Source organism: Ranitomeya variabilis, chromosome 1, assembly GCF_051348905.1.
Source record: "Ranitomeya variabilis isolate aRanVar5 chromosome 1, aRanVar5.hap1, whole genome shotgun sequence".
In the NCBI taxonomy this organism is placed as follows: domain Eukaryota; kingdom Metazoa; phylum Chordata; class Amphibia; order Anura; family Dendrobatidae; genus Ranitomeya; species Ranitomeya variabilis.
The window spans coordinates 582,991,856-583,063,944 of NC_135232.1; the positions used below are offsets into that span (position 1 = coordinate 582,991,856).

The 72,089-nt window shown below is 43.2% G+C and overlaps 1 protein-coding gene across 1 annotated transcript; it reads left to right on the plus strand.

Moving 5' to 3' along the window:
- The first annotated feature begins 26,938 nt into the window (after nucleotides 1–26,938).
- On the plus strand, nucleotides 26,939–51,966 carry LOC143806383 (hepatocyte nuclear factor 6-like). Its single transcript, XM_077286837.1, has 3 exons — nucleotides 26,939–27,201; nucleotides 27,448–28,461; nucleotides 50,160–51,966. The coding sequence occupies exons 2-3, from the start codon at nucleotides 27,516–27,518 to the stop codon at nucleotides 50,474–50,476; spliced, it is 1,263 nt and encodes a 420-aa protein (XP_077142952.1). The 5' UTR covers nucleotides 26,939–27,201; nucleotides 27,448–27,515; the 3' UTR covers nucleotides 50,477–51,966.
- The last annotated feature ends 20,123 nt before the right edge of the window (nucleotides 51,967–72,089 follow it).

The following is a 72,089-nucleotide window of genomic DNA, read 5'->3' on the forward strand; positions in this document are numbered from 1 at the left end:
CCCTTGGCATGAATGTGTTAAAATACCTCGGGAGCCTTCTTTTCAACAAGTCCCTGGAACAGTTCCTACAACAATGGAGCAACCAAACACCCCAGAAAAGGGTTTTTCAACAGCTGATATGGACAGCCCAGGTCCGGGAAGCATACAGCTACGGAAAAGAACTCGGCAAAGTCATCGTCCCCGCCTCTGTCAATCGAGTGTTGCCCCCTGGACAGACGGTCCTTCCCCTGCCTATACGAACTGGTATCCCGCTGGAAGGGGTGGAAGTCCAGATTGAGCCCAGCAGAGTTGACCAGCTGCCATCAGTAATATTGGTCACGTGGTCCCTGGCTACAGTGCAGGACGATACTGTTCTTGTGCGATGCATGAATTTGAGGGAGACAGATGCAACTTTACCCCCTAGGAGTGAAGTCGCCCAAGGCCTGGGCCTCCCAGATGAGCTGGTCCCATCTGAAACAGTGCAGCTGACCGCTAGGCCAGAAGATCCATGGCTGGTGACCGTCAAAGCGGAGGCAGCTCCGGACCCCAGACTGCTGCAAGAAGGGCGACAGATATTGGAACGCATGAGGGTGGAGCTCTCAGAACTTACCCCACAGCAGGTACGTAAGGTGGAAGCCTTATTGGGGAAATATCGGGAGGTGTTCGCCAGAGACGAAGACAACTTTGGACGTACCACGGCCATCACCACGAGATACCCACCGGGGATGCGGCCCCAATCCGGGAACGGTACCACCAAATACCCCCACAGATGTACCAGGAGGTGAAGGGAATGCTGTTACATATGTTGAAGAAGGGAGTCATACGTGAGAGTCAGAGCCCGTGGGCTGCCCCTATAGTCTTGGTGAGGAATAAGGACGGGTCCTTGCGGTTCTGTGTGGACTATCGCTGGCTCAACGCTTGCACTTTGTGGGACTCTTACCCACTGCCCAGGATAGAGGAGTCCCTGTCGGCACTGGGAAATGCCAGGTATTTCTCCACGTTAGACTTGGCCAGCAGCTACTGGCAGGTGCCCATGTCCGAGAGAGACCGAGCCAAGACGGCTTTCATCCTTCCGATGGGACTGTATGAGTTCAACCGGATGCCCTTTGGCCTAGCCAATGCCCCTGGAACATTTCAGCGACTCATGGAGAGATGTCTGGGAGACTTGAACTTTGAAGCCACTTTGATTTACTTGGATGCTATCATCGTCTTTGCCCCCAACTTTGAGGAGCATCTGCAGAGACTGGGGCAAGTTCTGAGTCGGCTACAGAAGTACGGCTTGAAAGTGAAACCCCCGAAATGTCACCTCTTCCAGACTGAGATTGAATACTTGGGGCACATTGTCTCCGCTGAGGGGGTGAGGTCTTCCTAGGAGAAGATTGCTGTGGTACAAGAGTGGCCAACTCCAAAAACTGTGAAGGATGTGCGTGCGCTCCTGGGACTCACAGGATACTTCAGACGCTTCGTAAAAGACTTTGCTCGCCTTGCTAATCCACTCCAGATGTTGTTGAGGGGAGTGCCCTCCTGCGCCCAAAACAGGAACATACAGTGGGGGAAGCGTCAGGAAGAGGCATTCTTGGCTCTGAAGAAGGCTTTGACAGAGGCCCCTGTGCTGGACTACGCCGACTTCACGCAGTCATTCATCTTGCACACTGATGGGAGCCTGCAGGGACTCGGGGCAGGACTATTGCAGATGCAGGACGGAAAAGAGCGCGTCATCGCATACGCCAGTCGGTCTTTGCATGACTCAGAAAGGAATCCCGAAAACTACAGTTTGTTTAAGCTGGAGTTGGCGCTGGTGTGGGCAATGACTGAGAAGTTCGCAGAATATCTGGCTGGCTCAGAAGTTCATGTACGCACCGATAACAATCCGCTGGCCCATCTCGAGACTGCCAAGTTAGGGGCACTAGAACAACATTGGTAGCCCGAATGGCCAAGTTTCGATGCAGAATTTCGTATAAAAGAGGTGCTGAGAATGTCCATGCAGATGCCCTCTATTGAGTGAACTATCGCAAACCAACACCCAGCCAGGATGAAGAACTGGAGGATGTGGAAGTTCCAGGTTTCGTAGAGACTGACAGGACGATGGCAGCGGCGCGGGAAATTGAACAGGAAGAGGCCTGTGTGAATTTGTTGGCGCAGCCCCGCGATGAGTGGGTCAGAGTGCAGCAAGAAGATCATGAACTAGCTCAGTTGAGGTGGTGGGTCGTGTCTGAACAAATACCCAATCGTAATGAGAGGAGGTCCATGTCATCTGTAGTGCTGAAGATGTTACGCCAGTGGGAGAGGCTCCAGTTGTGGGATGGTATTCCTGCAAACAGAACTCGGTCCTGTATGGCAAACGGTTATTCCCTCATCTCTGATAGATCAGGTGGCTAAGGAGGCGAATGAGAAAGGAGCACACTTTGGGCTGGAGAAAACTTTCCAGTGGTTGCAGCACCTATTTTATCATCCCCACCTGAGGAACATTGTGGAGAAAGTATGACAGCAATGCAGGAGTTGTGAGCTGGTCAAACCACCAGAACAACGAGCTCCCACAGAGACGGTGAGGTCTTCGGGCCCCATGGACCTCCTGGCCATAGATTACTTGACAATCGGACCAGCGCACCAAAGCTATGAGCATTGTTTAGTGATGATAGACCACTTTACTAAATTTGCTGTAGTGATGCCCACACGGGACCAGACTGCCGAATCTGCTGCTCACGCAATCTGCAAGCACTTCATACAGGTGTACAGGTGTCCTAAGCGCATCCATTCTGATCAGGGGGCCTGCTTCCTCAGAAGAGTGATGGAGGAGTTGCATCAGCTGTATAAGATCGATAAGTCACGGACCACTCCTTACCATCAGCAGGGGAACGGGGCTTGTGAAAGATTTAACCGCACTCTGATTTAAATGTTGAGGACACTGGAAGAGGACCAGAAGGCGAAGTGGACGGAGTCCGTCCCTGAATTGGTGTGGCCATATAACAATCGGAAACACGGCACCACGGATTCACTCCCTACTCTTTGTTCTTCAGCCGACCCGGGAAGGGGCTGGCAGAGCTGGAGCTGGAGCCTGAGGAGGACTACCCACGGACGGGGGTGTACTCCTGGGTTCAAGAACACCGTCTTCGGCTGCGGACCATTCAATGGCTAGTGCAGAACCATCTACAAGAATTGGAACACCCCCAGGTAGCTCCTCAAAGGGGGACAGCCCTGCGGCCTGGAGACCAAGTCTTAATGAGGGAAAAGCGCCCACACAGCAAATTGGGGTACCGGTGGGAGAAGAGGCCGTACTGAGTGAAGCAGCGGCTCGGCAACGGGAGTCCCGTTTATGAGGTTCAGCCCGAAACAGAAGAGGGGACCCCAACTGCACAGGAATATGTTGCGTCCATGTTTGTCTTGAGATCCTGAATCGGTTCAATTGGCCCCAGCGCCCTCGCCGGCTGCGCCAGTGATCAATGTTGATGTGGAAGACGAGGAAGACTCACAATTTCTCCCAGGGAACTCAGAAACAAAGCTGATGCCTGGAATTACCAACATATCAGAGGAGACCTCGACCCCCACTCCTCCTACAGCAGTTGACATCACCACCCCTGCTGATTTGAGATGCTCTGAACGTTCAACGGCTGGTGTACCCATGTTTGCTACAATCAGGAGTCAGGACGAGTTCATCTGGCAGCAGATTGTGCAAGGACTGGAAGATTGCCAACAGGAACTTCGGGAACTCTCGCCTGTGGAATGGCGAGGAAAAAGAGGGGGGAAGTCTAAGGGGTAATAACTTCTCTGCTCTGTGCCTGGAACTACTTAGCTGTGCAGCAGGTTTCCCTGGGGGCAGACTTAGAGGCCGGGACAGGAAGGAAGCCGGGCTGAGAGAGAAAAGAGGCGCACTTTCCTGAGGTAGAGCAGCATGCACAGCAGGGAGAACGGAGTGTGCAGCAGAGAGAGCAGCGTGTGCAGCAGAGAGGGCAGCGGATACAGCGGACAGAACAGCACGCAGCTGCGCTCTGGGGAGGAGAGAGAGAGCTCCCGGTCGGAGGACTGAGACAAGAAGATTGTCCAGAAAGACTGCATCTTGTGAGTACATGAAAGCGGACTCTGCTGTGACTAGAGAGGTGCGCCATAACGCTCGTGCAAAGACGTTGACCCGTGCAAAGACAGTGACCCGTGCAGAGACAGTGGCCCCTAGCACCCACGGCATTAGTGCAGAGCCCCTGATTCCTGTTGGGAGACCCAATAATAGACTGAGCATCGTTCTCCCGAGATAGGCTGCACTGTTGAGGCAGAAGACTCAGAGCACAGGGGACCCAGTTTGCCTAGCATCCCCTCTACTCACCACATTAACCCCTCAAACCCCAGGTTGCGGGTTCCCAGAGACTACACAGCTCACGGATAACAGAAGGACAACAAGTGCCACTGTTTCCCAGCGCCTACTTTGGAGAAGACGACCCTACAAGCAAGTCCTCATCAGACTGATAAGTGTTTTTCCCAAGAACTTCCGTTTACTTCTGTTATACTGCTTCCCATATATTTTGCACCGTTATTTCTGCAGTTTATATTCTACTGTTTTCTGCCTGCGAAGAGAATATCGCCCCTGATAATAAACCCCCCTCAACAGTTGGTCTGTCTGTTCCGTGGTGACATAGTCTACCCTGCACTCTATTACATAACCAATAAATTTCGTTCAACTTCACAATTGTGTCCCACTTGTTGTTGGTTCTTCACCAAAAATTAACATTTGGTAGCTTTTTGTTTGAAGCGTGATATGTGGGAAAACGTTGAAAATTCCCAGGAGGCCGAATACTTTTGCAAGGCACTGTAAATCGCCAGCACGAGAGAATCCTGACAGCATGCAGTGAGAATTCAGAAGTCTGCAGTCACAAAGAATGACTGCAGACTCATTACAAACCTGGACATCCCCTTTAATGCTGCTAACATAAATAAAAACATGAGAATTAGTATCATTATTCTTTTTTTATATAGCGCTAACATATTCCGCAGGGCCTTACAGCTTGCACACATTATCATCGCTGTCCCCGATGGGACTCACAATCTACATTCCCTATCATTATGCCTTTGGAATGTGGGAGGAAACTGGAGTACCCGGAGGAAACCCATGCAAACACGGGGAGAACATACAAACTCCTTGCAAATTTTGTCCTTGGTGGGATTTGAACCCAGGACTGCAGTGCTGCAAGGCTGCTGTGCTATCCACTGAGCCACCCAACTAGTATCACAAATAGCATTTACATCCAGGTACCTTATAAAGGACGTCATCTCTGGAGTCATTCTGCTTCTTTTCTTCATCTTGTCCAGACCCCATGATGACTTTTCTCATCCACAGCCGTCTCTGCAGACTTCCATCTTCTCCGCTCTTTTGCAGAAAATCTCCACATGATCCCCTTAAAGAAAGAAGTGTAATTATAATATTCCTGAATAAAAAATTGCCCCTCGCTATATTGTCTGCACAAAATATGACCCCCACATTGTCCCTCTTATGGTACTTGTGTGTTGCGCCCCTAAGGTCTGGTCACCACAGAGGTACTGCACCTCATCCAGAGGAGTGGGACTCCGCTCACGGGTAAGGAGGGGGCACTAAACGGGACTCCACACCAGCATCCAACCCCACAACACTCCAGTCAGGGCATCTGGGTGTACCCTAAGGGAGGATGGCCTCATCCCAGTCTGGAGACGGTAACTAGGTAGAGGGTGTGGGTGGAGCTAATTAGGAGGAAAAGTAGTCAGTCAATGGGGAGGAAGAGACGAAGTGAGAAGTGCTGAGAAGGAGCTCCCTGTGAGAGAGAGCTAGAGAGAGTAGAGGCTGAAGAGAGTAGAGAGAAAGAAGCTTCAGAAGCAAGAAGGGGTCCTAGGGGCACAGGTAGTGAGCAATCCACCAGTGGGGCCCGTATCCACGCTGACTATCGCCAGGTGGAGGGACCAGGCCACAGTGGGGAACCAGCCCCAAGACTAATGGAGGACTACAAGACTCAGGTAGCCAGCTGGAGGCTGCAGCATCTGCATGTGCTGCAGCCACATCCAACACATTCACTGAAAAGGCAGCCACATGGGATCCAGGGGACCAACAGAGAGTGTCGCCCTGCAAGATCTGAGGCTGCTGGATTGGGACTCTGTGTGTGAAGGCGCAGGGCAGAAGGGTGAAACCCAGGGCAGCGAGACGGCCAGGAAAGGAACACAGAAAGGGGGTTCTGGAAGGTGCACCCAATTTACTTGAGAGCTGGCTGGACCACAGACCCGGAAGACACAGCATCCCGGCTGGGGACTACAACTAAGAACTGCGAGTAAACGTGTGGAAACTGCACCCTGCTGTGCCCTCTGAATTATTACTCCATCACCTGCCCTGCACTGCAACCACCATCATCATCCAATCAACACCATCACTGCCCTTGGGTGTAGCTCTACCTGTGGAGAGCTGTAACAACACTGCTGCATCACCATCAGCTCCAGCGGTCTCTTCAAGCAGCGTCTGCTAATGCAGCGCCCCAGAGTCCTGGTCGTTGCAGTACTGACGCTCCGCCACTAAGGGGAGTGATGGTACGTCTGATGGCACTAAAGGAGTTCACCTGACCAGGTATCACAGTCACACATTACACTTCACACTCTGGCCACCAGGGGGAGCAAAGGGTTCTATGTATTAGGCCACTCCTCACAATCTGGTAAAACTAGGGGCTGGATAGGAAGTTAGTCAGAAGCTGACTGGGTTGGATCCAGGCAACATCCTGTGGCAGAGGGTGTTGCAGGGGAAGATTCAGGGGGGTCTCTGTCAGGGGTGGGATCCTGACAGGGGCCTAGCGAAAAGAACAGAACGTTACAGAGCCGCGCCTGCACCCGTTGCGGTGGCATCCTAAGAAAGGAAACAAAGCGAGGTTTATTGTGGAGAAGTGAGAAACGAGATCGCAGCAAAAAGGAGATAAAGCCAGTAGGAGTCGTGCCTTAAGATCGTGGCAATATCCTACTGAGGCGCGTAGCCGGTGGCCGGAACGCCGAGGAAGTATTGGGCTCCAAGCATTACTTCAAACAGCAGAAGGACAGTTGATTATAGGTTGGCTGTCTCACCTAAATCACCTAAGCAGACATAGGGGGCAATTGTGGGAGAGGGGCGACGCTAGGGTCCCGGAAGAACTCCAGGCCTACCCGTCATACGGGTGCGTCCTAGCCATATCATCTGGGGGACGGAGAAAGAACATCAGAACAGATATGAGTTGTGAGAAAGAACATCAGAAACAGACACAACAGTTGTGAGGACTATCCCGTGGTGCTCAGCAGGGAGATACTTCAACACACAGGCGCTAGAAGGTAGGCACTGATTTCCACCTGCAAAGGAAACTCTGGATGTGCCTTCGGACCGGCCGGTCTCAGCCAGCCCTGTTAGCAGTACTCTGGATTGCAGATCCCAAAGCCTTCAGTAAAGAGACTGCAACCCTGTGTCCTCGTTATTCATCGCGACCTGCACCACGCACCCTTATCATACCTTTCATTGGACGCCCCTTAGCAGGGTCACGGACCGGGTCTAGCCACCGTGACAACCCTAGGACCGAGACTGAGAGGCCCGGTACTGAGTTCCCCTCGGCCCTGCGTCTCGGGGCGCTCCAACTTGGCGTCACGAACAGGATCTACTTAAGCCTGAAGAATCAGGTCATGTGTGCCTTTGAACTGTGACTGAATTGTGCTTGAAATGTGATTTATTGCAAAGACTGTGGATTGCCACTTGCCGCCAAAAGTTCCCGCCAAAATCGCCGCCATTACAGCGCTAAGAGGAGCGCAGGAGAAGAAGAAGGGCGTGGAGTAGGCGTACACAAGCTGAAGAGCGCGAAAGACAATCGCCGCCCAGCCTAAATGTTACTGTATCCTGAGGATGTGTCCGTCAGCAGCTGAGGTCTGCCTTGTTATCCTCTTTGGAGGGTGGAGACCATGGAGACGGGGCCGCCCACGAAAGAGAACGCGGGAAGACAATCTAGAAGAAGGGACAGACATGGCGGCCTCCAAGCAGCCATGTGGGGACGACCCGACCCGGCGCCAGCCCGCATCGTTGGGAGTGAGCCAGGACCCACCGCTACAGCGGGTGCTGACTGCTGCAGAGCTGCTTGCGAGAGGAGGACCCGGCAGCCGCTCGCCGGAGGAATGGGTGGTTGCGGCCGAAGCCCGGCAGGAGGCGCGATGCCGAGAAGCCCATGCCCGAGTGAGTTCCCGGCTGGTCCACTCTGCAGAGATCCGCCTGTCCCCTGCGTTCCCCTCTTCACCCGACCAGACCGCGGAAGACCCACGGACCCCGTCACCGGGCCGTGAACCGCGGGAGCGGGATCTGAAACTGATGCCATGGATGGAGCACCGGCGGCGCCTGGTGGCCGCGTGGCGAAAGGAGAAGGAAAGAGAAGCCCGACCTGTGGCCGTGATCTATTTGAGGGCCAAAGTGAAAGATCCTCCGCCGAAGTGGGGTGTTGTGGTCACCTTTAACTCCCAGGAAGGAAGGGGAGTTATCCAGGAGATCGGGGAGCCGCTGAAGGTACATGTCGCCCGGGGCGAGGTGGAACCCTGCTATGGGGAGATTGACGCGGACCGCGACCTGCAGCCTGGAGATGCCGTAGTCTACACCCGGTGGCAGCGAAGGACTGGTTGGAGGACTCAGGATGTCCAGCGGTGTGCAGCTCTTCAGGCCACCCCTGAGGCCCAGGAGACCGGACCCCTTGTTGAGGAGCCGCCTGCCGCCTGCGTTATGGATCATCCGGAGGTCTCGACCCAACGTGTGACCTTGAGTTCCACCCATCCTCGGCTGAGAGGGGTGGACTTGGGGCCAAGCCTTCCTAAGCCGCAAAGGGCTACCTGTGAGGTAAAGCCCTGGTGGAAACCACCTCCTGATTTATGAGCCTAAACTGCAGAAAGCTGAAATTGTATATAGTTCATTAACTGTTCGTCTTCCGTGTCCTTTGCTGCTAATACCCGACCAGGGTTATTCTTAAAGGGATCCCTTTGTTTACCCGGGATCCTTATTGCTTTTTATTTTCGCTCTTGTTTTTATTTTTGCTTTTGTTCATCAATGTTACAAAGACTGCCGAATCATGGACGGTGAATGGTTCACAAACTGTATTGTAAATAGTTTCCACCTTCTGAAAGGTGCCCCTTACTGGTTTTACAAAGGAGAGAGCCTTTTGAAGAGACTGTTCCTGAGTACAGCATGGAAGTTCTTGCCTTAACCGGACTTGCAGATAGAGAGAGTCTGCATTACCTCAAAGAGACTTGGTTCCCTCTTAAAGGGAACGTTCACCAGTTGCACTTAAAGTATAATGTTGCCTTAAAGAAAGTAGATGGTAATAATGTTTTACATAGAAGTAATATGTAGTTAGCTAGATAGTTATAGAGAATGTTTAATAATGTTACTAGAGAATGAGGACAGGAAAGAGTTGAAAGACGAATTTCAATAAAGTAAACCCGTAGGGGTTAGTTAGTGAGTCCTCCTGGGAGCCATGCAGATATGGTTCATTGATCCTGTACTAAGAAAAGAGGCAGTAGGCCTGGGCAGATAGACAGGCGGTCCTGCATATGAAAAATCAGAGAGTAAAAAGAAAAATGTTGCACTTAGAAGAGAGAAATAAAGAACAACTTAATTTATATTTTAGAGTTTTATAGTAAGCCTTTAGTGGGTTCAGCCTATACGCCCTTAAAGGAAAAGTTAAACTATTGTTCAGAATTTGCACCTAGTAGAATACCCGGCTGGGTAATAGAAGTTATTTATAGTATGTTATTTAAAATATTTAAACATGTTTTGTTTGTAACGTTCAAGAGTCCTCACCTCCCATAAAGGGAAGCACTGTTATACTTGTTCATTGCATTTCAAAATTTTGTATGTCTTTTGCTGACATGTATTGTTGTTTTCATCCCAGTCTGGGAGTACTGGATTTAACCAGGGGGAGTGCAGAGCCCCAGAGTCCTGGTCGTTACAGTACTGACGCTCCGCCACTAAGGGGAGTGATGGTACGTCTGATGGCACTAAAGGAGTTCACCTGACCAGGTATCACAGTCACACATTGCACTTCACACTCTGGCCACCAGGGGGAGCAAAGGGTTCTATGTATTAGGCCACTCCTCACAATCTGGTAAAACTGGGGGCTGGATAGAAAGTTAGTCAGAAGCCGACTGGGTTGGATCCAGGCAACATCCTGTGGCAGAAGGTGTTGCAGGGGAAGATTCAGGGGGGTCTCTGTCAGGGGTGGGATCCTGACAGGGGCCTAGCGAAAAGAACAGAACGTTACGGAGCCGTGCCTGCACCCATTGCGGTGGCATCCTAAGAAAGGAAACGAAGCGAGGTTTATTGTGGAGAAGTGAGAAACGAGATCACAGCAAAAAGGAGATAAAGCCAGTAGGAGTCATGCCTTAAGATCGTGGCAACATCCTACTGAGGCGCGTAGCCGGTGGCCGGAACGCCGAGGAAGTATTGGGCTCCAAGCATTACTTCAAACAGCGGCAGGACAGTTGATTATAGGTTGGCTGTCTCACCTAAATCACCTAAGCAGACATAGGGGGCAATTGTGGGAGAGGGGCGACGCTAGGGTCGCGGAAGAACTCCAGGCCTACCCGTCATACGGGTGCGTCCTAGCCATGTCATCTGGGAGACGGAGAAAGAACATCAGAACAGATACGAGTTGTGAGAAAGAACATCAGAAACAGACACAGTTGTGAGGACTATCCCGTGGTGCTCAGCAGGGAGGTACTACAACACACAGGCGCTAGAAGGTAGGCACTGATTTCCACCTGCAAAGGAAACTCTGGATGTGCCTTCGGACCGGCCGGTCTCAGCCAACCCTGTTAGCAGTACTATGGATTGCAGATCCTGAAGCCTTCAGTAAAGAGGTAAAGAGACTGCAACCCTGTGTCCTCGTTATTCATCGCGACCTGCACCATGAACCCTCATCATACCTTTCATTAGACGCCCCTTAGCAGGGTCACGGACCGGGTCTAGCCACCGTGACAACCCTAGGACCGAGACTGAGAGGCCCAGTACTGAGTACCCCGCGGCCTTGCGTCTGGGGGCGCTCCTCTAACATCTCCTATTTGCTGAATACCACAGGTGGCATCACGAACTATCCCCCATAAAGTTTATTTTCCTCTTTATGTCCCTTTTATTGGATGCCCAGGGCCACGGACCGGGTCACTGCTGCCGAGACATATACATCTTAAGAACTGTCCGACCTAGCCCAAGTACCCCACAGTCCTGGTGGGTGCTCCACATGGTCTTTACACTGACCTCTCCTTTCCATACCGGCCCCTCTTCAGACTGTCCTCTCATACTGTGTCCTCAATATAGGGCCCAGTAATTATACTGTACTCTCTCATCACCCTCCCCCCTCCTTGGTATACAGTCCCCTCCTGGCTGTGCCCTTACACTGTCCCTCCAATCTACGCCCCCACTACTCAGTTTCTATTCTGTGCCCACTCACTTTTCTGCCCCCATACTGTCTCCTCACACTATTCCCCTCCCTCCTCATACTGTCTCCTCTCACATCCCTCTGTTCACCATACTGTTTCCTCATATATTTACCCCCTCACTTTCTATACTGCCTGCTCACCTGACTCCCTATACGGTGTCTGCACAAATCCCATCACCCTCACTCCCTGTACTCTGTCCACATACATTTTTCACATCGCTACTCATACTGTGTCCGCATACATTCCCCCGTTCGCTCCCCATACTGCACCCATCCCTGATACTGCTTCCTCATATATGTCCCCCATATTGTTTCCTCATACATGCCCTCCATTCCCCAGTACTGTTTCCTCATACATGCCCACCATTGCCCCATACTGTTTTCTCATACATGCCCCCCATTTTCCTGTACTGTTTCTGGTGCGTCCGCCAGGGCCGTGGGGTACTCAGGGCCCTGGGCGTCCAATAAAATGAAATTGAAGGGGAAGGGAATAAAGTTTATGTGGGATTAGTTTGTGACGCCACCCGTGGTATTTGACAATAAGGAAAATGGCCGATGCTGCGGTTCAGGTCCACTGGGGCAGTTGGTGATGCAGTAGAGGTGTTACAGCTCTCCATGGGTAGAGTCAAGCCCCAGGGCAGATAATGTGTTAAGGTACCGTCACACTCAGCGACGCTGCAGCGATATAGACAACGAGCCGATCGCTGCAGCTTCGCTGTTTAGGTTGCTGTAGAGACGTCAAACAGCAGCTCCACAACGATGCAGGAGCGATCCTGTGACGTAGCGGTGACTCACTTATCGTTCTCACAGGTCGTTAGCTCCATGTAAAACATTGCTGACATCGTTGCTTTTGCTGTCAAACATGACGATACACGCCGACCTGACGACCAAATAAAGTTCTGGACTTTGGACTAGCTCCGACCAGCGATATCACAGCAGGATCCAGATCGCTGCTGCGTGTCAAACACAACGAGATCGCTATCCAGGACGCTGCAACGTCACGGATCGTTGTCGTTCTCATTGTAAAGTTGCTGAGTGTGAAGGTACCTTAAGAGTCAAGGATTGTGAATGTTGTAGTGCAGGGCAGGTGACGCAGTAATAATTCAGAGGACACAGTAGGGTGCAGTTTGTACGCTTTACTCACAGTTCATAGGTACAGTTCGGAGCCAGGTGTGCTGTGTCCTCCAGGTTTGTAGTCCAGCCAGCCTCGGATCCTGTCAGGCGACATCCTCCTGGTCCCCTTGATCCTATGTGGCTGCCTTTTTGGCGAATATGTGTGGATGTGGCTGTGGCACATACAGTTACCACAGCCTCCAGCTTGCTAGCTGAGTCTTGTAGTTCCTCCACTAGTCTGGGGGCTGGTTCCCCCTCTGCGACCTGGTCCTTCCACCCTACTACAGTCGGCGTGGATCCGGGCACCCAAGGTGGATTCCTCACTTCCCTGGCCCCTAGGACCCCCTTCTACCTCTCTCAGGAGCTTCTCTCTCCATTTCTGCTCTCATCCACTTCTCCTCTTCAACTCCCCAACTGACTGACTAACTCCTCCCACACCCTCTACCTAGTTCCCCCTCCAGCCTGAGATGGGGCCCTCCCACAATAGGGTCCACCCAGATTCCCTTGCCTGGAGTGGTGTAGTGTTGGATGCTAAAGTGTGGGTCTCTGGGAGTGCCCTCTCCTTACCCGAGAGCGGAGTACCACAGCTCTGGCTGAGGTGCAATATGTCTGTGGCGACTGGACCTTCAGGTGCACCACATTTCCTCATACATGCCCCCCATTCCCCCATACTGTTTCCTCATACATGCCCCCCATTCCCATGTACTGTTTCCTCATATATGCCCCCATCTCCCCCTTTGCTCTTCATTTTGTGTCTTCAAATCTCCCCCACACATTAAATCCCCCCATCCCCAGTACAAATCCCCACACACAACAAATATCCCCATCTCCACTCCAAATCTCCCCACACACATTAAATCCCCCATCCCCACTCCAGATCTCCACACACATAATAAATCCCCCTATCTTCACTCTAATTCTCCACACACATAATAAATCCCCCATCCCAACTCCAATTCTCCCCACAAGCAATAAATCCCCCATCCTCACTCCAATTCTCCCCACACACAATAAATCCCCCCCATCCCCACTCCAATTCTCCCCAGACACATTAGAGACCCCCATCCCCACTCCAATTCTCCCCCATACAATAAATCCCCCATCTCCATTCCAATTCTCCCCCCACACAATAAATCCCCCATCCCCACTCCAATTCTCCCCACACATAATAAATGCCCCCATCCCCACTCAAATTCTCCCCACACATAATAAATCCCCCCCGTGCACTTAATCTTCGGTGTCTTCAGTTCCACTGGAGCACTTGCCACCAGTGTTCTCCTCTGCAGCGCGGGTGAGTGACAGCAGCGTGATCACATGATCTGATCACGTGGCTTGCGTCCCTCTTACCTGGCAGTCGGAGCCTCAATTGTACTTGCTTCTGTAAGATGCGAGTACAATTGATCCCAGGGAGCTGGCGCACTGCCGCTTATCTGTGCCGGCTGTCAGCTTGACAGTTGGCACAGACAACAGCCCCCTCTGAGTCCGGGGGACAGCAGAATGCAGCCGCTGGGGGGGACACTGCGGACCGCTGCATTAGGCGGCCCGAATGCACCCCCCTGCCGGCTGCGCTCGGAGCACTTGCCCCGTCTGCCCCCCCCAGATACGCCTCTGGCCATGTATGAGTAGTCAGGGTCTGTTCTGTGTAGTCAGCACCTGGACAAGGCCAGGATTTCTGTTTATGAGTTTGTCCTGGTGCTGTGCAACCTGTGGAAAGCAATAAAAACTGCAGGTTTGGACCAAAAATGCATTGCCTGTGTGAACGCTATCTAACACCTACCAGAGAGCATGAATCCCTACAATACCTAAGAGTAGAGCCTAAACCTCACATGTGGGTGAATAAAGATCCTGTTTCTTTTCTACATGCCCTGTTCAAAGATCTTCTGGGAACACTTGCAAATCACGGTGTAGTTCCATGACAGATACATCGCAGGGATATGAACCGTCCCTTTAGAAACCACAAGTGATTATGAATCCGTTACGCCGACTCTGGTGCAAGTAGAGGTGACAACAGGAGCACCGGAAAAGAACAGCAGGACAACCCCCAAAAAGTGAACGTGCAGGTGTTGGCCACAGACGACTCCCCTCTCCTTATCCTTTCTGACTGATTCTTCTACAGTTTTGCATTTTGCTGTTTTCCTTGTCACTATCGGCAGCATGATGTGGCACCTACAGTCCATTCAGGTTCTGCAGGTCGTCCAACTCTTCCAGGATGACACATCCATACATGCCATTGCAAGAAAGTTGCTCAAGTGTATGGAACAGATGCCAGAACATGGGTCTATACACTTGAAGAATCATGCAGTGTATGGAAGCAGTAGGACTCCAATGTAAGGAAGAGCCTTAAAAAATGACAGCTACCAGCTACTGGTGTGCATGTCCAAACTTTCATAAACAGACTCCATGAGGGTGCCATGGGGTCCATTGACCAACAGTAGGACCTTTGCTCATAGTCCATCACTGTGCAGATCGATTGACATTCACCAGAGAACACCAGAATTGGCAGGTCCACAATTGACCCCTGTTCAAAATTCCCAGCTGAGAGTAGGTTGACACTGAGAACATGTGACCGATGTGAGTCTGGAGATGTCACGGTGAACTTTATGTTGCCTACAGCATGACAGTTTGGTGGTGGGTCAGTGATGGTGTCAAGTGTTTATCACACAGAGAGGAGCCAGAAAACCTGCATCATCTGATTTCTCCTACTCCTGCACTGTTTATTAACCCCTTCATGACTCGAGGGATTTTCGTTTTTGCGTTTTCGTTTTTTGCTCCCCTTCTTCCCAGAGCCATAACGTTTTTATTTTTTGGTCAAAATGGCCATGTGAGAGCTTGTTTTTTTGCGGGACAAGTTGTACTTTTGAACGACACCATTGGTTTTAACATATCCTGTTATATATGTACTGGAAAGCAGGAAAAAATTCCAAGTGCAGTAAAATTGCAAAAAAGTGCAATTCCACATTTTTTTTTTACCATGTTCACGAAATACTAAAACTTACCTTTCAATATGATTCTCCAGGCTATTATGAGTTCAGCAGTAGTGTTTGGTAGACACTAAACATGTCTAGGTCCTTATTTATTTAAGTGGTGAAAAAAAACCAAACTTTAAGTGTCTCCATTTTTCGTGATCTTGGGAAGGGTGAGGGCTTATTTTTTGCGTGCCAAGCTGACATTTTTATTGATACCATTTTGGTGTAGATATGATCTTTTGATCGCTCGTTATTGCATTTTATTGCAATGTAGTGGCGACCAAAAAAATTTAATTCTGGCGTTTTGAATTCTTTTCTCGTTACGCCATTTAGTGATTGGGTTAACTTTTTTTATATTGATAGATCAGGCGATTCTGAACGCAGCGATACCAAATATGTGTATATTAGATTTTTTTGTATTGCTTTATTTTGAATGGGGCAAAAGGGGGGTGATTTGAACTTTTATATTTTTTTTATATTTTTAAAAACATGTTTTTGTACTTTTTGCATGCATGGGAAAGATGTGGGCTCAGCGCCGTAGCCCACATCAAAGGGAGGGATTCCGACATAGGCGTATTATTACACCCAAAGTCAGAAATTGGTTAAACGGTGTAAATTTCTTTTGGCAGTGCACGGGTTAATCTGCTCAGTTGAGACCTCTTGGAGCATTAAGACTCTCAGCTGTGCACTGTTAGCCACTTCCATCTCCTTTATAATCTAGGCCCTGGCTAGCACTCACATTGTCAGTGTTAGCTTATGATGCATGGCTGGAGGTTGTTGGTGGTTGTTATTGGAGAAGGCATTTGGTGGATTTATCTGTGACTGTTGCTAGGTTTTGAGTGTGTGATAATTTCTAGTGATAAGCGAATATACTCTTTACTCGAGATTTCCCGAGCATGCTCGGGTGTCCTCCGAGCATTTTTTAGAGCTCGGAGATTTAGTTTTCCTCACCTCAGCTGAATGATTTACATCTCTTAGCCAGCTTGATTATATGTGGGGATTCCCTAGCAACCTGGCAGCCCCCACATGTACTTTTGCTGGCTAACAGATGTAAATCATTCAGCTGCGGCGATGAAAACTAAATCTCCGAGCACTAAAAAATACTTTGAGGACACCCGGGCGTGCTCGGGAAATCTCGAGTAACGAGTATATTCGCTCATCACTAATAATTTCCTTTCTTCTACTTTGGTGTAACCCCATTCTCCACTCCCCGATGTATACCTCTGATGTTTTTGTGTGTATATTTGTATGTTTGGTATTTTTCGTCACCCTTGTTCATGTTACCTTGTTAGTCTGGTTGGTGTATTACTGTATACTGCTACTCCCCTCTTCCCTGGGCAGGAGAAGGGTACAGACTGTGTTCAGAATCAGGAGCTAAGGCAAGGTACATGGCCCCGGCATCTTTACCATCTGAAGTAATCTGGAGAACAGGGCGAGCTAGGGTGCCCCTAGCGTTAGGGATAGGGAAGGAGCCCCTGGTCCTGGGACACCTAACAGAGTTGTGACATTAGCTCTGACCGAAATAGTTTTTGATCCATTACAGATGTATCACTGCTCTGACAGGGCAACTGCAGCAGCTCAGTCTGGAGGTGGCAGATCTACACAGTGTCATTTTACAGCACCCTAACACTTCAGTTTTGGGGACCGTGACTCTCAGGCAACCCTTAGTGGAACCCAAGATCTCTTTGCCTGACAGGTTTTCTGGGGTTGTGACAAGTTTGTTGTTTTCAGGGAGGCCTGTAAGCGATATTTCAGGTTACGTCCTTGTCAATCAGAAACCGATAAGCAATGGGTTGGGATAATCTCTCTCCTTCAGAGTGACTCCCAAACATGGGCATTCTCTCTCCCATCTGACTCCCAGTTGCCCCAGAGGGTGAAGGAATTTTACGATGACCCTGACTGCACCTCCTTGGCCGAGTGCACACTACGTCAGCTTTAGCAGGGAGACTGTCCGGTGGAGGAGTATTGCTCCGTGTTTCGAAGGTGGTCCACCGACCCTAAGTGGAACGACCCCGCATTCCATAGTCATTTCTGTGAATGGCTATAAGTAAGGATGAAGCATGCCTTAGCCCTGTATGAGACTCCAATTTCGCTTGAGGCGGCCATGTCTCTTGCTAGCTGGGTGGATTGCCATCTTCGCCAGAGACATAAAGAGACACCCCATTGTGCGGGAGGTCCAGGACCAAGGGAAACCTGGCTGATCTGAGGTCTGGGTCTGGATGATCTGAGGAACCCTTGCAGTTGGGTGGGACCCCTCGTTCTGGAAAGCAGTCTGTTTGTCGCAAAGGGGGAATATGTTTTTACTGTGGTAGAAAGAGCCTTTTTGTGGGTACGTGTCCTTCCCTATCTCACTGTAAACAGCCACCTGAAAACTAAGGAGTCTAGGATGTGGGGAGCTAACAACCCAGATTCACATATCTCCTCCGTGAGTAAGACACAATTTATTCTGCCTGCTGCAATCCATCTGAGCAAAAATAAGGTGGTTGTTTCTGCCTTTCTGGACAGTAGGGCGCGGTATACCTTGATCAATGCTTTGTTTGTTCAGGTCCAGGACCTCAAACCACAAACGCTGTCCAGACTATATCTATAGTCTGCATAGAATCTGTGCCCTTGAGAAGGGTATTTTACCCAAGTCATCCGAGGGTTACATCTACAGGTAGGGGCCATGCACACAGAAGATATTGACTGTTATGTGCTAGAGGGCCTGCCCTCTCCTGTGGTTCTTGGACTTCCTTGGTTCACTCAGCACAACCCTGTGGTAGATTGGCAGACTCAGGAGATGGTAAAGTGGAGTGAGTATTGTCAAGGACACTGATTGGGCACCCAGTCTGCAAGGGTGGATACCCAGTCTGTGCCTAAATACCTGTTGGACTTTGGGGTTGTCTTTTCGGAGCAAGAGTGCCAAGAACTTCTTCCTGATCGTCCTTATGACTGCGCATTAATCTTGTCCCTGGGGCCACCTGCCAAAGAGCAGACTATATAATCTCTGGTCCAGAGAAACAGGACATGAAGGACTATATCGCGGGAAGTTTGGCAAAGGGTCATATGAGACCATTCTCATCCCCCATTGCTGCAGGGTTTTAACTAACTAAATCAGATCACCATCTGGGATCGATATCGGCTCCCTCTTTTCCCGAACCTCTTTAATCAGTTTGTAGGAGCAAAATGGTTTCCTAAACTGGATCTTAGGGGGGGGGGGGGCATATGATCTCATTCATAGTAAAGAGGGGGATGAGTAGAAAGCTTTCAATAGGACTGAGAGACACTATGAGAACCTGGTGATGCCATTTGGGTTGACTGATGTGCAGCGCCCCAGAGTCCTGGTCGTTGCAGTACTGTGGCTCCGCCACTAAGGGGAGCTATGGTACGTCTGATGGCACTGAAGGAGTTCATCTGACCATGTATCACAGACACCAATACATTTCACAGCCGGGCCTCCAGGGGGAGCTAAGGGTTCTATTCATTAGGCCACTCCTCACATACTGGTAAAACTGGGGGTCAGGCAGGAAGTTAGAAGAGAAAGCTGACTGGGTTGGAACCAGGCAACACCTTGTGGCAGAGGGTGTTGTGGGGGAAGATTCGGTAGGGCCCCTGTCGGGGGTGGGATCCTGACAGAGATCTGGCAACTTGAGAGAACGTCACGGGACCGTGCCTGCTGAGTATAGCGGCGGTGCCCAAGGAAGGATTAGAAGCGAGATAGATTGTGCTGAGTGAGAAACGAGATCAAAGCAATAAGGGGAATACCAGTAGGAGTCGTGCTGTGAGACCGAGGCAACATCCTACTGAGGCGCACAACCGGCGGCCGGAACGCCGAGGAAGTATTCATACATCTAGCTTCAAGCAATACTTCAAACCAACGGCAGGACAGTCAGTCACAGGCGGGCTGTCTCACCTAAATCACCTACGAAGACATAGGGGGCAACTTGTGGAGAGGGGTGACTCTAGGGTCCTGGAAGAGCTCCGAGCCTACCCGTCATACGGGTGCCGTCCTAACCGTAACATCAGGGAGGGACGGAAGATTAGCAGAACATCATCTAATCGAGTTGTGAGGGAACTTAAGAAACAGACACAACAGTTGTGGGGACTTTCCGTAAGCACAGCAGGGAAGGATCACAACACATAGCGCTAGCAGGAAGGCACAGATTTCCACCTGCAAAGAGAACTCTGGAGGTGCCATTGGACCGGCCGGACTTGCGCAGCCTGGTTAACCGTATTCCGGATTGAGGACCCAGAGATCTTCAGTAAAGAGGTAAAGAGACTGCAACTTGGTGTCCTCGTTATTTACTGCACCGCACCACCACCACTATCGATCATATCTATCACTGTACGCCCCTCAGCAGGGTCATGGACCGGGCCTAGCCACCGTGACAACCCCAGAGCAGAGACTCAGAGGCCCGGTACCGGGTACCCCTCGGCCCTGCGGCAGTGGGGGCGCTGCAGATGCTCCCGCCGTCTTTCAGCACTTTGTAAATGACATCTTTAGTCACCTGGAAGGTAGATTTGTGCTAATCTATCTTGACTTTTCCAAGTGGTCCAGTCTGGCCAGAAAGGCACTCGATACCTTGAAGGAGTATTTTGCATCTGCCCCAATTCTCATACAGCCTGACGTCACTCAGCTTTTTATTGTAGAAGTTGATGCGTCTAAAGTGGGGCTGTATTGTCGCAGGGTGCGTCTCCTGGTAAATGGCGTCCATGTGCATACTTTTCTAAAAAAAAAAATTTCATCTGCGGAGAGAAATTATGACATTGGTAATAGGGAACCCTTGACAATCAAGCGGGCCTTTGAAGAGTGGTGCCATTTTTTGGAGGGGGCAGTTCATCCGGTTATGATAATCAGAGATCATAAGAATCTCGTACATCTAGAGTCTGCAAAACATCTAATGACTCAACAGGCAAGATGGACATTGTTCTTCACCAGGTTTAACTTTTTTGTTACATATAGGCCGGGGAGCAAGAACATTAAGGTGGATGCCTTATTTCGTCGTTTCCCTGGGGGTGGAGGCAATTGTGAACTGGTTCCTGTACTACAAAAAGGGTTATTGCGTCTATATACTCCGATCTTGAGAAAGAGGTTGTGTAGGCTCAGGGGGATGCCTCTGCTGCCTGTTCATTAAGGAAACTGTTTGTACCTGTGAATCTCCATCTGAGAGTTCTTAGTGAACGTCATGATTCGGCCTTGGCCGGTCATCCAATTAATAAAGCCACCACAGATCTTCTTGCGCTGCATTTTTGGTGGTCAGGGATACATCAGGATGTCTGGGAATATGTAGCCACCTGCAGTGTCTGTGAGCATTCTAAAACCTTTCTTACTAGTCCGGCTGGGTCTCTCCAACCATTGGCGATCCCCAGGGGACCTTGGACTCATTTATCAGTCAATTTTATCACTGACCTACCCCTGTCGGCAGGTAATACTGTAATTTTGATGGTGGTGGACAGATTCAGTAAAATGTCACAGCTCTACCTAACGCCAAGACCTTGGTGCAAATTTTCATCAGTGAGATTGTAAAATTACATGGGATCCCTACCGATATTGTTTCTGACCATGGGTGCAGATTATTTCCAAATTTTAGAGGACATTTTGCCCTCATTTGGGATCCACTTATGAGTTTCTACAGCATTTCCCTGGCAGTCTAATGGGCAGACTGAATGGGTTAACCAAAATCTTGATTTATCTTAGGTGTTTTGCCTCTGAGAATCAGGCTGATTGGGTTACCTGCTTATCTCTAGCTGAATTTGCGATAAATAATCGTTGTCATGAGTCTACTGGTAAGTACCCGTTTTTCGGGGCATACAGGTTTCATCCTCAGTTCAGCTCATCTAATAGGAATGGTTCTTCTTGAATACCTGAAGGCATTGATGCCAATGACTAGTTCTCATGATCCCTTATCTCTAGTTCTCAAAAGGGTTTAGGTCAGGTGGGGAAAGAGCCACGTTATTATTCTCCATCTTTAATGTCTTTCCTGGCCCTGAGCAGTGGAGACTTCAATGCTTTGATGGAGCATTGTCCTGCAGAAAAATCATGGTTTTCTGAAAGATGCAGACTTGTTCCTGTACCACTGCTTGAAGAAAGTATCTTCTAAAAATTAGTAGTAGGTTTGGGAATTGATTTTTGAGCAATTCTTCAACCCGAAAAGGTCTAACTAGCTCATCTTTAATTATTCCAGCCCATAGCAGTAACCCACCTCCACCTCGCTGGGGTCTGAGTGGAAATGGAGGTCTGTGCCTGTTACTGATCCAGCCACAGACCATCCATCTGGTTCATCAAGAGTCACTGTCATCTCATCAGTCCATAAAACCTTTGAAAAACCTGTCTTCAGATATTTATTGGCCCAGTCTTGACTCTTCCACTTCTGTGTCTTGTTCAATGGTAGTCGGGTTCAGCCTCCCTTACCTCAGCCATATGTCTGAGGACTGAACATCTTGTACTTCTGTGTCTTGCTCAGTGATGGTTGGGCTCAGTCTCCTCACCTCGGCCGTGTCTCTGATCACTGATCACCTTGTACGTCTGTGTCTGGCTCAGTGGATGTCAGGCTCAGTCTCCTCATCTCGGCCGTGTCTCTGAGCGCAGAACTTCTTGTACTTCTGTGTCTCGCACAGTGGTGGTTGGGCTCAGCCTCCTCACCTTGGCCGTGTCTCTGACCACTTTGTATTTCTGGGCTTGCAAAGTCTGTCTCAGCCTGATGATGCCTGCCATAGAAATAAGGACTTTAAAGAAAAGAAATCCCAGTTTTTACCGAACCCCATAGCCTAATTCCAGTGCTGTCACAATCGGTGTAGAACCTTACTGTATTATCCCAATATATTCCTATAAGGTGTCGCCCTCATTCCCAGTGTAATGTGCACTCTGGGCAGCCAGGGATACTGTGCACCAAGCTGCCAGTTTACTACATGCCATAAAGCACTAATTATACACAGCTATTAGATGATGGGGTGAGAACGCAGTGACCGCAGGATTTTATTGGTGGGCTTGGTTCTTGAGAAGCCTTTGTCTTCCAGAGCAGATAATACCGTACAGGGCACGTCAATAACTTAGCCAGCACCAGCAACCGTCTGTGGCTCTTATATGTACAGGTGATAAATAAAAGACCCCAAAATTAGGTGGATTGGGCATGTTACATAAGACAATTGGCATGGCTGCAGCATAGTCACTTCTCTTCCCTACACCTCCTCATTAGGAATCACATATTCACACCTCCCAACATAGAAAGCCTGGAAAGAGGGACTTACACTTGTTTACAGCTACACCCCACCCCTAACTCTGCTTTTTGTGCTCCCCCCACACAGGAATAGGGTTCTGAGTAGTGTTGAGCATTCCGATACCGCAAGTATCTGGTATCGGCCGATATTTGCTGTATCGGAATTCCGATACCGAGTTCTGATATTTTTGTGATATCGGAAATCGGAATCGGAAGTTCCCAGTGTATGGTTCCCAGGGTCTGGAGGAGAGGAGACTCTCCTTCAGGCCCTGGGATCCATATTCATGTAAAAAATAAAGAATTTAAATAAAAAATATGGATATACTCACCCCTCCGGCGGACCCTGGACCTTACCGATGTAACCGGCAGCCTCCGTTCCTAAGAATGCAGTGAGTTTAGGACCTGCGATGACATCGCGGCTTGTGATTGGTCGCGTGAGCGGTCACATGAGCGGTCACGCGACCAATCACAAGCCGCGACGTCATCGAAGGTCCTTCACTCCTCATTCTTAGGAACGGAGGCTGCCGGTTACATCAGTAAGGTCCAGGGGCCACCGGAGGGGTGAGTATATCCATATTTTTTATTTTAATTCTTTATTTTTTACATGAATATGGATCCCAGGGCCTGAAGGAGAGTTTCCTCTCCTTCAGACCCTGGGAACCATCCAGGATACCTTCCGATACTTGTGTCCCATTGACTTGCATTGGTATCGGGTATCGGTATCGGCGATATCCGATATTTTTCGGATATCGGCCGATACCATCCGATACCGATACCTTTGAGTATCGGAAGGTATCGCTCAACACTAGTTCTGAGTGAATCCCTTTACTATTCCTACACAGTTTGATGCCTCTTTTATAGCTCATATGCAGTATGATGGCCCCATATTGCTCTTCCAAGAATTCTGTACAATATGACGCCATCACAGTATCCCCACAAATATGGTTTCCCCAGTACTCCCTCAACACAGTATGACGTCCCCCACTGTACCCCCAATACATTATAATACCCTCAGTGCCCCCACACACATTATGATGCTCTCAATAGAACGCATATAATATGATGCCCCTACAGTACCATTAACACAGTATGATGCCCCCATAGTACACTTAATACAGTATGATCCCCCATAGTGCCCCTATACAGTACGATGCCCCTATAGCGCCCAACACAAGTATGTTGTTCCCATAAAGCTCCACGCACAGTGTTTCTCACATATTGCCTCCTCAAAATATGATGCTCCCATAGTACCCTGTTGTGAATTCCGCTCTTGGGCTCCCTCCGGTGGTTGTAAGTAGCACTTTTGTGAATTCTGCTCTTGGGCTCCCTCCTGTGGTTTTGAGTGGTATAGCTGCTTCTTGGATTTAGCATCAGCAGCTGCTCCCACTGATCGTCTTTCTGGCTCGGCTATTTTAGTCTGGCCTTATTCCTCAATCAATGCCAGTTGTCAATTGTTCCTGCTTGGAGCCACGGCTCTTTTGGATTTCTCTGACACTCTGTCCAGTTCAGCAAAGATAAGTCCTTTTTTCCTTTTGCTGTCTCCTTGTTGTGGACTTTATTGTTCAGCACATTCTATGTTTTGCTCATTTGTCCAGCTTATCAGTATGGATCTATTCAGCTAAGCTGGAAGCTCTGGGCTGCAGTTTTTGCCCTCCACACCTTTAGTCAGGTGTGGAGATTTTTGCATATCTCTGCGGTGGACTTTTTCTAGTTTTTATTACTGACCGCACAGTGTCTCTTTCCTTACTGTCTATCTAGCTAGAATTGGTCTCCTTTGCTAAATCTTGTTTCATACTATGCATGTCATTTCCTTCTCCTCTCACAGTCAATATTTGAGGGGGGCTGTCCTATCCTTTGGGGATTTTCTCTGAGGCAAGATAGCTTTCCTGTTTCTACCTTTAGGGGTAGCTAGTTCTCCGGCTGTGACGAGGTGTCCAGGGAGTGACAGGAACATTCCACGGCTACTGCTAGTGTTGTGTTAAGATCAGGAACTGCGGTCTGTATAGTTACCACCTGCCCAGAGCTAGTCGCATGTCGCTCCTAAATTACCAGTCCATAACAGTACCCCCACATAGTATGATTATGATGCCCACATAGTGCCCTCCATGCAGTATGATGTCCCCCCACAATCTATTTAACCCCCACTGTTCCACTCACACTGTATGATTCCCCTATAGTGCCCCCACACAGTATAATGCCCCTACAGTGCCGCCCACACAGTATGTTCCCACATGGTCCCATAGTGCCCCCCGCACAATATGATGTTCTCAAAGTTCCTTAAATACGTTATGATGCTCATAGTGCCCCCACACAGTATGATGCCTCCCAATGCACCCCCCACAAATTATTATCCTTCACACAAATTATGATGCTGCCTTTCGCAACTGAAACAAATACTCCCCTAGCCCGATTCACTCAATACATTGTGTAGCTCTCTACTCTGTGCTGTGTGTGTCCCAGTGCAGCGGTGCCATGTGGTGACATCATTGCGTCATAATGGAGTACAGTATGGTGGTAGACCAGAATTGGCCATAATTATATAGGATGATGCCCTGCACATTATATTCTGGGGCACCGGCTCTCCATATCTAGTATACAGAACCTTACCAAACAGTGTCTATGTATTAGTGCCATATGGTGTGCAAATAACACTCCAAAGTACACTATAAAACATAATACCATGGAGTAAGAGGCCTTTCACCTCCATAAGCAGCAAGTAGGTTCTGTCACAGGCACATGATCAATTTTTGGACTTTAAACGCCATCTACTGCTCCTGCGCAGGGGCCCTTATCTGTCGGTCGTCATGCCTGCATACAGTGTATTAGTAGCAATGCTGCTTAAAATAAAAACCACCACACAGTGCACAAATAATACCAACATACAGTTACTAGAATAGAAATAAATATTATTGAATGGTCGGAAAGTCCTAAATAAGAGATCTCTGAAGTAAGATGCCCCAAACTTAAGAAGAGACACACAACTGTTAAATATGGAGCATCTTGGCCTGTCCTGTAGCTGGAATTAATCCTATGACAGATCGGAGCAGATTATTGATATCATTTTCAACAGTTTCTTGCATAATTAATAGTAAATCTACTTGACCACTGTACTGCACACCTGCAAGGGCTGCCCCGAGCCGACCACCTCTGGGGTGGGGGCTGAGCTGCTCTTGCATTATTATGGTAGCTTTCTCCATTCACGTTTATGGGCCAACCAAGAGGTAAGAAAAGCATGTATCACTAATTTATGGCATATTATATGGATATGCCAAAAAATGTGGCAAGTAGGAATATCCATCTACTATATCTAACTGTCCATCAATCTATTTGTATCTGATTATTTATCTATCTATCTTTCTATCTATCTATTATCTGTTTATTATCTGTCTATCTATTATCTATCTATATTATCTATCTATTTTCTATGTATTATCTATCATCTATCTATCATCTACCTATTATCTATCCATCTATTATCTATGTATCTATTTTCTATTTATTATCTATCTATCTATCTATCTATCTATCATCTATTATTATTATTTATTTATATAGCACCATTAATTCCATGGTGCTGTACATGTTCAAAGGGGTTACATACAGGGTTATAGATATCGTTAACAGTACACAAATTTACAATGACAGGTACAGAGGGGAGAGGACCCTGTCCTTGCAGACTTACATTCTTCAGGATCTATCTATTACCTATCTATCTATCTATCTATCTATCTATCTATCTATCTATCTATCTATCTATATCTGTCTGTCTGTCTGTCTGTCTGTCTGTCTATCTATCTATCTATCTATCTATCTATCTATCTATCTATCTATCACCTATTTATCTGTCTTCCTTTTTCCTAATCACCCTGAGTCTACCTCTGTATACACAGTTCTTTATCTACTACCCTATTGTGAAATATTTATATTGTATATTTTCTATTTTCCATTCGGCGCAGATCTGTAGCAGCGTTATATTCCATGTATTCAATCGATATATATTCTATACGGAATATACTCCTGTGCATAATACTTGCGACATATCAGTGACTGCCTTGTGCGCGTCAATGTATTTTACTCTTCTTTTATTCTTGTATCTCTTTTATTATTACTTCTACCTTATGTGTCATCGGGTGGGATGCTTATGTTAATTGTCTGTAGGCTGGAAGAAAGAAGGAAGGAGTGTCCAGCAGTGAAAGAGTTAGCCCTGGTTGGTGTTTGATTGCACATCTGTCAGATTTTAGGCTGGTGACGTGTGGTAGCAGGAAACTGGAGTGTTTGGGACTATAATCGATGAGACTTAGCTGTGGGTTGGAAGCAGAAGCGAGCAGGAGCCCTGAGAGGGGAGACAATATCACAATAGGAGGACTGAGGCTTCCAGAGAAGAAGAAGACCCCTCCACTCTGTGGCTGCTTATCTCAGCAGCCTGCTGCCTCTACAAACTCTCCTACCCCTGCATTAAGAAAATCTCACATCTGCTCAAAAGGATTTCAAGAAGAAGGACCTATCTAGCCCAACACGACGTGGCCATAGGTAAGAATATATTTCCTTCTATTGACCCATGTATTTTTCCCATAGACTTAATGCTCTAGTAGCTTTGGTGATAATGGGTTACTCATGGCGAATAGATAGTGGTCATAGACCATCATAGTCCCTGGGAGGGTGAAGGGAGACGTACCACCAGACAAAAGAGTGACCCTCATCAGAATTAAGACATTTATTTTTTTAAAATTAAGACGTATAGTAGACTCTCCAAGCTAAAGCTGTGGTTCTCTCCAGTCAATTTAGAGTAAAAAGATTAATCACCCTACGACTAGATAAAGCGGAGGATGTTGTAGCCTGAAGACATGAATGTCCAGTTGGGTTTGGAGACCAGTGAAGACATTTCCGGCTCAGGCCAAGAGCTTATGCACAATCACAATAGGACTTTACATCCACCTGTTCCCAGATCTTCGTTGGTTTCCAGTATGACTTCCGTTCTGGATGGAAGTGACTATCACCGGTCGGATCATCATCTGGCAACCTCCTTACATCCAGGACTTGGATTTGGGGGCGATTCACCTCCGGCATCTGCTAATAGTTACACCACCTTGACGCCACTGCAACCTCTCCATGACAAGTTCCATCATCATCAGCACCACCAATGCGTCCCAGTTGGAAATGTGATTGGAAGTTTTACGCTCATGAGGGAGGACAGAGGCCTTGGCCCCCCTAGTAACTTTTATAGCCACTATCCCAAAGATATAAGCATGGGACAAAGCCTTTCCTCCTTGCCAAGTCCTAACCTGACCGGCATGCACAGCTACGGCCATCCTTCTGGACATTTGTCTAATGAGAAGATGGTATCTGGCAATGGGTTTGATGCCCACCATCATAGTATGTTCAGCAGAATAGACCAGCACTTTTCCAGAGAGTTATCCCCACCTCCGTCCTCTGGAGTTGGTTCACCCAACAATATGCACCAACATCACTATGTGCATCACAGATCTGAGATAAACTGCAGGCAAAATCCACCCATGCCAACGCAAAACACTACCAATCTTTCCAGCCAGCTGGAAGAGATAAATACCAAAGATGTTGCCCAAAGAATTATTGCAGAGCTGAAAAGATACAGTATTCCTCAAGCTATTTTTGCTGAGAGAGTCCTGTGTAGGTCACAGGGGACCCTATCAGACCTTCTAAGAAACCCCAAACCTTGGAGCAAGCTAAAATCTGGAAGAGAGACCTTCAAGAGGATGTGGCGGTGGCTTCAGGAGCCCGAATTCCAGAGAATGGCAGCTTTAAGGTTAGAAGGTAAGATACTTTATTTCAAGCATGCTGGTGGTGACCTCGGACAATACAGGGAAAGGTCCAACACACGTTTGGGTGACAACAACAACCTCAAATGCCTTCTCAGTTGTGAAATTAGGCACCAAAATCAGGTGGGCCCATGTGCGCAATCCTGTATTGTCTTAGTACAAGGGTGGCATAAGGTTTAACTTTTACCACCTACATTATTTAACATACATTGAATACTACAAGTCGTACACCCTCGTGCTCACTATAGTTGCGCTACGTCTTCTCCAAAGTTCCCTGTGTTTTTCTTGGTTGTCAATCATATACGATGTGTACGGAGCCATCATGTCACATTACCTGGGTAGCTAAAACTGCAGTGCCTTAATTATCTAAAGACACATCCAGTCTTTCAAACTACTTTTCTTCCTTTCTATTTCTGTCTTTCTATCTTTATTTCTCATTCTTTCATTACTTTCCTCTTTATTTTTCTCTTTATTTTTATTTCTTGTTCTTTCTTTTTCTTTTCTTTCTTTCTAACCTATCTCTTTTCTTCCTTTCTTTTTTATCTTTTTTCTCTTCCCATCTTTCTCTCTCTCCTCACATTTTTCTTCCTTTCTCGCAATCTTTCTTTCTCTTTCCCTTCCTATCATTCTCTTCTTTCCTTTCTCTTTGTTTTTCTTCCATTCTATCCTTCCTTCTCTTCTTTATATCTTTTATTCTCCCCCTTCTTTCTTCTTTCTATTCCTCTCTAATGGTCTTTCTCTTCCTTTCGTTCTCTCTTCATTTCTATTTTTCTTTCTCTTTCTTTTTTCTTTTCTTCTTTTTCGTCCATTTCATTTTTTATCCTTCTCTTTTATCTTTTTTGTTTCTGCGTCTCTTTTTATTTTCTTCCTTTCTCTACCCTTCTTTTTCTTTCCATCTTTATCGTCAATTTTTTTCTATTTTTAATCCTTTTTCCTTCTTTGTCTCTTTCTCTTCCTTTTAATCTTTCTTTTTACATCTTTCTTGTCCATTTTTTTCTATGGTTCTTTTATATAAAATTTCCTTCTATGTTTCTTTCTATCTTTCTTACTTTTCCTTTCTTTTTATTTCCATCTTTTTTTTCCATTTTTCTTTCTGTCATTCTTTTACACGCTTTTCTTTCTGTTCCTATCTATTGTCTATCTTTCTTTTTTTGCTCTATCTGTGTTTCTCTCTTTCTCCCATTTTTCATTTTCTTTCTATCTATCCATCTAATATCTATCTTTATTGTTCCCATTCTTCCTATCCATCTACTGATCTAGAATATTGTTTTCTGTCCAGTTATATCTCTCTGTCTATGGCTGTATAATCATGCCTCTGCATGATCATCTACCCCATATTATATTCTATAGGTAGCGTTTCATACATTTCAGCTTCCATACAATAGTAACATTAACTGAGACCTGAAATTCGGAGCTTTCAATTTTTTTGCCTATTTTGTGGAACGTGGAAAGCTTTAGAGGAGAGAGTGGGCAATTTGTAGGTGTATAAATGTATATGTAATTATACCTAAATTAATGCAATATTCGAAACTCGGTAAATTGCCAGATGGGCCTAGATATTCTTTTTTCAGCCTGAAAGCCAATCTTTGCAACAGTATTTATAATTCTGATTCATCTTGAGAAATTTTTGCAAGTTTTTTCAAGTTATCGGACTGTGTAAATATTTATCATCTATCTACCTATTTATCTACCTATCTATCTATTATCTATCTCATATATATCTTACTATCTATCATCTATCTATCATCTATCTATCTATTTATCTATCTATCTATCTATCTATCTATCTATCTATCTATCTATCTATCTATTATTTATTTATCTATCTATTATCTATCATTTATCTATCTATTATCTATCATCTATCTATCTATTATCTATCTATTATTTATCTATCTATCTATCTATCTATTATCTTTCATCTATCTATTATATATCTATCTATTATCTATCTATTATCTATCATCTATTATCTATCTATCTATCTATCTATCTATCTATCTATTATCTATTATTTATTTATCTATCTGGCTATCTATCTATTATCTACCTATCTATCTATCTATCTATCTATCTATCTATCTATCTATCTATCTATCTATCATCTATCTATCATATATTATCTATCTATCTATCTATCTATCTATCTATCTATCTATCTATCTATCTATCTATCTATCTATCATCTATTATCTATCTATCTATCTATCTATCTATCATCTATTATCTATCTATCTATCTACCATTTAAAGTTGGTGTTTGGTATAATGTAGGAAATTGATTTTTTTAACTAATTTGCATGCTGTATTGATAAAAGGAAATGGATCATTTCACTTCTTATATAAGTGTATCGGCCTTGTGTTCTGACCAAGAAATTCATTGATTAGCTGAGAGATCATAGAGAAGATCTGATGAAAGCGCAAATGATTAATATTTTTTCCCTTCGACGGCAGCCTTTACAGCACCTCACATACAAAATGGCGGCAAGGTTCCATCATGGAAGGAAAGCAGTGAACTGCTGACCATGGGTCATTTCTTGTAATATTTCCAATATTTTTTTTTTAATAGAATCATTTATTTTCCATTACATGTCCTCTGGAACTTGCCAATATTATGAAATGTATACAACTAGTTATACATTTTTTATAAGCAAAGCAATTCTACACTGTTTTATAGTAGGAATGTAATATCCTGTCAGATATTGTCATTTTCAAATATTTTTATGTCAATATCTTTTTTTATACTTGTATTTTTTTTATTATAAAAAAAAGCACCTTAAATGTATTTTCTATATGGATAACATATATCACACATGTAGAAAATGTTTTGTATGAGTTTGTAAGATATAGTTGTTAGTACACAATTTTATGTTACTTTAATTTTTTTTTGTATTTTATTTACATATTCCATACAGTTTTGAAAATCACATACCTCATCTTAACGTAAATTACTGGAAAATAAACCCTGCTGGTATTTGCCTTAGAGTTAGTAGTTTTACTCCAAATTTTATCGTAGATGGTTAATTATAATACGAGATGTTTAGGATTTTTTTCTTAATTAAACCAATAAAACTATTATATCAATAGCGCTGATGCTTTACAATATTAACCATCGAAAATCAGGTCACTTTTATCAGCTGCTACCCAATAGACCTTGCCATCTAAAATGTCCCATGTAGACAGACCAGGGCCGATATTTATGGTTCTATGCAGTGCCTAGTGGAAGCCGAAGGACAATAAAGCCAAAGTTGGTAAAGGTACAAATGTTAAAAGTGTGGTAAAGATAAGCATGGTAAAGGTACGAATGGTAAAGTTAAGGGTGGTAAAGGTACGAATGGTTAAGATAAGGGTGGTAAAGCCAAGGATGGTGAAAGCCAAAGATGATAAAGGCAAGGATGGTAAAGGTATGAATGGTAAAAGTGAGAATGGTAAAGATAAGGATGGTAAAGGCAAGGATGGTAAAGGTACAAATGGTAAAAGTGAGAATGGTAAAAGTATGGATGACAAAACCAAGGATGGTAACGGTAAGGATAGAAAAGCCAAGGATGGTAAAGACAAGGATGGAAAAAGCAAGGATGGTAAGGCCAAGGATGATAAAGCCAAGGATAGTAAAGGCAAGGATGGCAAATGTATGGATGGTAAAGGCAATGATGATAAAGGCAAGAATAGTAAAGGCATTGATGCTAAAGGAAAATAGAGTAAAGGCCAGGATGGTAAAATAGGAATGGTAAAGGCAAGGATGATAATGGTAAGGATGGTAGAGGTAAGGACAGTAAAGGCAAAGATGGAAAAGTTATGGATGGTAAAGGCAAGAATGGTAAGGCAAGGATTGTAAAGATAAGGAGAGTAAAGGTACACATGGCAAAGGCAATGATCGTAAATTCAAGGATGGTAAGTTAAGAATGGTAAAGGCAAGGAGGGTAAATGCAGGAATGGTAAAAACAAGGATCGTAAAGACAAGGATGGTAAAAGCAAAGCTGATAAAGGTAAAGTTGGTAAAGGTAAGGATGGTAAAGGTAGGGATGATAGAGGCAAAGATGGTACAATCAAAGTTGGTAAAGGCAAAAATGTAAAAGGTATATATGGCAAAAGCAATATGGTAAGCATGGGCGGTACAGGGCAGGAAGGTAAAGGCAAGAATTACAAAGGCAAGGAAGGTAAAAATAAGGATTGTAAAGGCATACAACATACTGTATGTATCTCCAGATTTCTCAGCATCATTGATTTTAATGTAAGCTGGCTATACAAATTAAAGAGGTAATTCTTACAATGTCAGCTTATTTTTCTCAATAAATTATAATTACAAAAATATACAGTAAAAATGTACCGCACTTAAAAAAAAAATGTAATTTCGCTAATTATTTTATGCAATAATGCCTCTATCGCCATCTTTAGGATAGTGACTTGTTTCTATAAATGTCGTATTGTGGCACCAATGGCAGCTAATAAAACAAACACTTAAAATTGCCTCACGGGAATTTCTAATAATTTTGTTTAGGCTTAAAGAAAATGGCAAAAAATATGGAAAAATCATAGTTTGCAATAGGAGCTAAACAAGGATTTCTTTTCCAGGTGAGCACCTATATATATATATATATATATATATATATATATATATATATATATATATATATATATATATATATATATATACATATATATATATATATATATATATATATATATATATATATATATATATATATATATATATACATGTATACCATAATTTACTTTTTAGACAAATGTGTTAAGTATAATAATAATTCTAAAAGTATAACAAATCTTTTTTGCATCTGTGGTTTTAAAATGTCTTAAAACAAATCAAATTAAAGGATCATTAAAGTGTGAAAGCTGTAAGGTGCCACAATGGAAGAGGACAAAAAACATAAGTGAAGATTAAAAAAAATATATAAAATGAAGGAAATAAAATAAAAAAATAAAAAAATGAATAATAATAATACTGTAATAATAATAATAATAATAATAATAATAGTAAATAACAGAAAATCCCTGCAAGCCAGGCGGTTCCTTTCCTCTCCTCCCTGAGAATCTACAAGGCTTGCACATGAACAAAGGCCCAAAGTCCATTTTAACCTTTCCATTGTCAATGCATTAAAGTGTGAATTGTTGCAGCCCCCTAGCAGGAAGAGTGACTGTGACATCCTGGTCGATCAAGCAGCCTAGAAATTAACACAGCGAGGGTTGGTATAAAACATGGCCCTCACCAATGGGAAACCACCCCGTTCCTAATGATTTCAGAATAACTTGTCAGCTACTTGATTTAAACAATTTACTAATATTAAATATGAATATTAATGAGAGGGAAAGAAAAATGTCAGGTATGGAAACAAAAAAAACTGGGAGAGTAAAGGAATGACAGTAATATATATCATCAATGCACATAAGGGACTGACCCTCATCTACAGGGCGTGAGAACGGATAATGAGAGTTAATGTGTGCAAACTGGAAAGCGCTGCGGAATATGTTAGCGCTATATAGAAATAAAGATTATTATTATTATAGTTATAACGAGAATTAACCCCTTCGTGACCTGTTTTATTTTTCCAGCCACGTAGCCGTGTGAGAGCTTGTTTTTTGCAGAACGACTCATACTTTAGACTGACACCATTGATGTTACCATATAGTGTACTAGAAAAGGTAGTGTGTGGTGAAATTGCAAAAAAAGCACAATTCTGAAATTTTTGGGGGGGTTTTAGTTAGTATGTTCAATACATGCTAAAACTGACCTGCCATTATGATTCTCCAGGTCAGTACGAGTTCACAGACACCCAACATGTATGGATATTTTTACTTACGTGTTGGAAAAAGATTCAAAAATTTGTAGCAACATTTTTTTTTTTTGCTTATATCGCCATTTTCTGAGACCCGTAGTGTCTACCATTTTCGTGATCTGGCACTGGGTGAGGGCTTATTTTTTGGCATGCCGAGCTGACGTTTTTATTGATACCATTTTGGTGCAGATACGATCTCTTGATCGCCAGTTATTGCATTTTATTGCAATGTTGTGGCAACCAAAAAAACACAATTTTGTCGGCTTGATTTTTTTCTCATTACGCCATTTACCGATCAGATTAATTTACTTTATATTTTAATAGATCGGGCGATTCTGAACGCCAAATATGTGTATTTTATATTGTTTTACTTTCAGTGGGGCTGATTTGAACTTTTGTGCTTTTTATTTTATCATTTTTTATTAAACTTTTCTTTTCATTTTTCACTTTCTTCAATAGTCTCCTTAGGGGACTTGAAGCTGCGAATCACACACCGACCACAAGTTGGCACTCACAGGAGTACCGTAATGAAAGACCCGGGGGTCTTCTACAGGCCCCCGACTGCCATTACAACCCATCGACGCCCCACGGTTACATGACAGGGGCGTCGATGGGCGGGATTTGTGACACTCATCTGCTGGTGCATGTTAAACCCAGCTGTCAGAGTTAAAAGCACATGATGGCAAATTAAATCAGCCATCAAGTGCGGGGAAAGATTTGGATTCAGCGCTGGAACCCGCATCAAAGTCAGGGACACCATCAACGACGTAACTATATCTCAAAGGTCGTGAAGGAGTTAAAATTTTACAGTATTGAAATATTTCAAGTGGTGTTCTAAAAATTTACCTATTCGTTAAATATAATATAAATAGGTGAACATTGTTTGAGAATGATCTTAAAAATATCTGGAAATCTGGATTCGCTTTAGGTGATATATAAACACATGTGTATGTTATCTATCTCATCTCTCTATAATCTATACCTATATTATCTATCTATCTATCTGTCTATTATACAGTATATCTATCTATTATGATCTATCTATCTATCTATCTATCTATCTATCTATCTATCTATCTATCTATCTATCTATCAACACCTAAATATATCCTGCACAATAAACCATGAATGGAATAATAGCAGAAAACACCAAAAAACTACCTTCACACAAGGCCAGTAAAATTAGTATAAACTTTATTACTTAAAAAATAACAATAAAAACAATAATCCATAATGGGTATATAACCACAGCACAGGCAAAAAACTGTGGGACACCCAGGCAGAAACCCCAAAAATAGTGGTCATAGTAAACAATTCATAGTATAATAACCATGTGCAATTGTGTCATGCGTCCATGTACAAACATGCAAATAAGAATGAACAAATAGATAACAAGTGTATAAATAAAGTAGTATAATAATTACCTAGGGAGCGCTCCTGGGCACCCACCACACCCGACGTGCGTTTCGCACTGAAATGCTTCGTCCGGGGATCATCTATTATCTATCTATTATCTACTGTATCTATTATCTATCTATTATCTATGTATCTATCTATCATCTCTCTATTATCTATTATCTATCTATTTTCTATCTATGATCTATTATCTATCTATTATCATCTATTATCTATCTATCTATTATCTATCTATCTATTTATTTATCATCTATCTATTATCTATCTTATCTATTATCTATCTATTATTTATCTGTCTATTATCTATCTATCATCTATTATCTATCTATTATCTATCTGTTATCTATTATCTATTCATTATCTATCTATGATCTATCTATTATCTATCATCTATCTATCCATTATCTATCTATCTATTTGAGAAAATGGAATAGTACAATATTACAACTTCGGGTGCACAGGCCTCCCCAGCAATTCATCAACTACTTGCTAAAAAAGTCCATAAACAGGGAAAAGGAAGGAAGCACTCCATATAGTTTTAGGTGAAAAAGGTGGATTTTTATTCAGACCCACATGGCGTGGCGACGTTTTAGCTCACACTGAGCCTTTTTCAAGCTATCTATCTATCTATCTATCTATCTATCTATCAATTATCTGTCTATTATCTATCATCTATTATCTATCTATTATCTATTTATCTATTATCTAACTATCTATTATCTGTCTATTATCTATCTATTATCTGTCTATTATCTATTATCTATCATCTGTCTATTATCTATCTATCTATCTATCTATCTATCTATTATCTATCTATCTCGCATATCCATAGAGCTCATCTCTCTGTATATTTTCTATTCTCTATTTCTCCCGCTATTCTTCATACTTGACGCCATGCGTATTTGAGCAGTTTGGCGCAGTGTTATCTCCAGTGTGGTTAGATACAGTAATTGTACTCTACAGTGAATGATTGATTGATGGTTTTTTAATCATACCCCTGTGAGGCATTTTAACAGTGCTTGTTTGTACACACTACACATAGGACCGTGGGGTTTTAATTCGGCTAGGCTCTCTGCATATCTGTACGTTAATGGACATTAACCAACATTAGTCAAGTTGAATTTTGATCAGATGCCACAATCCATAAAAGGCAAGATGGCGCTCAGTCATCTGCTCAGCTTTCGAGGGTTTTCGCCACCTAAAGTTCATATTCTGGTCATTAATCGAGCAGTTGAACACAATCCATTGTTTCTATGAACAACCATCTCAGACTGGGGGGAACGCCTAAATATAGTGGTCTTCAATCTGACTTCCATAAAACATGTTCTGCCCCTACACCATGATCACAACTTCAATATTGGCAAAAACCTCCAGAATAATTTATACATGCATTCTTAAAATGAATAATTGATAAGCCTTTAGGATTGAGGCTACTTTAAAATTAGACTTTCTCTAAGGCCTGGCAGTGAAAGGGTTATGGCAAAAAAAAAAAGAAAAATCATTGATTTCTACAGCGGACTCAGTCAGCGCCACTCACAGAGACACACACACAATCCACTCATAAACTACCCACAAGCCCTTGCGCTTCATTCCCAAGGGGAGCTTTCTGTGAGCGTCCTATTGATTTTTGATTTTACAGAAATTAGCCCCTTTTCCCCCCCAATCTTTTTTTTATTTTCATTTTTGATTTCCGATGCGATTTATATACGTTTGTGATTTTATGAGGTTAACGATGAGGGAAGAAAATTACAGAGGCGGATGAAACGATAGACGTGCTGGATATTTTACATTAAACTACACCAAATAACATAAAATATTACAACATTATGTACAGAAAATGTATATTTTACATATACGTTCATATATTGTATTTTGCCTTTTTTCCTGCTTTTTCCTGAAATCAGACATGACATTTAAAAAAGGTATACATTATTCTGATTTTTTAATCTTTATTTTTTTTGTAACTGTTTTTTTTGCTTAGCCCTATCCCTAACCATAGCCCTAACTCAATCCTTTACCATAGCCTCGTCCCTAATCATATCCCTACTTGTAGTTAGAAAAAGTGTAAAAATATAAAAGTAGCTCTTAATGAAAACATGATTCATTACTGTCTTCATTCATTAGCCCCTCAGCTTCTATCATCTTGGTCGCTATTCTAGCAGAGTTCAGGTTCCTCAGCTTCTGTCATCTTGGTCGCTGCTCATGCAAATTTCAGGCTCCTCAGCTTATGTCATCTTGGTCGCTGCTCATGTAGATTTCAGCCTCAGGTTCCTCAGCTTCTGTCATCTTGGTCGCTGCTCATGCAAATTTCAGGCTCCTCAGCTTATGTCATCTTGGTCGCTGCTCATGTAGATTTCAGGCTCCTCAGCTTATGTCATCTTGGTCGCTTGGTCGCTACTCTAGCAGAGTTCAGGCTCCTCAGCTTCTGTCATCTTGGTCGCTGCTCATGCAAATTTCAGGCTCCTCAGCTCATGTCATCTTGGTCGCTGCTCATGTAGATTTCAGGCTCCTCAGCTTATGTCATCTTGGTCGCTTGGTCGCTGCTCATGCAGAGTTCAGGCTCCTCAGTTTCTGCCACCTAGATCGCTGTTCATGCAGGTTTCAGGCTCCTCAGCTTATGTCATCTTGGTCATTGCTCATGTAGATTTCAGGCTCCTCAGCTTATGTCATCTTGGTCGCAGCTCATGTACATTTCAGGCTCCTCAGCTTCTGTCATCTTGGTCGCTGCTCATGCAAATTTCAGGCTCCTCAGCTTATGTCATCTTGGTCATTGCTCATGTAGATTTCAGGCTCCTCAGCTTATGTCATCTTGGTCGCTGCTCATGTAGATTTCAGGCTCCTCAGCTTATGTCATCTTGGTCGCTTGGTCGCTGCTCATGCAGAGTTCAGGCTCCTCAGCTTCTGTCATCTTGGTCACTGCTCATGCAGAGTTCAGGCTTCTCAGCTTCTGTCATCTTGGTAGCTGTTCATGCAGATTTTAGGCTCCTCAGCTTCTGTCATCTTGGTCGCTGCTGATGCAGATTTCAGGCTTCTCAGCTTCTGTCATCTTGGTCGCTGCTCATGCAAATTTCAGGCTTCTCAGCTTCTGTCATCTTGGTCACTGCTCATGCAGATTTCAGGCTACTCAGCTTAAGTCATCTTGGTTGCTGCTCATGCAGATTTCAGGCTCCTCAGTTTCTGCCATCTTGATCGCTGTTCATGCAGGTTTCAGGCTCCTCAGCTTATGTCATCTTGGTCGTTGCTCATGTAGATTTCAGGCTCCTCAGCTTATGTCATCTTGGTCGCTGCTCATGTAGATTTCAGGCTCCTCAGCTTCTGTCATCTTGGTCGCTGCTCATGCAGAGTTCAGACTCCTCAGTTTCTGTCATTTTGGTTACTGTTCATGCAGATTTTAGGCTCCTCAGCTTCAGTCATCTTGGTCGCTGCTCATGCAGATTTCAGGCTTCTCAGCTTCTGTCATCTTTGTCGCTGCTCATGCAGATTTCAGGCTTCTCAGTTTCTGTCATTTTGGTTACTGTTCATGCAGATTTTAGGCTCCTCAGCTTCAGTCATCTTGGTCGCTGCTCATGCAGATTTCAGGCTTCTCAGCTTCTGTCATCTTTGTCGCTGCTCATGCAGATTTCAGGCTTCTCAGCTTATGTCAACTTGGTTACTGCTCATGCAGATTTCAGGCTCCTCAGATTCTGCCATCTTGGTCGCTGTTCATGCAGATTTCAGGCTCCTCAGCTTCTGTCATCTTGGTCGCTGCTCATGCAGATTTCAGGCTTCTCAGCTTATGTTATCTTGGTTGCTGCTCATGCAGAGTTCAGGCTCCTCAACTTCTGCCATATTGGTCGCTGCTCATGCAGATATGATGCTCTTCAGCTTAGGTCATCTTGGTCGTTGCTCATGTAAAGTTCAGGCTTCTCAGTTTCTGTCATCTTGGTCGCTGCTTATTCAGAGTTCAGACTCCTCAGCTTCTGTCATCTTGTTTGCTGCTCATGCAGAGTTCAACTCCACAGAATCTGTAATTCTCTCTTGTCAGCGCTGCACATCCTTACAGTGAGATGGGGATGAGACCAAATTTGGCAGTCCCCATAGACTTTGGCACCTGGCTTGCCTATCCATTCTAGGCCATTGTTTCCGTTATTAGAGCTAAATTAAATTACTTCCTTTGGACACCACTTTGTTCATAAATAACATATCAAGAACTGTGCTCTATATACTGTATTATATATGGAGATACATGTGCAAATGTCTGCAAGAGTAGAGCATGATACATACTCTTAAAGTTTTTTTTTTCAGACTGAAGCACGTATCTGCCAGAAAAAAAATGCCAGATTGTTGAGAGTCACAACATATCTAGTATTTACCACCTAGTCAGTGGATATATTAATAATTTTTTTGAACCGGAATATCAATATTTGTTTGCCAGGTAAATAGGGCATAAAACAATACATGGATCTCAACAGACTATTTGATACATTTTTTAAAAAGCTGAAAAAACAGCAACCCAACCCAAAACAAGTCAGCAAAGGAAAGACATGAAAATATATCACAAAGAGATACAATAGGTATGGTAAAGCCAATCACTTTAAGGTTTAATGACAACTACGTCAACAGGAGGGCTGAATATGGATGTTTTATGCCATGTTCAAATTGATGCTCTATTTCCCCGGCAAAAAAATTTCAAATCAATATGTAGAAAAACTAATTACATAAAGAAAAATAAATGAAAAAAAGGTTAAATTGCAATTTTTAGCACAATGAATTTTTGAATGATGGTTCTGGAAGCATTGACCTACTACTATGCGGCCAAAAATGTTTGATGATCTTAACATAATAATTACTGTTTCTAAATGATCGTTCCTACAATGAAAAAAATGTTGGAATAAATTTCAGTGTTTCTTGTAGACTTTAGGCTTGAGGGGATCAGGTCAGAAAGAGGTGGGAACATGAGATGAAATGGCATTTTGGCATTTCGGTGGGTGCTTGTGATGGGATGGGAGGACGGGAATGGTTTTGGGATGGTTGCGATTTCCACATTTATGTTCTCTGGAACCAAAGATATCTGGTCTTTGCTGTTGTAGACCACACAGACGGTTGTCTTCTATCTCTTTAGCATAATATCGCATATTTTCTAATTTAAAAAGTTATTCATGTTCGTCATGATGATGTTCCTCGGTTTCTAGAAAACACACGAAAAAACAGGCAAAGATGCTTATCTGTCTAGGCCTTGAATCAAATGCACTGTCATGGTGCAGCGGGCCCAAGTAAAGATGGCAACTACACAGGTGTGGTAATACTAATGAGACAGCCAGCCTACAATCAGGGATTGGCCGTTTGGCACACCAGTGCAAATGAATAATCTGCAGGAGTGTTCAAACAGAGAATGCAAAGCACCTTTGCCTGTTTTTTCGTGTGTTTTCTAGAATAGTGGAGTTTTTTTTCCTATTTTTCCTCCTTTTGTGGTTGTTCCTCGGTTTCTGTAGCAACTTCAATCCTGTGATTTTCTCCTACTTTAGGGAACATAATGTGCTCATGCAACATTTTTTACAGGTGTGAAAATATGAAGTACTATGACAGCTTTGATCTTGTGCTCATGTTAACTCATGTATGGATGCAGATGTCTTTACTCACTGATCTACCACCATGTAATTAGGACATGTTTGCATCTGGAAGTGACGATTACAACAGGTGTCATGGCGCTTTCTCATTGTTTAGTATGATATTAAAATGAAGAAGCGCTTCCTCGTGGAAGTTGACAATAACCACATACCAAGCCTTGAAAAACTCCCACAAGGGGCTGCCATCTTGGGACTTATACACCATCATTAGTCCTGATAACTTCTTAGCTGTTACTAAACATCGAGAACTAAAAAATCCAAATGTCTTAATTTTTTTTTTATTTCATACCCCACACACTGCCAGCCTTTTCCTTTTCACTAAGCCAGGATCCCTCTTAAATTGTTTGGATTGGGTTCCATACATGGTCTTCAGTTGGCCCATGCCTTCCTACAAAGAACCATTAAATGTCATGATATTTGTTTTATATACGTCCTTCAAAATGTATGGGAGCAATAGAGCAACATGTAAGGGTTCCTACTAAATGAACAATCACCTTATCTATCTAAAGGCCCAAGAAGAGAACATTACAAGGGTGATGATAGACATGGCTAGAGTTTCATGACTGAAGTTGGGCTTTATCATAACCTTAACCATATCTTCCTATAAAAATTGTAGCTAACCACCCCTAATTGCATTGAAAATTAGTCTTTTAGGGATAAGATGGTGGCCTTCTGATGAGGTTTCACTGTATTTACAGATCAGCCTGAGCCTTGTCAATCAAAGTCAAGAATGCTAGTTTGCATATCATGGCTCTTCTTAGTAACGTCACACTTCTTGAGAATTGAGAATCCAGATGTGTTTCCAAAAGCCATACACATCTTAACAAGACCAGATGACCTTCTAATGTGTTTGGGGGCCTCGTGGCTCTCCACACTTCTAGAGATCTTGGAATGCAGATGTGTTGCCAAAAGCCATACACATCTCAATGTGTCCATATGGCCTTCTAATGGGTATGGGTGCCACATGACTCTCCAAACGTCTTGGGAACTAAGAATCCAGCTGTGTTGCCAAAAACATTCATATCTCAACAAGACTAGATGACCTTCTAATGGGTATGGGGACCTCCCAATTCTTCTACAAGTATTGGGAAGATAAAGATTGAGAAATTAGATTTACACAGCCTAATCCTTTTGTTCTAAGAAATATCCAGCCACCAGAGGAGTATAATGTTTTCTTCCTACTAAGAAAATACACATGATCGGTTTTGCAGCTAAGGGTAGTCAGAAGAGTTAGCAAAAAAGATTTGCAGGACTCTGCTGCTTAACGTGAGTACTCCATGGCAATCGGACGAGGGCAATGCAGACTTCTTAGGCAAGTATTCGAATGCTGGCATCCTTGACGCCTCTTGTGATTACAAGGCATTTGGGTGTTGGCTGAGGACGCGCCCAGTGCCCCGATCAGGCTGCCACAGAGTATTGTCTTGGATGCTGGACCTAGGCACTGTGAACTTCCTCATCTTGTTCAAGAATGCTAGCAATCCTGGTCGACTTTAGTGATTTCTAGGCTTTAGAGTATTGCCCGAAGAAGGTACCACTACTCCGGTCAGTCTGCCACAAAGTACCATTATGGACAGTGTACCATAGTGCTGCTAATCTTTTTGATCAACACTATTGGTCCATGGCTAACAGCTATCTAATGTGTATTGCAACCTTAAGGACTTATAAGAGAGGAACGTTCACATTCTGGCTGGCCTTGTGGTCTAGTTTCATTTCAAAAAAGGTCACATATGAAGAATTGTGAATTAAGAAAGGTATATAATCTCATGGTTGGTATTAAATCCTTCTCCATGTTTAGTGAGAACCTGAGTGCTCCTTTTGTACAATCATGGTCCACTCTTGGCCTAGAAGAATGGACGGATCCTAAATAAGCAATAGACTTTTACTATTATGAGAAAGGATGTCGTTTTGGTCTAAGATCTAAGGCATTTTAGATCTTGAGGACCACATGTAGATAATTTAAATGCAAATAGGCTGTAACTCGCAGCTCCCAGATCCAACATTTACTAGGTTCCTTTAAATACAAGAAATGCTAATATATAGGCACCTATGACCCAATAACCACGTGATCCAAGCGAGTCTCCATGACAGGTGAATAGCTTATCATGCACCGCAGTGTAGTTAAGCCATCTTGATTGCGATCACATTAACCTTTATATAGTGCTATCATGTGCTGAGCTTACAGACTCTGTCCATTAATTGCTTCTCCGCTACGTACAAATCACTATACCAATAAAATTGTCACATTCCTCCTCCCAGCAAGACTCCTTCGGTGTCACAGCCCGAACTATGACACCTCCCCTCGTTCCATATGCAAGAAACCGCCATTACTTTACAGGTTCATAATGGAAAGTTTACCCTGTAAATTGTCCCTAGCTGCCCTCCTATTAAATCTTTCATTAAGAAGGTGCTTTATAGATGGCTGAGCCTCTCGTGCCGCCGAACATATCAAGTAATTATTGTCATTTTGTATCCAATTACTGGCCTTATTTCATTACCGCCGGTTGTATGCTAGTTTTATCTGAATTGTTATTACGGGCTTTGCTTAACCCTTAAAGATGTCGATTTTGTAGCCCGTCTAGAAAAAAAAGGGAGGCGAGGGGGTTGAATGCAACCTCAAAGATATAGATTTTCCAAGATCGCTCTTAACCCTTTTTTTCCAGCAGAGCCTTCCTTTTTATGAAGTCCCCCTACACTATCTCTGGAAGGGAATTGGGAGAATTGGATGCATGCAACGCTCCGGCCCTGTAGGGGTTAACATGCATATATACAGTGCTGTATTCCGCACAGCTGGGTCGTGATCAATATTTTTCTATCAGTGTGCAGTGTCCCAGACAAGAGCGGGGGGAAGGGAACGAAAAGGAGAACTGACCAGATGGGGACAAGTGAAAAAAAAGGAATATGTGGGTGGTGGCAGTGGGGAGCAAGGTTTATATGCCATAACCTGTAACACAATCAATTCTCCTGATATAGTGTATTGATAAACATTAATAGAATTATGGGTTATGAATGCAGGTTTAATACGACACTAATTGAGATTGTATGTTATTAATAAAATATCATCAGTGTGCGAGGGATGGACGCACATAGTAAAAGGGCCGAATATCGTCCGTTACAACAGATTTTTGGCTGTAATAAGCTTTAGTCTGTTGGGCATAATGGAGGTTGTGAAGACTAAAATTCACATGCAAAGCGCAGTTTGGTCTAAGCAGGTATTAAATAATTTACAGTATAATGGTTAGAGGTATAGACATGGAAGGAGAAGTAATGAGAAGTAATGAAAATGATCCCCATTGGTGAACAACCTTACCCCCACCCAACAAGATGCTCCTTTGCACCTATGCTCAACCAATGCCAAACCTTCAGGACCCCTTACACATTAGACTAACATCAGCCATATCTGCCTACATCGACAGTCTAAAATGTGCGCAGTCACTCAAGTCTCCCCTGACAGGTGATGTCAGGGGAGTTAAGGATCCAACATATTCACTTTTGGACCATCAATAATTTTATTCTCTAAGGCAGTGTTCGTCAACTCTGGTCTTCAAGAGCCACCAACAGGTCATGTTTTCAGGATTTCCTTAGCATTGCACAGGTGATTGAATGCTTGCCTGTCGAGATGATGCAATTATCATCTTTGCAATACTAAGGAAATCCTGAAAACATGACCTGTTGGTGGCTCTTGAGGACCGGAGTTGGGGAACACTGCTCTAAGGAATATGCCTCCACCAGAAATGTCTGGCAGCGGCTCTCTTTTATACCGTTATGCTTGGCAGAGCTAACACCCTTCTCTATGGCAGCCATGTAATGTGTATAGAGGGCTTATGTCTACACCTACACATACCTCATTTTTTCTTCAAAACCAACAAAAGACAAATCTTTGGCGGAGTGGCCAATAAGGAGTTTCCTATTCTTGCCCATTTTCCAATTTTCAAATCTGTACTTAGTGCTTTTGATATGGACTGTACCCCACACCCCTTTAGCCAGGAACATAGCAAGCTGTGGGGTTGGCAGCAGGAACAAAACTATGGTAGGTGCAGAGGATGCAGTCACACCCAGGCTCTAAAGTCTAGTGGGGACGAAAAAGGTTCCTTTGGCCACTATGGAAGACTTGTGGTAGCTGGGGGGTTTGGTTAGAGATTTTGCATTGGGGCCATCGAGTGTCAGGTTATGTGGAGGTAATAAAACCTAGAGATATTATTAATATCTATTTTTAAGGAAATCTAGCTAAAACTCTGTTCCCAAATGTGACATGGTCTTTGTCTTGTATTAAGAGACTGGGGCTAAGCTCGGCTACTTCTGACAGACCCATAGGCAATGAATGGAGCGGAGGTTGAGTATATCTCTGCCCCGTTCAGAATGGGACTGCACAGTCCGGTTCTCAGGGTTACAGAGCGTTGGGGGTCCCAGCTGTTGGACCCAGAGTGATCAGCAAATTATACTCTATCCTATGAACAGGGAATAACTTGATTTTTAGGGAATAACACTGTAAAGACTTGGACAATTTTCCTTTTAGAGCTTTTGTGTTTTTCTCTTCTTCCCCCCCAAAAATTCAAAAAATTCAAGTTGTAAAAAAATGTGACTTGCCTCACCGTTCTTTGTGATCTGTAACATTTAACTTTTTAGTCGATGGAGCTGTATGAGGACTTGATTTTTGTGTGCCGAGCTATACTTTTTATGGCTACCATATACAACATTTGGATGGTGTTAAAAAATAGTTTTATAAACGATTTTTATTGGTTAAATAATTTTATATTTTAATAGATAATATTTATACAGATGCGGGGATACCAATTATGTTTATTTTATTTTTTTATGTCTTTATTTTTGAATGGGGAAAAGGGGCGATTCAAAAGTTGATATATATTTTATTTTATTATTTTTTTTAAAACGCATTCTTGATTTTGGACTTTATGTTTTAGTGTCCCAAGGCACTGCAATCATTTGGTTGTTTGTAGTTTGTATGGTGATTCATCAGTGTTTCCGAATATAATAAAAAAAAATCACGATCTCCTATGAAGCCCAGCCACAGGCTAAACTTCACAGGAGCACGAAGTTGGTGATGAGGAGGGCTTTCAGTAACCCCCAAATACTATGACAACTGATTAGCACCCCACAATCATGTGTCAGAGATGCTGTTGGACTCATTTAAAAGGGATGTCCGATGGTAAAATAATTTTTTATTAGCCAGTGACTGATTAAAAAATAATAAATGTAATTGATTAAAAGTAGCTAGCTCAGATTGTTTCTGTTAAAGGCAGGTGCTGGCTGTGTAAGACAGCAGGCATTTGCTCTATATTGGAATGGCCTGAGCTACTAAGCTTGCTTCATACGCCCGTATTATGATGAGTCTTTATATCTTGAAGTGCAAATGGGTAAAAATCAGTAGACTGTTTAAGACTATTTTCATATAATTGTATGTGAAATTGGGCCAATTACGTCCACAAATTGCGGACATAGAGGGCTCTGTGTGCTCATCTGCACAGTTGATGGATGCCGGAGCTGCCTTTACGTTGCGTGTATTATTATGCTCCATAAAATGGACTAAAGTATTGCACTCTGCATTTTTTTTGTATGCAGACCATCGGTCTTGTGCAACTGGCACTTTAGTTATAATGGGCCCGTGGTGCTTTCTAAGGTGGTCTGAAAGAGTTCATACGCCAAAACATGATGAGCCCTCCAGAGAAAGACTCTCTTAGTAGCCACTCGCTGCTCCTTTTAAGAATCTGTAAATCCTCATTGAAGTATTTGAAAATGGTCTAAGCAATCTGTGGCAAAAGTTCCCTTAACCCCTTCATGACCTTGGGATTTTTCATTTTTCCGTGTCCGTTTTTCACTCCCCTCCTTCCCAGAGCCATAACTTTTTTATTTTTCCATCAATTTGGCCATGTGAGGGCTTATTTTTTGTGCGACGAGTTGTACTTTTGAACGACATCATTGGTTTTAGCATGTCATGTACTAGAAAACGGGAAAAAAAATCCAAGTGCAGTGAAATTGCAAAAAAAGTGCAGTCCTACACTTGTTTTTTGTTTGGCTTTTTTGCTAGGTTCACTAAATGCTAAAACTGACCTGACATTATGATTCTCCAGATCAGTGTGAGTTCATAGACACCTAACATGACTAGGTAATTTTTTACCTAAGTGGTGAAAACATTTTCCAAACTTTGCTAAAAAAAATTAAAAAAATAAAAAAAATTGCGCCATTTTCCGATACTCGTAGCGTCTCCATTTTTCGTGATCTGGGGTCAGGTGAGGGCTTATGTTTTGCGTGCCGAGCTGGCGTTTTCAATGATAGCATTTTGGTGCATATACGTTCTTTTGATCGACCGTTATTGCATTTTAATGCAATGTCGCGGCGACCAAAAAAACGTAATTCTGGCGTTTCAAATTTTTTTCTCGCTACACTGTTTAGCGATCAGGTTAATGCTTTTTTTATTGATAGATCGGGCGATTCTGAACCCGGTGATACCAAATATATGTAGGTTTGATTTTTTTTTAAATTGATTTATTTTTTTATTTTGATTGGGGCGAAAGGGGGATGATTTAAACTTTTATATTTTTTTTTATTTTTTTCACATTTTTTTTTACTTTTGCCATGCTTCAATAGCCTCTATGGGAGGCTAGAAGCAGGCACAGCACGATCGCCTCTGCTACATAGCAGCGATCTGCTGTTCGCTGCTATGTAGCAGAAAATCAGGTGTGCTGTGAGCGCCGACCACAGGGTGGCACTCACAGCTGCCGGGGATCAGTAACCATAGAGGTCTCAAGGGCCTCTATGGTTACAATTCTGAAGCATCGCCGACCTCCGATCATGTGACGGGGGTCGGCGATGCCGTCATTTCCGGCCGCCCGGCCGGATGCGGTAGTTAAATGCTGCTGTCTGCGTTTGACAGCGGCATTTAACTAGTTAATAGGCGCGGGCAGATCGCGATTCTGCCCACGCCTATTACGGGCACATGTCAGCTGTTCAAAACAGCTGACATGTCCCGGCTTTGATGCGGGCTCACCGCCGGAGCCCGCATCAAAGAGGGGCTTCTGACGTACTATCCCATCAGAGGTCAGAAAGGGGTTAAAGGGAATCTGTCACCCCCAAAATCAAAGGTGAGCTAAGCCCACCGGCATCAGGGGCTTATCTACAGCATTCTGTAATGCTGTAGATAAGCCCCAGATGTATCCTGAAAGATGAGAAAAAGAGGTTAGATTATACTCCCTGGGCGGGCGGTCTGATCCAATGGGTGTCGCGGTCCGGGGCCTTCCATCTTCTTACTATGACGTCCTCTTCTTGTCTTCATGCTCCGGCGCAGGCGTACTTTGTCTGCCCTGTTGAGGGCAGAGCAAAGTACTGCAATGCGCAGGGGCAGGGCCTCTCTGACCTTTCCCGGCGCCTGTGCACTGCAGTACTTTGCTCTGCCCTCCACAGGGAGATAAAGTATGCTGGAGCCGGAGCCGCAGCCTGAAGACAAGAAGAGGACGTGATCGTAAGAAGATGGGAGGCCCCGGACTGGACCACGACGCCCATCGGACCGGACCGCCTGCCCAGGTGTGTATAATCTAACCTCTTTTTCTCATCTTTCAGGTTACATCGGGGGCTTATCTACAGCATTACAGAATGCTGTAGATAAGCCCCTGATGCCGGTGGGCTTAGCTCACCTTCAATTTTGGGGTGACAGGTTCCCTTTAAAGGGGGAAAGCTGAAGGACACATTAGACAATCATGATTTCCATGGAGCCTTTATAAGGGCTCATTTCCACATGCGAGGCACACGTCGGTATCTCGCATGTGGAAACCAAGCTGTGGACCCGGCACTCCTGAGCGGAGCGTGCGGCGCATAGGAACACATGGAGCTGCACAGCTCCGCTCCAAAGTGCCGGCGCCAGAGCTTGGTTTCCACATGCGAGATACGGACGTGTGCCTTGCATGTGGAAATGAGCCCTAAGTTTGCAACTTGCCTCTTCTTCTACAGAAGTTTGCAACTTGCCTCTTCTTCGTTGAGTCATTTAATGGGGGCAATTGTGTTGCTTTGCTTAAGACTGATAGAATCTTACATGGTGGCCTCTTTAAGCCAGAACAATCCCTGTGTAACCTTAAACCCAAGATTTATAGGCCTGTATGGGAATTTTGGGCAGAGTCCTACGAAACATTCACCTCTAACCTCCTGCTTGTAATGGCTGTTCTATTTCATCAGACTGTACAGAAATCGAACCATTACTAGGAAAAAGGTGAAAAGTGAATTATTTGCATTACTCTGTGCACAATTTATTGGTGTAAAAATTAACAATGCTCTCACTGGTTCAATCTTGGAAATTAACTTGCCAATGACTTAATGTAGTATCTGTATTGGAGAGCTTGCTATTTTATACATAAATGTATGAAAATATCCTAGCGAAATTAAAGGGGTTTTCTCATGATCAATCTTCAGGAGCATGCTGCTCACTTGCCTCCCAGTTTCTTGTTTCCTTCGGTGAATGGGTTACTAACGATTGACATTTCAGACCAGCAGTACTCTCCGATGTTGAACACAGAGGCAGCTTTATCTCTCCGCATCAAAACTTACGAGCGCTTACAAGATCTATAGAAAAGTGCTCATAAGCACTGCACTCTTTGTCTAAGAGGCTGACAACCACTGAGGTGGTCAGTAACCTAGGCAAAAAGCAGTCAACTATAAAAGTAAAAGAAAAGTGCCTTGATTAATTTTAATAAGTTTCTACAATAAACTTTCCAATTTTCATGTTGAGACAATCTCTTTAATGTTGTGCCTCTATACTGAAGACTATACGATATTGTATTTATAATAGACACAAACTCAAAGAGTTGAAAAGTTTTGCCTCCGCGACCGTGATGATGATGTGTACTAATTAAATTGTGTTACCTGTGCCCGCAGCCTGCAAAAGGAAAGAGCAAGAGCAAACCAAAGCCGAAAGAAATCACGTTCCTAAGAGGCACCGTTTGGTCTTCACCGATATCCAGCGACGCACGCTACATGCCATTTTTCATGAGAACCAGAGGCCCTCCAAGGAATTGCAGATCACCATCGCCCAACAGCTTGGCCTTGAGCTTTCCACTGTCAGCAACTTCTTCATGAATGCTCGCAGGAGAAGCTTGGACAAGTGGATGGATGAGGGTCATGGGCGTCCTCCATCTTCTTCCAGCTCTTTATCATCCAAAGGTGGCTCAGCCATTGCTTGCACCAAAGCATGAAAGAGATGCCTATAGCGCTATCAACCAAAGATAGTATCAGCCCAGCTTTCATTGTCATCCCTTCTCCATCTTGGATCTTGATATGTCTTTAGGACAAAATGACTTATAAAAGTTATTATGAGGGCAAGACTGGTCCTTGCTTTAGTGTCACCCATTGCGGTCGTTTGGCTGATACATGTTCTAGGACTATAGACTAGTCTATACACAGTCATTATTTATTTTATGTGACACTGCACACAGCGCACTACAATTTATACAGGTATCATCTTCGCTTGCCAGGTCAATAATGGTTGGATGACAGCAGGTCTATTGATTGGTTTACCTCCAATCAGTGTTGGGTGACAACTGTTTTTTTCATTGGTTCACCACCAATGACAGCTGTGTGGCAACAGGTCTTTTGGTAGGTTCACCACCAGAGATGTTTGGCATTCACATGCTACGGCACCGACATTTCTAAAAGGTTGCAAAAATGTTTTTAGGACACGAGCTTGACACTAGCGATCTGTGGGTCAATAATCAAGAAGGCATGCAGACTGGTTCTCACCTGTTCCTCTGCCATGCCCGACGTGTGATGGCAAACTTTCATCAAGCTTTTTATTTTAGACACTACATGAAAAATGACGTTCAATAGCTACCTCTGAATAGAGCTGACAATGACAGGCTGTTGAAATACTTCATACTAATCTCAGCTAACCTCAGATAAGGCTCTATCATGCATTAATATAAGGGCAAGAGGCAGTAGTCATAAATGGGTTTGTAAATAGTGTTATGTTTCATCTTTTGGATTGATAGCATTTTTCTGGCGGTGCCTACAAGATGAATAACATACTACACAGTGAGGCACATGATGGTCCATGCAGTAGTAGAGACTGCCTTCTCTACTCTTCTATCGGCCAACCCTAGTCTTAGCCACTAAGCCCTACAACCACCTTCTTGTATTTTAGAGGGCAGACATTGCAGGCACAATGTTAACCTCTTGAACGCATGTTGTCCAGGTCAGTATTGAAATTGCCTTGCAAGTTTTGAACCAAAGTAAAACTGGTGAACCTCAACAAAAACGTGCAATATCATGCCTCATTGGACAAAATGCGTATGCAATTCCCAGACACCTCACTAGTAGGAGGTAATAAACCTTAGATGGACCCACAATAGTGGTCATTCTGTTAGTAGGATGGTTCTCCTCCATCTTCAAATGCCACTTTTAGTTGAGTTTATGTAAAGTTCTGTTTCATTTTTGTATGTTTTCTTTATTTTTCACATTTTCCTTCTTCCATTATGAAGCCATAACCCTAAGTCGATAAACCCACCTTAATCACTACTGGTCTCCTACTTTGGGTCAGTACATATTTACCATGTACTTACTTCATCTTAGGGTACCGTCACACAGTGCCATTTTCATCGCTACGACGGTACGATTCGTGACGTTCTAGCGATATCGTTACGATATCGCAGTGTCTGACACGCAGCAGCGATCAGGGACCCTGCTGAGAATCGTACGTCGTAGCAGATCGTTTGGAACTTTCTTTCGTCGCTTGATCACCCGCTGACATCGCTGGATCGTTGTGTGTGACACCGATCCAGCGATGTGTTCGCTTGTAACCAGGGTAAACATCGGGTTACTAAGCGCAGGGCCGCGCTTAGTAACCCGATGTTTACCGTGGTTACCAGCGTAAACGTAAAAAAAACAAACAGTACATACTCACATTCCGGTGTCTGTCCTCCGGCGTCTCAGCTTCTCTGCACTGTGAGCGCCTGCCGGCCGGAAAGCGAGCACAGCGGTGACGTCACCGCTCTGCTTTCCGGCCGCTGTGCTTACACAGTGCAGAGAAGCAGAACGCCGGGGGACAGACACCGGAATGAAAGTATGTACTGTTTGTTTTTTTTACGTTTACGCTGGTAACCAGGGTAAACATCGAGTTACTAAACGCGGCCCTGCGCTTAGTAACCCGATGTTTACCCTGGTTACCCGGGGACTTCGGCATCGCTCCAGCGCCGTGATTGCAAAGTGTGACCGCAGTCTACGACGCTGGAGCGATACTCATACGTGCCGTCGTAGCGATGAAAATGGTACTGTGTGACGGTACTCTTAGTTGAACCTTTGTAGACAAATTCATGTTTGGTCTAATTTTTCAAGACCAACTTGCTGAAATAGCCCCCAAACCACCCAAAGTGTAGAAAAAGGTCTGTGTAACAATAAAAAATTCCTTATGCCAATAGCAAGATATTCTATTATCTCAGTCACCAGCTTGTGTAGCAAAGGCCCCATCGACAGCAGAAAAAATTCAAAGCTTCGTGATGCGACTTTGAAAGGTGTTGACCTTTTTCGCCTTTAGAAGCTAAGGGCTGCAGTCTGGAAGTACAGCCGGACCCTCCCCAGGCTCTTTTCATTTTTACTCCTGACCAGCTGACGGGGAATTAGTGAGTTCAATAGAACAGTAGGAGATTAGAGGAGGTAGGGGTTGGAAGGTCAAGTCACTCTCCATGCAGTGATCACATCCTCTGCGGGAAATCACTAACCCTTTGACTTCCATAGTCATCTCCAATGTTTTGTTTTGGTTTTTACACTTGCACTATCAATTCAACTGTATTTTTAATAATGGAGAACAATTGTCAGGCTCTTGTGGTAGAGAGTATACAGTAAAATCTTTTGATGTGGCACATTGTGATGTTTGAATAGCGGCCAATGGTGTAATGTTCCCTCATGCAACCAGCCATGGTCATGTACAGTAGATAGAGCGACCCTGCTCTTCAGATAACTGTTAAGCTACCCTACAGTGCTCCCACAGGATAAATAAAGCATTACATGGTGCCCATGAATATTAATGAGGTGTTAGTGTAATGTCTTCCAGAAACACTCCTTGTAGTGACTCTCCTAGTTTAGGGACTCTCCTTGATTGATTCTAATGCTTTAAAATAGCTAAACCAAAAACTACCAAAAAAATAGGTGCAAATACGTCCAAATTAAATAACAATCTTTATTGAATAAATAAATGTTACAAAAAGGCAAAAAGAAACAGTGGGTTAGGAACCAGATCACATGTACAGTACGCATGTAGACAGACCACGGCACCACACACTGGCAGACAGGCAAGACACAGTAAAGGATGTTCATAGCTCACTGACAGCTCCATCATAGAAATCACTACCCATGTTACATATGTACTTCAGGAGCACCCATCAGTGAATACCCAAAAAGGCAACAATCTAAGATACATTGTGAAAGATCTTACCAACTGCCAGTGCGGGGAGAGCGTCCGCTACAGACCCACCCTAGGCGGACGCTCTCCCCGCACTGGCAGTTGGTAAGATCTTTCACAATGTATCTTAGATTGTTGCCTTTTTGGGCATTCACTGATGGGTGCTCCTGAAGTACATATGTAACATGGGTAGTGATTTCTATGATGGAGCTGTCAGTGAGCTATGAACATCCTTTACTGTGTCTTGCCTGTCTGCCAGTGTGTGGTGCCGTGGTCTGTCTACATGCGTACTGTACATGTGATCTGGTTCCTAACCCACTGTTTCTTTTTGCCTTTTTGTAACATTTATTTATTCAATAAAGATTGTTATTTAATTTGGACGTATTTGCACCTATTTTTTTGGTAGTTTTTGGTTTAGCAATTTTTTGGTGTGTCCTTTGACATCCTATAAGTGCTAGTTGCCTCTCATATATATATATACAATACAATAAGTCATCATGAGGAGAGGTTTTACTGGACTTTGCTTGTTTTGTATTCCTTGTCTTTGCTTTAAAATAGGTTTTGTAATAAAGACATCTCTCACCGAAAAACCAAAACTAACTTGTATACATCTTGACCTTGGACAGAGTCTGTCTCTTAGACACATCTTATACATTACTTTGTACAACATAGAGAATAGTTACTGCTCAGCTAAAGCAAACAATAGGCCGCCATTTTAGCTCCATAATTTCCAATGAGAATACCATCCTTCCTCCCCCACCCTCCCTCCATGTCTTTAATGTCTATCTGGCATGATATCATAAATGGAAATATAACTGCATATTGATTGTCCATATTGACCTGTTTTACATGATGTTATCTGGTCATGGAGATTGGTTGGCAGGAATGTAACATTACACCAAAGTCGAAATTCCCCACTAAAGTAGTCGATGTGAATGTTTGCGGTGCAGGTCATTTTATTGGAACTTAATATGGATCTCTCTGTAAAACTATCCTATACATGAGGATAATGAGGGCTACAAGCCACAATATGGTGACCTCGACAATAGAAGATCCAAGCAGTCCAACATAGAAGACTTGCGTGATGGGAATAAACTTGTACCATTGACACCATAGTGGCATACATGTCATAAGGCTGGGGTTACACTTGCCAGGACAATGCGAGAAACTTGCATGAGTCTCTCACCTCAATACCCGGCACTGCCACCAGCATTTGGGACCGGAGCGTTCAGCTGCATAGAAATACATGCAGCCACACACTCCGGTCCTGAGTGCCGGCGGCAGTACCGGGTATTGAGGTGAGAGACTCATGTAAGTTTCTCGCATTGTACTCGCAAGTGTGACCCCGGCCTAAGGCTGTAGTGCTCTGGTATAAGGCAAAGGGCAAAACAAGACCAGTATATTAGGACCACCTAGTCCAGTGTCCCAATCCCTCACCACCTCCATCAAGGTTCCTTCGACAAATTTGCATGAAACTATATGTAGAAGAAAGTAGTAACATGGTACAGATTGGAGGTATGGACTTGTTTCTTTTTTTTTTCATTGGCATGGCTAAACTGGCATATCAATATAGTTCTACCTCATTCCTAGGAGTTATAAAAAAAATTAGTCTTGACGGGTATTTGTAATATTGCTGTAGGCCAAGTATGAGGTCCAGGATGAATAATATATAAAATATGTAATAATTGAACATTCTACAACATGGTTTCTTTCACAACAGAGGTGCACGTAGAGGAGCCGGAGGTCCTTGTTTGGGTTGGTACCACCAGAAAAAGTATACTTGGACTTTCATGGTAAAGAAGGGGTAACAAGATCTCAAAACAGGTCCACTCATGAATAAAGGAAGGGGTGTAACCTAAGCTGGGCCCTCCCCTTCATGTATATATGCCCATATCAGCCTCAAGGGCTAAAATGAAATCGAATGTGGCACAATGTTCATCATTCTAGTGGTTACGGTCGATGATGCATATGTTAATCATTTTTTTCTATTCATTGTGCACTCACAACACACATAAAATGACTGTTCTGGTCCAAAATGGTGGAGCTGCTCACCGAATTACTCATAATCTTTTTCTTTATCTAATTGATACCAAAGAAGAAATGTATGCGCTTGACAATTATTTTGTAACCCACAACATGGCTGCCATGGCTTTTGTGAGTTTGTATTTTTTTGGGTGATGGGAGTAGGGGGATGTAGAATTACAGGGATGGGGCGACAAGTGGAGGTGAAATTTATGGGATTGAGTGGATCCGATGGAAACCTAGTTGTTTAAAATTAGAAATCAAGCAATTGAATTGAGGGTACCAGACGAATTACTGACTAGGCGACACTTTAGGGTTAAAAGAACAAATAAAAAAATCGGAAACAATCACGATCGCTGAGCGACAATTCAATTTTACGGGGTTTTTTCTTTTGTATTTTTGAAACAGTATTAACTTTAAAAAAGTGCAATCCTAGGCGAAAATTACCTGCAAGATGACGATGTTAATGTATTTATGTATTTATTTATTCCCTCTGCAAATTCACGGTTTACACGCCGGACGCAGTTATCTGGGAGACGCCACATTTTATTTTCCCTTAATTCCATTTTATGTTACAGTCAAAAGGGGTTTATGAGATTAGATGAAAGGATCTTCTTGGTTTACCTTCTGGTATTGCATCTCAGACATGACATGTAATACCTGACATGACCCACGAAGAAGAGTGGCGCTATTTCTGGAAAAATTCCAGAATTCTAGTTTCATAAACCCTTTACACAAATCCATAAATGCTTCAACTGGTGAAAATGAATTGATATGATTTCTTTATTATGTATTATTATATTATGTATTTATTTCATTTTTATTATTTATTATTTATTTAATTTATTAATGGTGGATAATAACCATAGATCAGCTGTCAAATGTTGCTTCTATGAACTGCTGTCAGCTATTGGGATCCATAAAATGACCTACAGGTGTTAATCTTGCACCTAGGGCTTTAGTCGGAGACCGATGGCTATTTTTTATAGAGAATGAATCTTAGGAAAAATTAGTTTTGCTAGGGGAAATGGAAGTGAAATTTTTCTAATTAGCACCATATATCCCATTAGGCGTCTTCACTTAAGGGTATGTTTACATAGATTTTTTTTCTAGGTTTTTGGCCCTGATTCTGCACCACAATCTGCGTAAAAAAAAACTTGCAACAAAACTTCCCAATCATTTGAATGAGAAAACAGTAAATATGTTGCTTTTTTTCACTCTTTTTTTTAAACAAGTATTAGAAAAAGCGTCATGTCAATTCTTTGGCATTGCACATTTTTTCTGTGGTTTTTGATAACTTTTTTACAACAGTTTTTGAAGAGGAAACTAACTTTAGGTGCGTCAAAACCATGTAGAAAAAGTTGTCGAAAACTACATCTATACAGTGGCAAAAATGTGGGACATTGCAAAAACCAAACAAAACACCACTGAGATTTTAAAAGCAATTTTTAGGAGTAGATTTGTCAGCCTGAAAAAAACAAAAACTTTTTTCAGGAGTATTTAGAGAAGAAACCCTCCAAAAAACAGGAGGAGGTAAAAATAGAGATTTGATTATAAAGTTTCAGTTGCTAAAATAATGAAAAGAAACTCAATGTGAAGATAACCTAAGGGTATGCACCTGGAGTTTTTCTAGCAGTTTTTGGAGCAGACACTCTCCAAATCTTCCTCAAAAACTCAATACTCCTCAAAACTTCTGCTCAGTTTCTGCCCTGTAAACTCTGCAAAAAGACCCCTTGTGCACATAGCGGGAACTGTACGTTTTTGAGAAGTTTTGCTCTAAGGGCTCATACTCACTTGTGCGAGACTCGGATGAGTCTCGCACGGCAACACCCGGCACTGCACCTGGCACAGAGGAGCAGAGCGTGCGGCTCCATGTATTCCTATGCGGCCGCACGCTCCGATCTGAGTGCCGGCAGCAGCGCCGGGTATTGTCGTGCGAGACTCATCCGAGTTTTGCGCAAGTGAGTATGAGCCCTTATAAGGAGGATTTAGAGTGTTTCCACTTCAAAATCTCAGTAACTGTATGGTCACACTGAGTATGTTTTTGGAATTTTTGAAGAGGGAACTGAGCAGAAACTCTCCACAATCCTCCTCCAAATCTCAAAACTCCTCAAAAATGTTACATTTCGTCTCAGTGGTTATGTGCACACTAAATTTTTCTTGCTGACTTTTTTTGTTAAGAAACTGAGCAAAACCTTCACGATTTTATGGAGCTTTACATTTTTTAGGAGGATTTGAAGATTCTCCTCAGTTTCCTCTTGGTCTCTGCTCCACAAAACTCTGTGTGCTCATAGTCAGTGGCTAAGTCTTTTTTTTTAGTGTTTTTGAAAGGAAACTGAGCAGAACCTCTAAATTTTTGAGGAGTTTTGAAGTTTCCGCTCTGCTTCTGCTCTAAAACCTCCTTAAAAATCTCTGTGAGACAGCACCTACTTGGAGAAGTTTCATTAAAGATCAGCTTTGAAGTAGTGACCCTGCGCTTTTTTCCAACCTCTTCAGGGGAAAAAAAAAACTAAAAAAAAAACTCACATGAATAGCAAAGTGGATTTCTAATAGAAATGAGTTGGAAGAGTTTTTGAAGCAGTTATTGAGGAGGATTTTGGAGTTGAGCCACTCAAAAAAAAAACCTGTGAGAACATACCCTTAATCATCCAGAATGACGGCGATTATGATTGCTCATTTCTTTCCGGTTTGTCCATGCAGTGTTCCAACTGTACATTTTACTATCTATATAAATATATATATATTACACATATAGGAGGGAGAGGAAACTTGAATGTTTAAACTTTGTTATTTGTGCTGATTAACCAAAGTCTTTTTGCTTGTACACATTTTAAAAACACGTACATTTTATACCAAAGTTTTTCTCTGATACCTCATCGTGTGATTTGTCCGTGGTGATGTTACGCAGAAATTAAATGTCCTTTCTTGAAAGATTAAAGGCTTGAGAGTGTGTTTTGCTTTCACAAAATTATTAATAATGAACCACTGGAGGTCTAAATACAAGCTCTGTTCGTACTAAGGGCTCCTTCTCACTTGCGTGAAATACGGCCGAGTCTCGCAGGTTAAAACCCGGCTCTGCCGCCGTCACTCCAGAGCGGAGCATAGAAATACATGGAGCTGCACGATCCGCTCCCAAGTGCCAGTGGCAGAACCAGGTTTTAACCTGCGAGACTCGGCCGTATTTCACGCAAGTGAGAAGGAGCTCTAACACTCACATACTTGGGTTTGGGAATGGGAAACACCAAAATAACCCCCAAAAAATTACTTTATCACCATGTAGAACTGTACCGTATGATCATCAAGGACTGGGTATAACACTACATCACTGGTACACTATGGACTATGGACACTGGTATCACTGGACTATGGAACAGCATTATAACCATCTTCCGCTGCAGCCAATTTCCAATTTTGCACTGAGCTCATACTATACCCGAATCTTGACATAGGACGTTATAGTACATCCTATATTGGGATGGGGTAAATAATAGCTCAGAAGTTACATCTTTCTCATTAATTCATCCACAACCCAAACGAGTGAGATTTTTGTACACATCGGCCTTGGTTGAGTAGACTCAATCTCAAAATCTTATAAAGCTTAATACCCCATGGCCAACAAATTTTACATTGGTAGCCCAAGAGCTTCAAGTTACTCCTCTGATTCCACACTACCCACCATGAGTAAATCGTGCTTACTCCTATACAGAACCCATCTTTGACTAAAACTACAAATTCTACAAGAAGACTCATTGGAGATGTTGTGAAAAAAGCCTCAAGGAATTGTGTTATCTGTGTGAATTAATGTTACCGTATGAACAAGTGTTTTTCCACATCTGGGCATGGTTCAGAACAGTAGTCCTTCATGAGTATCATCAAAGCCCCTATGGATCTCATACATTAATAAAAAATTATATCCAGCCTTGCCTCGGGTGCCAATTAAAGTTGAATAACTCTTCAGAGATTAGATTTGCCGGCCGCTTGTCCTAACAGAACCAATTTCGATAGATTCATTGAGGCTTGGTGGGTTACTGATTAGATGCAGCAATAACCACTTGGAATTGATAAGGAAACATCAGAAGACAAGATTATTGGGCCTTGAGTATTCTACAATATATGGAGCCTTTTTTTTATTCGATTCTCCCTGACAGTCACAATCATGCTCAGTATCATCTTACCTTTCAACAACAGAGAGTTCTTTCTAAATTTTTTGTTTCCTGGCCTTTCCTTGGGAGGATGAACATCTTTAAAAAAAGAAAATGTCTCTTGTAGAAACTTAGACTTGGGAGGATGAGCATCTTTAAGAAGAGAAGATGTGTCTTGTGGGCAACTTGACTTGGGAAGGAGAGTGACCTGATATCGGAAAAGGGATTGTCAAAATTGGGTCATTAGGAAGAGTAGACTAACCACCCAAAGGTCCAGATTATCATCATTGGCTGTCCTATCACAACACATTTCAGTGATGTCTCTTGTGGTCAGCTTGACTCTGGAGGGAAAGTGATCTGATATCTGAAAAGAGACTAGGTGACACATTTAAGAAATGATGATGTCTCTAGTGGTCAACGTGAATTGGGAGGTGGAATGACCTGATATATGAAAAGGGACTGTCGAAACAGGGTAAATGTTTTTAGGAAGAAAAGTTGTTTCTTGTGGTCATTGTCAACTAGACTTGATAGGGGAAGTGACCTGATATCTGAAAACGGACTGTCAAAACTTGGTCTTTTTTAATCGCTTTAATCTGACAGTCACCATCATACTCAGTATCTCCTTACCGTTCCACAATAGAAAGTTCTTGCTAAAATGTTTGATTCTTGAAACTATGGAAACTTAGGAAATCCAAGATTATTATTGTTATGCTGCAAAAAACATCTAATTATAGTTGACTCCATCAGTGATGTTTCTTGTGGTCAACGTGAGTTAAGAGAAGGATGTGTGATATGATATCTTAAAAGGGACTGTCAAAACTAGGTAACATCTTTAGGAATAGAAGATGGCTCTTGGTAAAGTTGACTTGGAAGGGAGAGTCACCTGATATCTATAGAGCGACTATTTGAAAATGGGTCTTTAGGAAGAGAAGACCATTTATCCACCCAAAAGATCCAGTCTCATGGGGTTATTGCAATGGAACAGAGACAGAAGACCGCAGCATCTGGTTGCTCCTACTCCGCCACTAAGAAGAAGCCCTTTATTAAGTGTGTGTGACCATTGACCAGTGGTGGATACCATGTCAGAGGAGAGACCTTCCGACACATGACCCACCGAATATAATCTGCTAAGATATATCAACGGTGGATACCTGATCTTTTACTTCCACTTGCTTTCTCTCACAAGCTCTTGGGCAGCTTTGTGTTTAGGACCATATGAATATATTGAAATCATCACTCCTGTTTACAGTCGGTACACAGATGAAAGTCGTTACATGACCAAAACGTCTATTGTATGTACTAATTCTGAACTGCATTAAAATCGTTTCCTACACCCCCTTTACGTGCCAAGTCTCATTTAACTACAAATTGGCTGATAAGCATGTGCCCATCTGCCACGACAAGGTGTACCCTAAACATGGGAGAATGCACACTCAAATTTAAACTTACCTCTCCTGGGTTGAGACCTACAAATGAAATTTGTGCTCTAATATGGTAACTCCAGAGAAGACTAAATGTATGTCAGCACATAGTGACTGTTCAAACCAAGCACAGGCATCCTTACACCTTAAGAGTGGCCAAAAAGTTTAGTCCACCTACTTTCCACCTTCCAGGTGCCCAGTCAATGAATAAAATGTATAGCATCAGATGTTGGTGTATGAGGTTCAGTGCTCAGTTCCCTTATACAGGAGCTTAGTTCTCCAGTCCCTGTTCTCCATTTGTTTAATGCACTAGTTCATTTACTCCTTGTTTTAATATTGATGTCCATTTGTTTAGTGTCAAGTCCCTGGAACTAATATAATAGAAATGATTCCTGTCCCTTGTTTGTCACACTGTGACAGTCTTCAATAATGAAGGGGGGTCTCAAACTGTCCCTGGAACTGGGACTCTAACTATCCCTGTCCTGGAGGACAGATATGTTAGTGTATAAACACATAAAAAAAACAGGTATAACAAAAAGCAATTTACATACAAAAACACTGACCAAGGGTAGAGAGGAATATAGGGAAGGATAGGAAGGTACAAAAGAAATGGGAATAGGATAATGGAGAAAGCATACACCCAAAACAGCAAACAACAATCTCCAGCAGCAACTGCGAACTCCAACTTCAGGACACCAACTCCAGCAAGCCAGGAAGTAAACTTTCACAGGCAGGGATGAGAAAGTTTGGCCAAGGTTTTATAGAGAGAGAAAACAGCAGGTCAGGAGCAACTGTGAGATGGAGCGGCATGTCTCTAACCAGCATACAAAGAGTTGCTAACCTCTTCAGTGCAAAAAGGAAATGAAGTCCATTTAATAAGAGGACCAAATGCACAGGCTAAAAGGAAGATCTGTGATTCACAGTAGGTAAAGCTTGCCTAGTGTTTCAGTGCTCAATTGTCTTATCAGGTAGCTTAGTACTTCAGTCCCTGATGTCCTGTGGCTTAATGCCTTGGTCGCTGGTGTCTAGTGGTAAGTGCCCAAGTCTATTGTGTCCAGTATTTTACCAATAATAACAAAACAAAGCTTCTTATATAAATATTGTACCAGAACCAAGCTCAGTGCATAGAGAACCAAAAAGAATCTCATTATATACATATGGAAACAAAACTCAGTTCATCATAACACAAATACAGTGGAAAAACTTGATTACATAAATACGGTCACAGAACCTGGATCACTACATAAACACAGCACCAGAACATTGATCAGTACATAAATACAATACTAGAACCTGGATCAGTACATAAATAATAACCTGGATTAATACATACATATAACACCAGGATCAGGATTAGTACATAAATATAATATTAAAACTAGTATTAGTACATAAATACAGTACCAGAATAAAGATCATTACATAAGTTTGGTAAAAGAACCAAGATCAGTACATAAATACAGCATAAGAACATGAATCAGTGCATAAATACAATACAAGGATCATGGTATAAATACAGCACCAGAATAAAGCTACGGTACCAGAACATATTTCTCTAAATAAGATACCAGAATCTGAAGTCGCTGCATAAATACAGCACCAGAATAAAGCTCATTGTTATGGGCTCACTTGGTGAGGTGGATTCTCCAAGGTGTAGAAAAGGGTGAGCAGCATGGACGGGAGGCAATGATGCAGTGGAACCAGACATGCAGGTTCGTAGGTGGACATTTGGAGCTAGAAGCATCAGAAGCAGTAGAGTTATTAGGTGTAAACAACAATAGTATTGACAAAGAAGAGTTCATTATCAGTTAACTGTTGAAGCAGAGTTGTAGGTGTGAACAGCACCTAAATGTGTAATGTGTAATTTGAGCTGATAATAGAGAGCTATAGCAACAGAGTAGATAATTAGCTACTAAGCTGGAACTCATTCTAGCCGGAGTTGAAGCATCTCCTGCAAAGGCACATGGAAACAAGGTGTTAGGTTTCCTGAATACTCAGACAGCATATAGCTACCTGCGCCGACCTTTAGAGGCTTTGGGTGATGATGTCAAAGGTGTTTGATGGGTTACCACACTAATCTGGCTCAGATTAGTACAGAGCCTCCCTTTCCCTGGCATCGAACACAGTCTCTCCGGAATCGCGCTCGTGCGCAGGCGTACTTCTCTGCTCAGACGAGGGCAAAGTACTGCAGTGAACAGGTGCTGGGAAAGGTCAAAGAGCCCTGGCATAAGCACACTGCAGTACTTTACTCTGCCCTCAACAGGACATTGGAGTATAGCTGCGCAGGAGCGCAATGCCGGGGAGACTGTGTGAATGACGTAGGGACACGTCATCCACACAAAGCAAGAAGGAGGATGGCATTGCAAGAAGATGGGAGGTGCCAGACCAAGACCAGTGACACTCCTTGGACCGGACCGCCCCACAGGTAAGATCAGTGGAGAAATGTATTATTAATTCAGTGTAACTCCAAACACTCATAGACATATCGCAAGAAAAGAAGAAGCTGGTTAGCAGTCATGGGAACGCTGCAGCCAATCAAGAGCCAATGGTAGGCTGCAGTTCTCACATAATGCCCCAAGTTCACGTGAGGCCCACACCGATGGTTGAATGGGGCATTTTTATCCCTGTGAACATTCTCATCTACTGATATATTTATTCCTTATGGTTCTGCTAAGTGCTCTGCTTCAGGTAGCCCCATAGAGAATGAAGGGAACGAAGTCAGGCGTTCGACCTGTTCCATTTTCTAACATGAATAAGGGTATGTGCACACCTCCGGATTTCTTGCAGAAATTTCCTGAAGAAAACCGGAAATTTTCTGCAAGAAATCCGCATTTTTTGTTTGCGTTTTTTTTTCGGTTTTTTTAGCATTTTGCAAGCGTAATTAGCTTGCAGAATGCTAAAGTTTTCCAAGCGATCTGTAGCATCGCTTGGAAAACTGACTGACAGGTTGGTCACACTTGTCAAACATAGTGTTTGACAAGTGTGACCAACTTGTTACTATAGATGCAGCCTATGCAGCATCTATAGTAAAAGATAGAATGTTTAAAAATAATTTAAAAAATAAAAAAATGGTTATACTCACCCTCTGCAGCCTCCGTTCCTATAGATGCCGGTGTGGTTCAGGGCCTTCGGTGACGTCACGGGTTGTGATTGGTCGCGAGCGGTCACATGAGCAGTGAGTATAGGACTATTTTTTATTTTAATTCTTATTTTTTTACCACTTATATGGTGCCCAGTCCATGGAGGAGAGTCTCCTCTCCTCCACCCTGGGTACCAACCGCACATAATCTGCTTACTTCCCGCATGGTGGGCACAGCCCCGTGCGGGAAGTAAGCAGATCAATGGGCTCCTAGGTGTGCGGAATCCACGCAATTCCGCATTTTTAATGAACATGTTGCTTTTTTTTCCGCGATGCGAATTTTTCGCGGAAAAAATTGCAACATTTGCACAAAAAATGCGGAATACCCAGTAAATAATAGGAGGCATAGGCTAGCGTTTTTTTCGTGTTTTTATCACATTTTTATAGCGAAAAAACGCGAAAAAAGCACGAAAATTCCTGACCGTGTGCACATGGCCTAAAAGTTCCATATTGAGGGTTAAAATTCTCTTATGTGGTACTTGGTGTGGGTCCTAGCGCTCATACCCCCACCCATCAGGAGATTAGCGGACAACCCCTTTACGGAACATCTAAAGTGGTTCTTTTCACTGGAGTTAGCTTTTACAATAGACAGTCATCACATGGCGCCATCTTGTGGCAGATTTGAGGAACTTAAGCAGAGAAAATCAAAAGTTTAAAATCTACACACCTACTGTATCAGCGCTCTGCTACCAAAATATGTGCCCATTCTGGTGGGATTTTTTTTAACCTCTTCCCGCCTTGGCCAATTTTGTGTTTTCACTTTTGATTTTTCACCTCATCTTCCAAAAGCCACATTATTTTTATTTACCGGTATTTATCATTTAACATATTACATATTAGAAATTCTGGCATTTCAATATTTTTTTTTTGCTTTACGGCGTTAAATAATTTTATATTTTCATCAATCAGACTATTATGGATGTGGCAAAACAAAAAAAAAATGTTTTTTTCTTTTTTGAATTTTTTATTGAAACATTTATTTTTTCAAAATATTTGTAATATTTTTCACATCTGCTTTTTTTAAAGTTCTATAAGCATTTATCGTTGCAGAAATGGATTTCATAGGAGCACAAAGATGGTGACAAGGGGGTCCTTCATGGATGCCACCGATTGCCATGTTTTATGAACCTCGAAAATGAACATATTTGGCATTGCCTTGTGCGTAACTATCTGAACTAATAAAATATCAAAATAATTATCCCATAAGGTGAAGAGGTAAAAAAAATAATAATAAAACGCGTAGAATTGTGGTTTTATGGTCACTATGACAAACCCTAAAATGACACCAATAAAGAAAAACTACAGCTCCTGCCTCAAAAAACAAGCCCTTATACAACTCTATAGACCAAAACATAAATGTTATACCTCATGGAAAAGAAAAACAAAGCGAAGAGGGGCCCCAAGGGCTGGGGCCAAGGTGAGATTTGAGGCCTTTTAATGTGTCTGGCAATTAAAACAATACAGAACAAAATGGAGGACATTTATAAAAACCGTCTAAAATGAAAACTTTATTTTTTGACGATAGCAACCAATCACAGAGCAGCTTTCAGTTTTCAAGACCAGAATCTGAAATGAAAGCTACGCTGTGATTGGTTGCTATGTGTTTGTGTTCCTCTCTGCTTTTTCCTGGCTCTGGGATATCTCTCTTGGAGCGCCCCCACGTGCAAGGGCAATGGGATAGTCGGTTCCGTGTCTATCTCGGTTCTGGGAATGTCACGGTGGCCCGACCCGGTCCGTGGCCCTTCTGAGGGGCATCCACTTAAAGGTGTAGTTGTTTGTACGGTGTTAGTGACGCCACCTGTGGTATTCGGTCAGGGTGACCGACGCTGCTAGGGGTCCGCTGGGGTGATGGAATGGCAGCTAGATGGTGTACCTACCCACAGGTGAAGTATGTCCCCAGGACTTCCCAGATGTGTAGGTGGTGATGGTGGACGATGTAAGGCGCAATGAATAACGCGGACACAAAGGTTGCAGTCTCTTTACCTTTTATTGAAGACTTCAGCGTCCACAGTCCAGAGCACAGATCACAGGGCAGGCTGAGTCCGGCCGGTCTGAAGGCACATCCAGAGTTCCCTTATCCAGGTGGAAATCAGTAGCCTACCTACTAGCGCCTGTGTGTTATAGTACCTCCCTGCTAAGCACCACGGGATAGTCCTCACAACTTTCGTGGATGTTTCTGATGTTCTCTCTCTCTCTCTGTCCCCCAGATGATATGGATAGGACAACCCATATGACGGGGTAGGCCTGGGGCTATTTTATAGGGACCCTAGAGACGACCCTCTCCCACAATTTGCCTCCGTATCTTCATAGGTATTAACCCCTTAAGCCCCGAGGGTGGTTTGCACGTTAATGACCGGGCCAATTTTTACAATTCTGACCACTGTCCCTTTATGAGGTTATAACTCTGGAACGCTTCAACGGATCTTGGCAATTCTGACATTGTTTTCTCGTGACATATTGTACTTCATGTTAGTGGTAAAATTTCTTCGATATAACTTGCGTTTATTTGTGAAAAAAACGAATATTTGGCGAAAATTTTGAAAATTTCGCAATTTTCCAACTTTGAATTTTTATGCCCTTAAATCACAGACATATGTCACACAAAATACTTAATAAATAACATTTCCCACATGTCTACTTTACATCAGCACAATTTTGGAACCAAATTTTTTTTTTGTGACGGAGTTATAAGGGTTAAAAGTTGACCAGCAATTTCTCATTTTTACAACACCATTTTTTTTTAGGGACCACATCTCATTTGAAGTCATTTTGACGGGTCTATATGATAGAAAATACCCAAGTGTGACACCATTCTAAAAACTGCACCCCTCAAGGTACTCAAAACCACTTTCAAGAAGTTTATTAACCCTTCAGGTGTTTCACAGGAATTTTTGGAATGTTTAAATAAAAATGAACATTTAACTTTTTTTCACACAAAATTTATTTCAGCTCCAATTTGTTTTATTTTACCAAGGGTAACAGGAGAAAATAGACCCCAAAAGTTGTTGTACAATTTGTCCTGAGTACGCTGATACCCCATATGTGGGGGTAAACCACAGTTTGGGCGCATGGCAGAGCTTGGAAGCAAAGGAGCGCCATTTGACTTTTCAATGCAAAATTGACTGGAATTGAGATGGGACGCCATGTTGCATTTGGAGAGCCCCTGATGTGCCTAAACATTGAAACCCCCCACAAGTGACACCATTTTGGAAAGTAGACCCCCTAAGGAACTTATCTAGATGTGTGGTGAGCACTTTGACCCAACAAGTGCTTTACAGAAGTTTATAATGCAGAGCCGTAAAAATAAAAAATCATATTTTTTCACAAAAATTATCTTTTCACCCCCAATTTTTTATTTTCCCAAGGGTGAGAGAAGAAATTGGACCCCAAAAATTGTTGTGCAATTTGTCCTGAGTACGCTGATACCCCATATGTGGGTGTAAACCATTGTTTGGGCGCAGGGCAGAGCTCGGAAGGGAAGGAGCGCCACTTGACTTTTCAATGCAAAATTGACTGGAATTGAGATGGGACGCCATGTTGCATTTAGAGAGCCCTTGATGTGCCTAAACATTGAAACCCCTAACAAGTGACACCATTTTGGAAAGTAGACCCCCTAAGGAACTTATCTAGATGTGTGGTGAGCACTTTGACCCAACAAGTGCTTTACAGAAGTTTATAATGCAGAGCCGTAAAAATAAAAAATCATATTTTTTCACAAAAATGATCTTTTCACCCCCAATTTTTTATTTTCCCAAGGGTAAGAGAAGAAATTGGACCCCAAAAATTGTTGTGCAATTTGTCCTGAGTACACTGATACCCCATATGTGGGTGTAAACCATTGTTTGGGCGCAGGGCAGAGCTCAGAAGGGAAGGAGCGCCATTTGACTTTTCAATGCAAAATTGACTGGAATTGAGATGGGACGCCATGTTGCGTTTGGAGAGCCCCTAATGTGCCTAAACATTGAAACCCCCCACGAGTGACACCATTTTGGAAAGTAGACCCCTTAAGGAACTTATCTAGATGTGTGTTGAGCACTTTGACCCAACAAGTGCTTCACAGAAGTTTATAATGCAGAGCCGTAAAAATAAAAAATCATATTTTTTCACAAAAATGGTCTTTTCACCCCCATTTTTTTATTTCCCCAAGGGTAAGAGAAGAAATTAGACCACAAAAGTTGTTGTGCAATTTGTCCTGAGTACGACGATACCCCATATGTGGGTGTAAACCATTGTTTGGGCGCATAGCAGCTCAGAAGGGAAGAAGCGCTATTTTACTTTTCAATGCAAAATTGACTGGAATTAAGATGGGATGCCATGTTGCGTTTGGAGAGCCCCTGATGTGCCTAAACATTAAACCCCCCCACAAGTGACACCATTTTGGAAAGTAGACCCCCTAAGGAACTTATCTAGATGTGTTTTGAGAGCTTTGAACCCCCAAGTGTTTCACTACAGTTTATAACGCAGAGCCGTGAAAATAAAAATTATTTTTTTTTCACAAAAATGATTTTTTAGCCCCCAGTTTTGTATTTTCACAAGGGTATCAGGATAAATTGGACCCCAAAAGTTGTTGTCCAATTTGTCTGGAGTACGCTGATACCCCATTTGTGGGGAGGGACCACTGTTTGGGCGCATGACAGAGCTCGGAAGGGAAGGAGCGCCATTTGGAATGCAGACTTAAATGGATTGGTCTGCAGGCGTCACGTTGCATTTGCAGAGCCCCTGATGTACCCAAACAGTACAAACCCCCCACAAGTGACCCCATATTGGAAACTAGACCCCCCAAGGAACTTATCTAGATGTGTTGTGAGAACTTTGAACCCCCAAGTGTTTCACTACAGTTTATAACGCAGAGCCGTGAAAATAATTTTTTTATTTTTTTTTCACAAAAATGAAATTTAGCCCCCAGTTTTGTATTTTCACAAGGGTATCAGGATAAATTGGACCCTAAAAGTTGTTGTCCAATTTGTCCTGAGTACGCTGATACCCCCTATGTGGGGGGGAACCACTGTTTGGGCGCATGACAGAGCTCGGAAGGGAAGGAGCGCCATTTGGAATTCAGACTTAAATGGATTGGTCTGCAGGCGTCACGTTGCATTTGCAGAGCCCCTGATGTACCCAAACAGTACAAACCCCCCACAAGTGACCCCATATTGGAAACTAGACCCCCCAAGGAACTTATCTAGATGTGTTGTGAGAACTTTGAACCCCCAAGTGTTTCACTACAGTTTATAACGCAGAGCCGTGAAAATAAAAATTATTTTTCTTTTTCCCAAAAATGATTTTTTAGCCCCCAGTTTTGTATTTTCACAAGGGTATCAGGATAAATTGGACCCTAAAAGTTGTTGTCCAATTTGTCCTGAGTACGCTGATACCCCCTATGTGGGGGGGAACCACTGTTTGGGCGCATGACAGAGCTCGGAAGGGAAGGAGCGCCATTTGGAATGCAGACTTAAATGGATTGGTCTGCAGGCGTCACGTTGCATTTGCAGAGCCCCTGATGTACCCAAATAGTACAAACCCCCCACAAGTGACCCCATATTGGAAACTAGACCTCCCAAGGAACTTATCTAGATGTGTTGTGAGAACTTTGAACCCCCAAGTGTTTCACTACAGTTTACAACGCAGAGCCGTGAAAATAAAACATATTTTTTTTCCCACAAAAATGATTTTTAGCCCCCCAAATTTTTATTTTCCCAAGGATAACAAGAGAACTTGGACCCCAGAAGTTGTTGATCAATTTGTCCCGAGTACGCTGATAACCCATATGTTGGGGTAAACCCCTTTTTGGGCGCACGGGAGAGCTCGGAAGGGAAGGAGCACTGTTTTACTTTTTCAACGCAGAATTGGCTGGAATTGAGATTGGACGCCATTTCGCGTTTGGAGAGCCCCTGATGTGCCTGAACAGTGGAAACTCCCCAATTCTACCTGAAACCCTACCCCTGACCGTTTACTGAACATTTTCTGACAGTCATAAGTGCCACGTATATAAGTGCCACGTATATAAGTGCCACGTATTTAAGTGCCACGTATTTAAGTGCCACGTATTTAAGTGCCACGTATTTAAGTGCCACGTATTTAAGTGCCACGTATTTAAGTGCCACGATATTTCAGTGCCACAATATTTCAGTGCCACGTATTTCAGTGCCACGTATTTCAGTGCCACGTATTTCAGGCACTGAAAAATACGTGGCACGTAAATAATAATCTTTATTTTAATAATAATAATAATAATCTTTATTTTTATATAGCGCTAACATATTCCGCAGCGCTTTACAGTTTGCACATATTATCTTCGCTGTCCCCGATGGGGCTCACAATCTAAATTCCCTATCAGTATGTCTTTGGAATGTGGGAGGAAACCGGAGAACCCGGAGGAAACCCACGCAAACACGGAGAGAACATACAAACTCTTTGCAGATGTTGTCCTGGGTGGGATTAGAACCCAGGACTCCAGCGCTGCAAGGCTGCTGTGCTAACCACTGCGCCACCGTGCTGCCCCGGTATATCCCCACGATATTTCAGTGCCACGATATTTCAGTGCCACGTATTTCAGTGCCACGTATTTCAGGCACTGAAAAATACGTGGCACGTAAATACGTGGCACGTAAATACGTGGCACTTAAATACGTGGCACTTAAATACGTGGCACTTAAATACGTGGCACTTAAATACGTGGCACTTATATACGTGGCCACTGAAATATCGTGGCACGTATATACGTATATAAACGTATATTTCAGTGCCACGTATTTCAGTGCCACGTATTTCAGGTTAGGGGTAAGGTTAGGGGTAGGGTTAGGGTTTTTTGTTTTTTTCTTGTTTTCTTGTGTTTTTCTATAAAAACGCATGCGTTTTACCGCGTTTACATGCATTTTTTCACACATGCGGTTTTTTTAAAAAACGCATGCAGATAAAAACGCAAGTGTGAAACCAGACTAAAAGACGCTTTTTATAGCAAAAAAGTTTTTGCGTCTCCACATTTTGAGACCTATAATTTTTCCACATTTTGGTCCACAGAGTCATGTGAGGTCTTGTTTTTTGCGGGACGAGTTGACGTTTTTATTGGTAACATTTTCGGACACGTGACCATTTTTTATCACTTTTTATTCCGATTTTTGTGAGGCAGAATAACCAAAAACCAGCTATTCATGAATTTCTTTTGGGAGAGGCGTTTATACCGTTCTGCGCTTGGTAAAATTGATAAAGCAGTTTTATTCGTCGGGTCAGTACGATTACAGCGATACCTCATTTATATCATTTTTTTATGTTTTGACGCTTTTATACGATAAAAACTATTTTATAGAAAAAATAATTATTTTGGCATCGCTTTATTCTGAGGACTATAACTTTTTTATTTTTTTGCTGATGATGCTGTATGGCAGCTCGTTTTTTGCGGGACAAGATGACGTTTTCAGCGGTAACATGGTTATTTATATCCGTCTTTTTGATCGCGTGTTATTCCACTTTTTGTTCGGCGGTATGGTAATAAAGCGTTGTTTTTTGCCTCGGTTTTTTTTTTTTTTTCTTACGGTGTTTACTGAAGGGGTTAACTAGTGGGCCAGTTTTATAGGTTGGGTCGTTACGGACGCGGCGATACTAAATATGTGTACTTTTATTGTTTTTGTTTGTTTTTTTAGATAAAGAAATGTATTTATGGGAATAATATTTTTTTTATTATTATTATTTATTTAG

Coding starts and splice junctions, on each gene's coding strand:
- LOC143806383 (XM_077286837.1), top strand. CDS start 27,516: ATGAATGTCCAGTTGGGTTTGGAGACCAGTGAAGACATTTCCGGCTCA. Junction 28,462..50,159: donor GGCAGCTTTAAGGTTAGAAG/GTAAGATACTTT, acceptor CTGTGCCCGCAG/CCTGCAAAAGGAAAGAGCAA.